This window comes from Nelusetta ayraudi, unplaced genomic scaffold (assembly GCF_046127955.1).
Source record: "Nelusetta ayraudi isolate G7.1 ecotype Tasmania unplaced genomic scaffold, CSIRO-AGI_Nayr_v1 ptg000136l, whole genome shotgun sequence".
In the NCBI taxonomy this organism is placed as follows: Eukaryota; Metazoa; Chordata; class Actinopteri; order Tetraodontiformes; family Monacanthidae; genus Nelusetta; species Nelusetta ayraudi.
Genome location: NW_027466186.1, coordinates 2,103,189 through 2,174,740, shown reverse-complemented (window position 1 = coordinate 2,174,740; position 71,552 = coordinate 2,103,189). Strand labels below are relative to the sequence as shown.

Below are 71,552 nucleotides of genomic sequence, written 5' to 3'. Positions count from 1 at the left end.
CTGAAATCGAAACGCGCCGCGAGGAATTCGGAACACGCGATGGATTAGCCGCTAATGCCAAAGTGTGCGGCGCAAATTGAGAAATGAGTGAAAGGCTTTGACAAGGCAGGACGTCTGTCCGGGAAATCCTTCGCCGTCCGTAAGAGCCTTATGTTAAATCTAACAAGCGCATGTTTCCTAGCCGAAAGGAGGTGGCACCTACGCGGCGTTAAAGTCTGAAAAGTGGTCGTCACGGCGACGAGTGGCTGGAAAGTATTGTGTCATCTGTGAAAAGGTGGGGGAGGTGGGGGGGGAAAGAAAAGAAAGAACGGTGCACAGGAGTGGGTGATATTTCCAGGCGCTGTTAAAAAATAGTTTTGCATGGGTGCCTTTGCTCTCCTGTTAGTAAAACACGTCTCAGAGCTCTCCTGCTGCCATGACCAAGAATGAAGTACTCTCTGGGGCCAGACAAAATCAATTCCTCACTCGGGCAAATTTCCTCCTTCCCTGCCTTTTTTTTTCCCCCTGCAGCCGGGCTATTTGTTTTTAATGCTGCCATAGACGTATGGCTCGGGGAAGGCAGTTATGCCAAACAGTATAAACTACACCTCCTGACAAACATTCAGAACGCCATTTAACTTTCATTCATTTTTTTTCCTTGTCTTTTTTTCACCCCTTCTCTCCCCGGCGGTGTCGGCCTCAACTTTCCGGAGCTTTGTTAGGAAGACGTAGTGTGGCCGATTTCGGCAGTTTATCAAATGTAGCACACCTATTATTTTAAAAACACACATCCTTCTCTGTCTTCCTACAGCCTGCATTCATCACTGAGATCATTTTATTTGAATGATCCCCCCCGGATGAATTACCTAAGCCCCCCGTACATGCGCAGCATTTACAGAAGATAGAGGTTTTGTCCTGTGGGAAATCACAGCCACTGACTCAGTACCCAACATTCCCATTAAATCAAGCATAATCCTACAGTTACTGCCCGACACTCATCCCAAAGTACAACACTTGTCATTAACTGATGTTGCTCACTAAATCACCGCGCTCATGTCACAGTGAGACTTTTTTTCTCTCTCTTTTTTTTCCTTTTTTTTTGCCAGCGCTGATTAAAATGCGTAAGAGAAATCCGTGCATTTCTTCTTCTCACATATTTCTGTGGGTTAACCGAGTGAGTGGCACATGGCTTGGAATTGGTTTTAATGCCTTTTGTGGAGCTGAATGCGACGCATTCCTGTCCCGAACCGTCTCAAGTGCCAATTTATAAGCTATAAATTTGAAATATGGACTAACACATTGGCACAAGAGGTAGGCCATTGTACGGAAACACAATCCCCTTTTTGATAAGACAAAAATCCCCTTGTGAGCAATCATCTTTGTGTATTCGGCCAGAGTCGCTTTCACACGCTTTGCGGCTCCTCCTCCCCTCTTTCTGCTCCGACCCGGGGTGATTTCCATGAGAATCAACGCGGCGATTAATCACAGTGTTCCTCCACTCCCAGATGTCATTCAGGGCCTTTTAAAGACATCAGCGCTCTGTGATGTTTATGGGAGGAGAGAGATATGAGCTTGGCAGCCCAGCCCCATAGACCCTTGTGAGATCTCCCTCTGGGACACTCATACAGTCAGTCTGCTGCTGCCGTCCCGGATCGTCCCAAACACAGTGGAACTCCCTCCTCCAGCGGCTCAAACTATCACAGCTGGCACTGACAGACAGCTGCCCTCCATTTCTTGACTGATCTGGTTCCGAAAAAGTGCCCGACTGATTCCCACACACATGCTCTCTGATTACTGTAATGGAGTTAATATACAGTAAAGTATTTATGGAGAAGGTCTCTGGCTAACTTTATAGAAATGTGTTATTGCTTTTGCCTCAATTTTTTTTTTTTTTTTTAATGTATTGGTCTGGACATCCTTTTGTCTGCACTTGGATTAATACCGACTGAAGAGATTGTTTTTATCTTTTTAAAGCCAAATCGCCCTCAAGCCCAGCAAATGCGGTAAAACTCTTTACCTAATAATTAAACAGCCTTGAACTTGTTCTGACAAAACATTCATAAAGAATTTCTTTCCCAAATTTTATTTGCATTGATAGCCATTTAAAAAAAAAATGTTTTGCTTACTTCCAGCAACCCTTTTGTGTTCTGTTCAAGGCAAATCAAGTGCTGGGTTGAAAACCAGTGTGATTGATGTACGGTGATTTTTGAGCGAAAGCAAGGATGTAATTAACATGGGAGGAGCCAGTGTGTGACGATCCTGTAGTTTTCTGTGCTGCTTTGATGTTTGATTGGTAAAGGTACGAAATTGGAAACCACCCCGTGAAGCGCGGTGGTTTCCAGCCTTTGGTGAGCAAAAAAATTGACCTCTTGGTCAACTCCAGGTCCCGTCAAACTGCCCATACGACTTAGTTTGATGAAATATGGATCCAAACACTTTACAAAAACCCCAATTGGCCCTAAGCTTAGTAGACCCTCCTAAAAAAGCCGAAAGGTAAAACAAAAACCTGCTTTAAGTATGTTTTCAGACTATGTTGGAGGAGAAAAGCTCCTTTGGCTCTAATAACCTGCTGCTGCTGCTGCTGCTGCTATTTGCTTGGTATTTAATCAAGTAAAGACACGACTGCCTCCCCCAGGAAGCGAGGGACAACAAAAGCGGACGAAGGGAAATTCCCCTGCATGAACTGAGCTGAAAGGTTAAGCACCCCGAGCTCTAACAGGTCCCCGATAATGAAAGGGAGGGCACCGGCTTCTAGTGACGTCTGAGTGAAGGAGGTGGGCGGAGGGGGCGAGCTCGCTTAAAGACTCTGCTGAAGTCAAAAAGACGTGTTAATAAACAGTTATGCGGAGTAATCAGGAGCTTCGGGGGTCTCGAGGACCAGAGTGGATGCAGGAAAAGGGTGAGGGGGGTTTCAGGGAGGGCGATGCCGCAGGATGGGTTGGGGGTCAGGATCGCGGTAGTCAAACTGCTGTTTCCTCCTGGGGAGAAGAAAGGAGCTAATGACACCCTAGAGCTTCGCCGCTCCTCCCTCTCCTTTATGGAGGGTGAGCGACACACACACGGCCCCTCTTTGGAGGTGCGAGGGGCCGCGGGGGAGACAGCCAATGCCATCCCACCGCCCCGCTCGAACAAAAAGGAAGGAGGGGGAGGAGCCGTTGCGATAGCTGTGATTATTATTACTAAATATAATATAAAACAGTCGGCGCGGGGCCACAGGGAGAAGGGATCCGCCCACCCGCCCCCCGTGCCTCGCCGCTGAAAACCCCGGTTGAAGATGCGCGGACAGGTTTAAAGACAGCGCCTTTTCAATGCCAGGGGAGATGGGAGGGGTTAATGAGGGGCTTGGTGAAAGAGCTTATGGCAGGGCGAGGGAGCAGAGCGAGGGGCGGCAGGGCGGGATTCCTGGCTGCCACGGTGTCAAGGCAGCGGAAGCAGCAGACCTGGAGACAAAGCTGCGGCAAAAGAGGGGCCATCAGGAACCGACGTGACAGCGTGTTTCTTCAGCTGTAATTGCGGTTTTCTCTATGGGTTGTGCGCACATGTTTGTGTTTGTGTGTGTGTGTGTGTGTGGGGGGGGGGGGGGGTTTGGGGGGGTTGAAAAAAAAAAGTGAGGCACATCATTTCTCCTCGTTTGATCAAAACGGAACACAGGATGTGTTGGAGGAACTCCTTGTGCTGGAGAGAGCAACCCGTGGATCCTCGCCCTTCACGCCGTTTCAGAAATAGCAGGGTGTCGTCAGCGTGGGCGGATGTCATCCAGTCATTCCTCCAAGTTTCAGGAAAAGTGCGACAAAAAGTTGTCATAAACTTGGGTGTACCGATGCTGGCAGTGGTCGTAAACTTGAAAGAAACCAACTTTATCACTGATGAGCTTTGTGGTCAGACTGCATCAACATTCTCCACTAACTTGTCAGATGTCAGAAGTCCAACTGAGCTCAACTTTTCCCTCTGTGTTATGGGGTGGTTTTGAGGCGCTGATATCAGCACAACAGACTGGGGTATACAATTATTAATGTGCGCTCACATCAGGCATACCGTGTCAGAGAACGTTTGGCCACCAACGTCCAATTTGATTGAGTTGTGTCAAAACGTCATACCACACTTCAACACGTTACATTCCGCTGACCCCGGCACAGTAGTACTTTGGTACTGTTGATTATGCATGAGTACAGGCATACTAGCTCTATGTGGACTATTCCCCTCATTGCGTCATTGTACAATATTTTGACTTGTCCGTGGCTTAACAGCCACCAAACTGGTGAAGTGGTGTTCCCCATTTTGCTCTACGTTGTGCTCTGAGCCAACATAACCTACTCTTTACAAAGACATGGGACAATGCATTACAGCATGCTGACGTATGTAAAGAAGGCATAGTTGGGACTAGTGCTTTGTGAGTGCAGGCCAGCAGGGTACTGCGGTACATTCATGCTTCGGCACAGCACATATATGGTCTGATTCACATTCACTCATTGAATGACTTCATGTTAAACGGTGCTGCTTGACTGGGTTTGAATGTAGCCAAAGAGACACAGAACCCCTCAAACCCTTGATTAGTGGGCAAAAGAATAATTCAACCCGTTCCCCACCGCTTCTTCCTAGGAGATGGGGGCTGCGAGATTGCGTCGGCCCGGCGGAAAGTCGAGTTGAGACAACAAGTCAAGGTTACAGGAAATCAGGGACGAGACAGCAGTTAAGTGCTGATGTGCTGTGGCAGCAGCCCCGCTCAGAGGGGCACTAAGTACAGGACAGTCCAGGCTGGAGTCCCAGGGCTATAAATCCCTCGTCTCCCTGTCCAAAATTCATTAATGGCCACACAAAGTGGCCAGTGAAACCAGATGGGGGTGGGGCGGCGCGCGGGTAGACGGTGTCGGGCGGGCGCAGGCACGCAGCGGGTCCTGGGATAACTGGTTCCACTCCAGTGTGGTGTGAAATTATAAAGCGTTACCTGCTTTAATTTTCCAAATACAAATTAAATCCTCAGTAAGCTGACTTGAAATCAATAGTTTCATTTAAGAGGGCGCGTGATTTAACAAAAATGAAAACTAGCTGGTCTGGTCAATGGAGCTGGGTCATAAATCACAGGGCTTTGGGAGGCAAAAAGCCGATTTGACTTGTATATGGAGCGGGTCGGTGGCCAGGGGGGAGCGCGGCGGTGAAATGAACTCACGCTTTATTAGGACTCATATTGACCTGCCTCTCCGTTAGCAACAGCACCTCCACCCTCGCACCGTCATGCTGCATGCACCCCCTATTAGAGAGCAAGAGGCGCTGGGCTGGAAAACATTTATTCCTCAAGTCATAGGTAAACCACGCACGGTAACACTCGACTGTTGTTTTTTAACCCTCTCTCTCTCTCCCAGGGTCTGGCAACTTTCTGGTTGTGAAAAAAAAAAGCCAAACTTTTATAAAAGGGAGGAGGGGGGCTGAAACTTGAATCAAATCTGGAATCTGGATACAACAGAAAACAACAAATATATTGTCAAAGAAAAGCGGGAAGAAGAAGAAGAAGAAGAAGAAGAAGAAAAGGGGAGGGGGGGAGACATGTCTTGCCGCTGAGGTTTTTATTTGTGCGTCGGTTGTGCATGCCAACATCAAACATTTAATGTCAGCGTTCTTCAGAGACTCAGACGAAAGGAAACGCCGAGATGCAAGGCTCTCACATTGTCACCACACAATCAAACAGTCATCCGCTCCTCCAAACAGCTTGCAGCTCGGCTCAGCTGGCACCAGACACTCACATTACAATAAACATTCCCTCTTAATGTTGCGCTTACACAGACACACAATGCACACAGACGCGGCGGGGTGGAGAGGGGAAAAAAAAGGAAAAAAAAAGAAGAAGAACAATACTGCGCTTAATAGATCGGCCTGACAGCTGGGAAATTGTAGTCAGAATGCGGCAAAAAAAAAAAGAAAAAAAAACACACAACAAAAACAACGACGACGACTCCGTGAAACACGCGAGATGATCAGTGGAAGTCACTGGCGCCTCGAGAGAGGCCGTGCACTAGCGCCCGTGACTGGGCGCGCACGGCTCAGAGCGCCACAATAAATCCATTATCAAGTTGTTATGTCATAGTTAAATTCCGGCCCAAAGTGTTCCCATATATCTTGTCAGCGGCTCATTAGCCATTTGGACAGGTGAAGCTTTCCGAGTCGGCGGGCCCCACAGGTGACCCCACGTACTGCGCGAGTGTGCGTTCCCACTTAAAAATAATGGACATCCGCTGTCCCCCGCGTCCATCAATCACACGGATGGAGGGAAAACAGTCGCTGGGAGGCGGGCGGGTCGGTGGGCTCGGGCATTACAGTCGCAGCGGCTCTCTGACTGCGGATAGATTAGCCGGGCATTAGCGGTGTTTCATTAACCTTGCGTTAAGTGACATCCTGGCATGATTAATGGACATTATTAGCAAAAGGGAGATTGTATTTCCCAAATTGAGCCCTTTTTTTTCGAGAGAGAGACGTCTGCTGCACTGTTAATAGGTTTGTTTATTAATCATTCATAGGACGTGGTGGCGGTGGTGGTGGTGGTGTTGAGGGTGGGTGGTGGGGGCTTAGTTTCTGAGACAGCGACACGTCGGATGGCCTGGGCGAGGGTCATGTGGCATTGAAGTGTTTAGGGTGCTGAAGAGCTGCTATTTTCCATGAAAAAGAAATGTTGACCACGTAACCTAGATATTACATTAAAAACACCAAATACAGAAGGAGAAATTAATGCAGCATAATCATGTACAGTATTTACATTCCCGTATAACAATAGCTTTAGCTTGTAATCCGTCCAAATGACTCATTGCATTTGTTGAGGGCCAAAAGCTTAAACCTTTCCTGTTGGAACATCTAACAAAAAAAAATGTTCCTATTTATAAACGGCTCTTTTACGGATGTAAGGAGGCTGGTTGTGTTCTGTTTCGACAGTTTGGCGGAGGCCCAAACCCTTCAAAAAAAATCAGTGTTTACTAAAAAACACAGCTAAATATAAATAACAGTACAAACAGAGCTGAAACCACAAACCCCAGCAACGGACAGAAAAAAAAAAAAAAAAAACGAAAAGCCTTATCATTTATTGAAGCTACTTCATCTTCTGGACGTCCACGTTACATTTTAAAAGCTCTTGGACCGAACTTGCAATGGACGGACGGATGGACGTAAACTCGAAAGCGTGTTTGCACAGGTGTTTCCACTGAACGAGAGGACGTGAGCGCCTCGCCGACCGTGAAACACATGTCCATTTTACAGCTGTCAGTTCCTAACGCGACCCAGCGGCGAATCAAACACGATGAAGCTTCTCAATGAACCGGGGGCCAGCGCAGGACTCTGCCGTTTTTTCAGAACCATATGAGAAAACAGCTGGGGCTGAGATGCCCGAAGAGAAAGAACAGCAGCAGCAGCAGTGCCGCCACCGCCTATATGAAATCATATACCGCCGCCACCCCCCCCCCAAAAAAAAAGAAGACCAGCTGACTGACACGTGAAAACCCCAAAGCAGACGCATCACAGCAACACGTTGGGAGGACGAGCGCTCCGGCTCTGTTTTCCTCTCGCTGCTGCTCCGAGTCGCAGCGAGCAGGAGCTGCGGCGCCGCGGACGGCCTGTCCATCACCTCTCATCCCGGCCCGGCGCTCTTCTGAGGGTTGCTGTCCGGCGTGCGGGGCGAGGCTGAAGGTGAGGCCCGGACTGGGGGAGCGGGGAAGGAGGCGGGGGTGGGGGAGGGTGAGGTGAGGTGAGGCGGGTGAGGTGCGGCTGTCCGGCCCCTCCTGTCCTGCTGTCTGGGCAGCTCTGCGAAGCCACATGGGAGCTGCACCGGTTGACGTCTGGCGCTGGCGGACGGCCTGACAAAGCGGGGCGGCCGTCACATCCTCTGCCCGTGCGTGCGTGTGCGCGTGTGTGTGTGTGTGTGCACGTCTGTGTGTGTGTGTGTGTGTGTGGAGGATATAATATGAAGTGCAGGTTTGTTTGTTTGCCGCATTCACGCGCCCTTCACTGCCACGAGTGTTTGCAGCGTTATCTGCACTTCTTCTTCTTCTGTGGGGCGACATATTGCAACCTCCTTCAGCTTATATTTATACATATATATATAAAACACACACTCTGTATATATATAAAGCTTAAAAAATAATAAAAGTGAAAATGCAAGTCAAGCCCATCCAGGTTTGACAGGATAAGCAGCTCAATCACCGGCTCGCTGGCTGTCAAATCCCTGAGCCAGAGACACACACACACACACACACACACACACACACACACACACACACACACACACACACACACACACACACATGCACAATACATGTTAGAGAGCCACCACAAGAACAGGTGAAATAATCGGAATCACTCTTCAATTTCTAGCACGCAAAGGTTTCAGCAGGTGGAGTCGCACAACCACGTGCAACAATTCACACAATTATTTGAATCTCTTCCTCATCGCCGCCGCCAATGCCAGTCTGCACGCCGAGGTCTGGCTTCTCGTTCCCGCCCCCCTCCCTCCTTCTTCTCCACACCTCCCTCCTCCTCCTCCTCCTCCTCCTCCGTCCCGCAGCCTGCTGTTGGGCTGGAGGTTGACTGACGCTGTCACAACGTCTGGCAGTCAAACAGACCCTCGCTGCTGACGAGTGGCGGCAAACGCAATGTGACACAGCCGGCAGTATCTGGTTTCTCCTGCGCCGACTACATTTCATATGGCTCAGAGGGGCTTAGAGCGGCCACGGGGAGGGCGCCTCTCCCTCTCTTATTCCCCCCCAGTGTGTGTGTGTGTGTGTGTGTGTGTGGCTGTGTGGCTGTAGGAGGTAATCGAGCAGATGTCAGGAGAGAGTCTGAGAGGGGATGTGTACACTAAGGGACGACTGAAACCTGTCACATTGATTTTCAGTGGTCTTGTTGCATGTGTGTGCAGAGTGTGTAGTGTGTGTGTGTGTGTGTGTGTGTGTGTGTGTGTGTCTCCGCCTGTGTAGAAGTAGCTAAAGCAGCGTGTCCATGTTCAAAGTGGGGATATTTAGTCTTCCCGCGCAAAAGTGTAATCGCGCCGCATCAGGAAATAATAAAGTAAGCGATGAATAAATAAATACATTTAATATTTACATAATCCACATCAGGCCCGTACACGCAGCACGTGTTCATATGAATTCTAATGACGGCGGTTCAGAAGGCGCGATCCGTGCGGGGAGAGAGCGAGCGTCAGATTTTCCCAACATGTTGTGTTTTTGTGATAATGACAACGCAATTATTCCCAATTAACCCTCAAAGGGGGTAAAAAAGGAGAAGCTCATAATCATTCATGTCTTGGATGGGTGGGGGGGGGTCGAGGGGGGTGAGGGAGAAACTGTTTGCTCGAGATTTAAAATTGCCTCTGCGAGCACCGGTGTGAGCGGAGAGTGATTATAAGAAATCAGCAACAGCCATAAAAAAGACATTTTTTTTTTTTTTTTTAATACTTTTTTGGTGGGGGGGGTGGTGGATTAATGAGGAGGCCTCCTGAAAAATTTTTTTTAAATGTGACGCATAAACTCATCTTTTTCACTCCACTCTCATTTGTTTTAGGGAACCAGAGATATTAACCTGCGCAATATGTCCCACCTGGTTATTCGGCGCATTTATTTTCCGTGTGTGACAACATTTTGCTTTTTTTAAAAAAAGAAAAAAAGAAAAAAACACTCAAAGACATTCGCACACAAATCATCCGTATAAGCATTTTAGTTTTATGGCAGATTCTCACTTTTCACACACACACACACACACACACACACACACACACACACACACACACACACACACTGCAGTTCCTGCAGACTGGACTCTTGGATGAGATGCTACGGCTACTTGTCCTCGGGCTCGTTTCAGTGCAAGTAGGAAAAAAAGCAACTACAACAGGAAGAAGCTCGTTGAGCAGCATGAGCGGGAACGCGACATCCGTTCACCTCGCAAGCTCCTTCTTCTTCTTCTTCTTCTTCTTCTTCTTCTTCTTCTAGGTCTTCTCCTCGCTGCTCCTCCTCCTCCTCCTCCTCCTGCATGAATCCTGGAAGCAGAAGGTTCCCAGCAGAGGAAACACAGACGCTCTCCAGGTTAAATACAGACGCTACCACCACAGCCTCCTCCTCCTCCTCCACCACCACCACCACCTCCGGCCTCTTCCCGCCATACATAGTGTGCCATCTTTTGGCCGCTTGCGGAACTGCAACCTCCTTTTGCCTTCTTTTTTTTCCCTCCCCTCTCTATTTTTTTTCTGTCTTCGCAGGGGGAAGGAAAAAAAAAGATCATAAAATCAGTGAAATAAAGTGAAATGGCTGTCTGGGGATGGATATGTCCCTTGCAACGTGAAGTGGAACTTGAGGAAATCGACGGATGTCCTGCAGCTTTTGCGGAGGACTGTTGCTGCTGGGGCTATTTTTTTTTTTTTATATTCCTTTCACCCCCCGCACCCTCCACCCCACCCAAACCCCTGCAATTTATGCAGGCTCTCGTGCCGAATGGAAAAAAAAAAAAAACACACACATTTCTGCCTTCTGATGTCTCCTCGCGCTGCGCTCGCCCCTGATGAGACGGCCAGATGAGTGAGCGGGCCGAGAGCTGAGAGTAATTACGGCGGTTAAAAACAATTAGGGGATAAATATTGCAACTTATTGCTGCGAAATCGCAAGGACTCGGCGCTCGTGCGTGCACGTGTGCATGTGTGTGTGTGTGTAAGAGAGAGAGAGAGAGAGAGAAAGAGAGAGAGAGAGAGCACACAGCAAAATACAGGGCGGTGAGGAGGGGAGACAGATAGAGATATTCACCTTCCGAGGGTCACTCTCCTCTTCCTGGCTCATTAAAAACAGCCCCATTAGCAGTGTTCCTTCAGAGCCTGACTGCCGACAGATATGTGTGTGTCTGCGTGTGCGTGCGTGTGTGTGTGTGTGGGTGTGTGCGTGTCTGTCTGTGTCTGCGCCGGATGGTAAAGACATGCAGCTTTTTCGGAGGCCTCTGGGTTGCTGAAGAATACATTAAACAGCAAAGAAGCCCCCCCTCCTTCCACCGCCCTCTCCCTCTTCCTGACTGGCTCCTGCTGGGACTACTTAGCATTTCTGGGGTGAAAACTTCTCCAGCAAGGTTGTCAAACAGCACACGCAAATTACAGCTCGGGCTTAAATTGCTCCCGTGTATACTTATTTAACTTTTGTGGTGGCTCGTGTGTGTGTGTGTGTGTGTTTTGTCTTTTTTTTTTTTTTTTTTTGAGCAGTGTGTTTGTCTTGGCCCCGACGAAGGCTGTATTCCCTCGATGCACTACGGGCAATGTCGCCGGAAGCAAGCGAGAGAGAGAGAGAGAGAGAGCGAGAGAGGGAGAGAGAAGGAGAGAGAGTGAGCAGATTTGTAAAAATTTGCAAAGGAGACGTTTGAAAGCGAGCAAATCCCACAAGAGTCCCAAACAACTTCGGCAATCGGCAGCTCATGAAAATTCTAGCAGTTCTAATGTGTTTTTTGGGTCACAGATGGTACGAGACAGTGAGGATATCTCATTTCACTGCGCTTATTGTATCACCATCCAGTTAGAATTAGGATGACAAATTAAGGGTTTAACCGCATGCTAATCGCAATCAGCGCACAACTTTGTCCTTGTTGCGAGCGTGAAAAGTCGGCGGCGGACGACTTCTAACTGGAGCGCAGGAAGTCGGAAAGTCTCGCCAAACCGGTGCGTTTCCGGCAGGCGAGGACCACCGCACACCTGCGTTCCTGACCTCGAATGGGGCGTCTCATTCAAAATGATTTCTCTTTGTGTGTTTAGTAACGAAGCATGTGTCCAAAACACTCACACACACACACACACACACACACACACACACACACACACACACACACACACACAAACAAAAATTACTGCCCCAGATCAGCAACATCAGAGAGATGTTACTGATCTAAGGAAAAGCAGAAGTACAAGCAAAAGAAACCTAAATTTGGGGTTTTACTTAAAACTAAATATAAATGTATTTATGTGGTGCCTGGTTAAGATGTCATTTTTTTTCTTTGAACTGTGCAGAAATATGGTCTTGTGTTATTTCTGCTTGGGGCTGGTCTGGGCAGGGCTGGGCAGGGCAGGGCAGGGAAGTACTGGGAGTGCATCTCCAGCTGGCAGGTGAGCCGCTCGTTACACAGCTGGAGCTCGTTACAATCAAGGCAGCTTAAAGGCAGCAGCCCTCTGTAGCTGCGGCTTCCATATATCGCTCAAGAGGTGGTTGCTCAGACGTATCAATATAAAGACGTATATCGCTTAAGTGTAATAGAAGCACTTTTTTTTTTCGCATTTGTGAAAGCACTGACAGGCAGCGGCCGACGTCACTCGCAAAATGAGCCCTTTAAAAATAAAATGTGTTGCTACTGAAATGTGTTCCCACAGTGGGGGGGGCGGGGGGGCACGTAATTACACATCCCGTTTATAATTGAAATCCGAATTTGCACCTTTGGCTTCGAGGTCAGAGCGGTGCTGGTGGAAATAAACTGTGTCTGGTGTCCTTAGGAAGACGGTCACAAGCTGTGCGTGTCTGTGTGTGTGTGTGTGTGTGTGCGGGCATGTCTCGTAAGAGTGACGACAAATCACCGCCGCTCCCCGCCGCCAGTCGTCCATTAGGGCTGAACCAGGACTGAAACACTGGGGCCCCATCAGAGGTGCCAATAACGAGGAGCGCCACAGAAAATTACAGGGGGATTTAAGTGCGCTGCCTAATGGCATTGGCACCGACACTTTGCCGATACGCATTTAGTTGTGTGGCGGCGCCGCCGGCCCGGCCCGCCGCTCCAGACTGACACACCTCTCCTGAGTCGGGCCCGCGGGGAGATTGGCCTGTCTGTCAGCGGACAGGCCTCTGCCATTACCCATGATCCCCCTCAGCTCTTCCTTACCCTTTGAACCCCCCCCCCCCTCCACCACCACCACCACCATCCATCGACCAACTAACCCAACAACACACCCACCTCCTCAACCTGAATGCCCTCTCTTCCTTGAGCCAAGCGGTCCCTGTTCTCTCCTCGGCTGCAGCCTCCGCTTCCATCTGTCGCGGCAAACAAAGAGGCTGTTTAAACTCTGGCCTCCACTTGATGATCTTAATGAGAGGAAAACAGCCAACTTAATGAAACTCTGGCCAGCCTGCAGAAAAACACATTTATTAACACTCTTGTTTGCCTTTTTTTGTGCTTTTTTAAATATGGTTTTTCGACAAAAAACCTTAATTGTTCGCACGCCGCCTTGACGCTGACTTTAACAAACTACCACAAATAATCGCAACATCACCAAGATGAGTAAAAAAAAAAACCTGAATCTCTTTTTGTAGTAAAAACAATGTAATGCTGAATTATTCTCTGAATTAGAAGCAGATTCGCAGAATTGCCTTAAATGAAACCTTAATTTTTAGATTGCGTTTTAAAAGGCCCCACATTAAATGCGTTTTCACATCTTCATTTTTTTTTCCCCCAGATGAAGCAGACTCGTGCGATTGAAAAAAAAAAAAATTCCGGGTATCCACAAACCTGCATGTTTAACCTTATTTTCACACACATTTTCTTCAGTGGGCAAAGCAGAGGAAGCAGAGGTTGGACGATTGCTCAGACAGACACATGATGGGAGGAGAAATACAGAAAATAAAACACAGAATATTTAGCCTATCTGAAAAAAACACATATGCATTCCTTTCTCATGGTGCACACATTTGAATCAACTGCTAATGACGATTGAATTCACGTTGTTTTCAGAATCAACCCTCCGTCACAGCAGTTGAGTCCAGCCTCGGTTCTCGCCTTGCGACGGCCGGGTCTCCATGTCCAGGAACGCGGGCTAATCTCGGCGGCCCTCCAACGAGGTCGAGGGCCGCCGTTTGATGGAAACACAATGCTCATTCTGGGCTCCGTAATCTCCCCACGCGCACAGACAGATCTGAGCGGAAGGGATGATAATAAAATGCCAGCACTTCCTCTTCGGGCCCGGTTATCCTCTGTGATTTGGCTTTGCTTGGGGGCGCGTTGGGGGTGCCGGGGAGGGGGGACTACAGTGGACTCAAGCCGCTGAAGGAAAGAAGAGATGAAGGGTATCGGACAGCATTTGTTTCAACAATGAGGGTCGTGGGGGTTGGTGCAGGGGGCGGCGGACCCTTTTTTTTTTTTTTCCCATAATCTGCTGTGATGCTCTTGTCAATTGGCGACGAGGGTGCGACCGATTGAACAGATTCCCAACTGAAAGGCTTTACAACACGAACGCTTAATTCTCCTCCTTGTTGTCTTCTTGCTCGGGGGAGCAGAAGAAAAGTCAAGAGCGGTAAAGAGAAATGGGGGGGGGGCAACTGAAAGATTTCTGCCAAAAAGTGTAACGTGAAATTTTTAAGCTGCGAATGAAGGCGCCACCAGCATTAGCCGGTTAAGTATCAGCAGCAGAGTTGGAGGTAATGAATGTGGAGTTGGTGGGGGGGGGGGGGCATATGAAATGTCATTAATGTTAATTCTAATCACTTTTTTGGCTATTAAGCACAAATTAGCGAAGGCGATGTTAAATGTCATGGTCTGTCCTGGGATTGGTGTGTTGGGTGAGGGAGGGGGCGGGGGGGTGAGGTGTCGGGGGTCGGGGGGGGGGGGGGGACACCGAATAGGTTCTCATTTACATACTTAAGATCCAACTTAATTCTCACAAGGGGCTGATGGGAAACGAAGCCCGAGCGCCGTAAACCGATGATGATGACACGCCGCGGCGCCGGAGAAAAAGAAGAAGGACAAGAAGAAGAAGAAGAAGAAGAAGAAAACACACACACACACACACACAAACGTTTTCTGGCGGCTGATTCTTCATTGTTCTCGCTCAAGGTTATTTTCATGAGCTCGTCGTCCGCGACGTCATTCCCTTGAATAATTCCGCTCAGGCTCTTTCCACTCCCCCCCCCCCTGCTCCCCGCCCCCCGCCTTCCTTCCCTCTGGCTTTAAGGTTGGCGCTGCTATTTAAGGCCAATCATGTCAACGTGGAAAAGGATTAATCCTGCTTAAAAATACATTTTACACGACCGGAGTGTTGCGTTAGCGCGGCCGACGAGAGCCCCCCCGACCCCCTCCAACCCCCCCCACCCGATGCCTGTCTGCGGAGATAGACTTTGGTTTTTGCGAGGGGGAGATGGTGGAAGTAAATAACGTCGGCTCGGCTCACGCTCCTCTCCACGTGTAGGTACTGTGATTCCGTCAGGGCGCTGAACAATGTGGCAGCTTTTTTGGAGAGCAAGTCGGGCCACACACACACACACACACACACACACACACACAAAAAGAAACACCCATGTCATGTAATTCAGCGCGATGGACAGATTAACCCCGGTGCACCGCGGAGGCCCTCCGCATTCTTGTCCACATTGTTCTAATGGCAGCAGCCCACAGCGTCAGGAGGATCCTGTGCGTCTCTGCTTTTCATTATTATTATTTTATGTGTGTGTGTGTGTGTGTGTGTGTGTGTGTGTGTGTGTGTGTGTGTGTGTGTGCATGCACGCTGCTGCTTCTGTTGTTGCCTTTTGCTGCTGCTGCTCCTCCGCTCCACTCCGCTCCCTCTGCCTTTTTGCGCCGCGGCTGCACTTGACTGTAGGAGAGTAAATAACATTTGATATGCATAAACAGCCCCTTCCTATTCATTACTGTCAGAGCGTCGGAGTGCAGGAGGCGGAGGTCAGCATGCGAAGGTCCTCCTCGGGCGGGAGGAGCGCCTGTGGTAGCTGTCACTCCTCCACCACCCTCACACCCACCCACCGCCGCTCAGAACCCACGGCGCCCCCCCGCCCTCCTCCCTCACTCCCCTATTAGCACAGGCTCCGGGTCATAACCTTTCCGTGGCATTTTGCAATTCCACAACCCTTTGATTAGTGCAATATTTACATATTTCACGGTGGAGAGGGCGTTCTCGTGTCGCAGACACTTGAAGTCTTGTAAATGCGTTTGGCCTTTTGCCTGGGAAACGCGGAGGAGTCGGACTCTCGGGCGGCGAACGCAGTCAAGGCTGCGGCGGCGGCGAGGCGCGTTGTTTTTTCTTTTTCTTTTTTTTTTCTTTTTAAAAGAGCGTTTGCCCCCTCCGCTGCCCACGTTGCCGCCGCCGCCGCCGCTGCCACTTGCGCGTATGTTCCAGCCGCCGCCGCCGCGATGTGGCCCCTTGTCCTCCTGAGGAAGGCCGTTAAGCGGCCATTAGAGAGGGATAGTGCTCCCTGGTGGCAGATACGGATCGCGCCCTCTGACTCGGCCGGCCGACGGAGGCACACTGGGGGCTCGTATGCAAAGGACGGAGGGGGAGCTGCTGCACTCCGGAGGGAGCGGAGCGCAGCTCATCCTCACTGGTGCAGCAGCAGCACGAGCAATGCCTGAGGAATGAAAAACTGGTTCAGGGAGGAGTCTGCTCTACAACTGTATACAGCGTTTTTGTTTTTCATATACATACATATGTGTATATATAAAGTATATATAGTAAATGCAGTGAAATCATCCTCTGATGATAGAATCCTACTAATTTACAATATATGAAATATTTTGCATTGAGAAAAAACGGTGCAGGCCTGAATGAATGTGAATATCAGTTACCCAACATATACTAAGGTACAACAAGCGCAATCCTTCAAGCTCAGGCATGTAGAAACAGTTGCAGTTGGGTGTTGAATTCGCTTGCAATAATGCAGAGTAGGAGATCTCGTCTGACCTCATGTCATTATGCGCATGCATGCTTTGCATTTAGCTTGAGGTGCACAAGCTTGCCAGCAACTTCAAAGAGCTGCAAATTTTCTGGTTGAATTCTTCAGTCATTACTCCGCATAAGAAAGTTTTAAAGAGTTTCAACACTTACAGCGTCTTGGCACGGCAGCGCCTGCAGACTGTCGAAATCAAGTTAGCATCGCTTATATTGGAGCAGCGGCTCTGGAACTCATCTGTTTGTTGCACGCAGCACACAGAGTGACGAGCGTCGTGCATTAAAGGAGAGTTCCGCCGGGTTTAATTGCCTCCCGTTTGCTCGCCTCAGTGCTGCGTCCTGTTGGCTCACTTGTCACATGTGGTTACGTGAAGTCACGGTGACTGTCAGTGGGAGTCGACTTGGTTCCACCGTCAAAGCTTCGCCTAGCAGTCAGGTAAACGTTGTCTTTTGAAGCCTGCTGATGCCGTCATCATTTGTAAATGAAAGAATCTGAAGACTGTTTGAGTCCTTTTCTAAAATGTGATTCTGGTTGGAATAGTGTAGCGTCAGGCCCAGACAACAGCTACCATCAGGTGCCAAGCTGTGTGCGGCTCTACATTTCTGGTACAACTTCAAAAGGAGGGGTGTCAGCATTAATCGTGAGGAGATTAAGCACAAGGCAAAATAACACACTTTTATTATTTTATTACTTTATTTATTTCAATTGCATTTTATAATTGCAAACCTTCAGTCCCTTCCATTCACCTGTAGTCAGGTTCTCAAGCCATAAGGCTAGCTGTGTTTATGTTGTGCAATTCACACACTCTGATAAGAATTGCTTTGTAAGACTCGCTTTAGTTTTTAGTTTTTGCTTTTGTAGGCAGACCAGGTAATTAAAATAATAATAATAATAGTAACTATAAGAACAATGATGAAGAACAAGGGCATAAAAAGCAAAAAAAAAAAAAAACCACATAATTTTAAAACATGCAAATCGAAACGCGATTAATCGCAGTTAACTATGGAAATTCTGAGCTTAATCGGCTTCAAAAAATTAAATCTTCTGACAGCGGAAAACAGCTTTTTCTTTTCGCCACACAAAAAGCGCTAAAATCCACATTGAACCCGTGATCTCAGCCACACCTATCAGTCAAACAGGAGCCTGGCGTGACATTTGGTGCATTTTTCTCCCATCAGTCAGTCAGTCAGTCAGTCAGTCACTCTGTCGAGGTGGCAGAAAGAAAGCAGAGATGTCAGCGAACAGGTTTTTTTTTTTTTTTTTTTTTCGGGGGAGCTCAGGGCCATCACGGCGCCTGCCTCGGCGGCGGTGACTGATGACGAGTCCTGGGAAAGAGTGACGGGCAGCTGCAGTCTTTCCCCTCTCAGCCCGCAGGCCCGCCTGGCATTAACGTTACGTGCCATGTTCTCAGAGGGAAGCTGTCAGTCAGCCGTCGCTCAGGCCGACGGACAGATGGCGCGCGTGCAGCCACGCGACATGAAAGAGACTGGCAAAGTGGCAGCCCCCCCCCCACCATCCCTCCCTGGGTGGTCCCTGGCGGGGCTGAAGGGGGCGAGGCTCCGTCGCCGCCGTCGCCTGGCAGCTCGGCGGTCGTCCGCGCGCGGACGTCAAGGTGCCGGCGGCCCCCACAGGCGCGCATCAACGTCGCCATCCATCAGAGAGAACACAAAACGCCACGCGCTATGAGAGGGAACAGCTTGCGGCGAGGCCGAGGTCTGATCGTTTTCAACCTGTCTTCCAGGATTGAGAGCGCGTTGGGGCTTTTTTTTTTTTTTCCTCCGCTCATTAATGGCCGGGTTTCAGTTACGTGATTATGATGACGGGAATTCAGACGGCGGCCGGGAAGTAGAAATGGAGTTAGCAATTAACCTGTTTTTCACTTCCTGCCCTTCGTCTCCAGCTGCGTGACATCACGTGAAAACAACCCGTTGCAGTGGTTGTGTGAGTGTGGGTGTGGTCTAAACCAGCCGTCCCCAACCCCCGGGCCGCAGACCGGTGCCATTCCGTGGGTCATTTGGTACCGGGCCGGACAGAAAGAATAATTAACTTTAATTAATCGCGTTTCATTCATTATCTGAGTCTGAACAATTTTATTTTGAAAAATTACCGGATTCTCTCCGTTACGTCCGTCTAACCCTCAACTCTTGACGCATGTCAAGGCGCTTGTCTCGGTCACCTGATACCCCCCCACCCCACCCCCGTCAACGATTGCGCGTTCATGCCGGTCCGTGAAAATATTGTCTCACATTAAACCGGGCCATGGTGCTAAAAAGGTTGGAGACCGCTGGTCTAAACAGAGCTGTAAATGGCCCATACATGGCTAAAAGAAATACCATAGCTGTTTTTGGGCAATCTTTGTATGTCTTTTGCCTGCTGCACATTCCAGAGAGCGTGACATGTACTAAAACACAGTTCTGTAAATACCCCCTGTCCCCTTTATGATGTCACCTAGGCCTCAGTGATTCCTCCCTCGGAAGCCACATCAGGGTTGTTTTGTTTGTTACTACAACAAAGCATCAGGTCGACCGACAGTTTTGTGGGTAACTGGAAACAGAAGGCTAAAGTTTTCCTGGAGATCTGTGGAGGTTTTATTTTGTTTTGGACACATCACCAAGATCCTGTAGTCTATTGATTTTTTTTTTTTTGTCCCAGGATTTAGGTCACATTTCATGGGGAGCTGTTGGGTGCACCTGTGCTGATCATCCTCATCTGGATGCAATCAGGTGAGACTCTATATAATAAGGTTGCACTGCCTTCCTCAGTTGGTTTCGTCATCTGGAGAGTCAACACCATCACTTGGCTTTCTGGGGAATGCAGTTTTATTGAGATTTATTTTTGCTGGTCATTATACATTTTACTCCCTCACCTCCTCTGAGTAACTTCCATTAACTTTTGAGTTTCCGACCCCCCTTTTTTTTTCCCCCATTCTCATGGCATCAGTGGGTGGCGGTGAGGAGAGGCCTTCTCACGGCAACCTTTGAGATCCCAAGGGGCAATTTTTATTATTTTTTTTTGTTTTGTTTTTTGCACGGTCTTGTGCAGTCTTATCCTTCAAATTTTTGTTATTTGCTTTAAGGAAACACGCGCTTGAGTTGAATCCATCCTAGTATACAAAAGAAGAAGTTTTAAAAAATAGAATGGAGCAAGGGTCACTGTGTCTGCAGCGCGTCTCATTGACTGCAGTCAAGAGTTCTGAATGCAATGACGAATATCTATTGTTTCCTCAACGTACAGTGCATGTGCAGAAAGTCTCGCTGCAGCTGCACTCGCTAAAAACATACATGTCACAATCTTGAATGTACGCCATTGCCCAGTTTTTCCCGATTCTTTTTGCCCTCAAACTGAAATCAAACCGACAAGTGTGACGTTAGATTTCCAGTTAAAGTCTCTTATTTTCAATAATTGGCTAGAGGTTATCTCTGGTGCCGTAACATGAGAGGCGTGGGCTTTGATTTCTGGGTTGGAATAAAAGTCTGTCATTATGTCAGTCTCCATGTCACTGACTTCAAAGTTGACAGCGGGAGGTCGGTCAATGACAGAAGCCTTGTAATAAGGCAACGGCAGATAAACCCGTACAATATATAATTTTTAATTCTTGTTCATCAACGTCTAGCTCTGTGTCAGACTCTGTTACCGCAGCCAGGTATAATGATTTTTTTTTTTTTTTTTGTGAGTTTTCATCAATCCGCACCAGACCAAAGCTGCCAGAATACCAACTCTGAAATAAAATCCTGGAGGTGACCGTCATGTCTGATGACAGCGAGGGGCCGCACCGAGAATAAGCCGGCGAGGGACACAAAAGAAGAGAAATGCGCTCAAATCTTCTGATCTTGTCAATATTCAAAAACAGCGTCCCGCATTTCACACTGGCAGAGGGAGAGAAGGAAGACGAGATGCCATCCGCGACTCGCCGGGGCTTTTTCATCTCCACTTGGATGTGTTGAGCCGCCGAGGTAAATTTAAATAATAAAAGGCAGCAGCAAAAACAAAAAAAAAAACTGTTGCCAACAGGTGCCTTTTGTGTGTGTGTGTGTGTGTCTTTATTGTGGACATGACATTACATCTGTTTGAAATGACGTACAAAAGTGTAACAGAACTGAGAACGGCTCAGACGAGGTAGAGCTTTCACATCGGCTTTGCTGGCATGAAAACTACACGGTATAAAAACAAAAACAAGCCGGAAAAGAATCAAATGAAACAAACACTTCTGTCCGCCTCTGTCCTCTCATCCTTTTTTGAAGTGATAATAAATACGGATATCAACCAAAACACATTTGGAATAATAATGTCTTCTAAGGTAAATTAATCGTGAGGATCACAACAAATAATAATAATAATAATAATAACAATAAAAAAAAAAAATAAAAAAAAAGAAGCAAACGCAGACACAAATAATACAACTTAAGAGGCATGATAATAACCCAAGCAAGGAGACAAGAACAACACCTGCCAGCCCCTCTGGGAGGGCAGCCGTGACTAGCTACCGAACAAATCCTACAGTTTAGTTAAAGAGGGGGGAAGAACACTAAAAAAAAAACACACACACTCTTACACCTTCATGAGGAAACAAGCGCTGCTGCACCTAGCGTTAACAATCTCTCCAGGAGGAAGTATATGGTTGGAACACAGAGAGCAGAACAAAAGCGGCTGTGCCACAACAGGACGAGCCATTTGTCGCTCAAATCGATTCAGTGTCTCCACAAACCAGAGGTGACATTAAAGTGTGTGGGCCGAAAAGGAAATCCTGGGCCGGGCCCGGAGATGTTAAAGCAGTAACCTAGTCTAAGTGCACTAGTAATGCCATTTGGTTTCTACCGCTGTATATAAGGGGTTTGGTAAGAGTGGATTACACATGTACACTTAATATTACACGGCGCTCGCTCCCGCTCCATAGTTCTCTAAGTCACACTTCGGAGTACAAAGTCATAAGACTGAGGAGTTTGATTCTTTAAAGGGAATTCTGTACAACATTGGTATTAGTACTACACTACCTTGAAGGCTAGAGTATCCGTTTCAAGTATTTTTTTTTCTTTTCTTATTTCGCTGTCCGCACTTTCAGCGCCTGTGTTTTCTTTTAGGCCGTGCGCGTATCAGTGAGCTCCATCCGCTGAAACCGGAAGGGGAGCGGGACACTTCTTTGTTCCCTCTGCAAAAAAAAAAAAAACAACTCACTCGACAAATCCATAATTCTGTCCTCGCCTCTGGAAACTGTAAATCACAGCCGGCCTCACTTTCTCCTGCTCCCTTTCCAAAATGGGAATTTATTTATTATTATTTTCAACGCGAAGGGGAGAAAACAAAGGCCGGGGAACAGAAGGAAAAGACGGTCTCCTCCTATAGCGCATCGAGGTCCCTCAGCAGAACTCAAACAGGCTTTTCGCTGCAGTGGGAGGGAGGCCCGCGTGCGGAGCGCGTAGGCTGCGGTGAACGTGGGCGCTGCAGCCAGAGCCTCTCGCTGGTCCGTGGAGAGACTTCAAGAGAATTCACGCCCATAAGGATCTGAGCTAAGGCTGCGGCGGCTCTATATTGTACGGGTTTCAGAACGTCTCTCCAGCGAGTGTCAGACGCTCCTGAGCTCTGTGTGTGTGTGTGTGTGTGTGTGTGTGTGTGTGTGTGTGTGTGTGTACGTCTCTCACACCTTCTACATCCTCATCCTGGGGGAGAAAAAAACAAAAAAAATCAACCAGTGTGAGAATTTGGCTCAGTCATGCACATTCAGAAACGGCATCGGCCTTGAACTTCATTTTTTTTTTTTTTTTTTTAAATTCAGATTATTTGGAAGTTAAATCATTTGTATGATCAGGATAGTTCACCCAAAATTGAAATCTCGACGCTAGTTTTTGTTTGTCTTTAATGGAGCCTTTGTTGACATTACCCAATCATATAATCAAAGTTTTCAGAAGGGGAAAATTCTGTCGCTGGTACAGTGGAATCCCACTGTAATCACACACTCAAATGAAAAGGAGAAGAGTAAAATAAGATTTGTCCATACTGCTCATGCGTTGGATCACAAACATTCAGATGACTCATTGCTATTAACTTGAAGGACCATTGTCCGTTTCTGTGAAATCTCACCTTCAACATAGTGGCTGCTAGTAAATGGATGAAATGTCAGTTTTGGGTGAACTATCCCCTTTCACGCCTCCTTCAGCCAGCTCAGGGCCACTTTCAATAGGGACGGGAAACAGTCTCGACTATCGTGGATTTAACTTTCGGGTCATAAAAAAAAAAAAAAATGCCTGCTTGAATTCCTGCAGCTTGTAATTTACTAGTTTTGTCCACTTTGCGGACGACGGCGATCACGTCACGGGCCAAAACCAGGAGCATTCCTCTTCCCTAAAACTGTCCCGGCAGGCCGAGGATGACGGAGGGACGCTCCCCTCGGCAAACACCCCGTCGCCCGCCAAAGTTTTTTTAATTTGCGCACCTGGATGAAGAATCGCCCCGTCACCGGCGCCACTGTTCCCACCCAGTTGCTCCAATTCAAAGTCACCGTTATGACGGAGTTATAGAGCGAAACTCTGCTCCACTCAGTCCCTCCTTCTTAAATGGACAATAATTGAGCGGCCGTAAAAAAAAATAAAAAAAACACAAAAAAAAAACTCAAAAAAAACACAGCTCGCCCGTTTATATCGGCCATTAAAAAAAAGTGCACTCTTTTTAATGAGCACTAAAGTAGAAGACACCCTCATTAGCATTATCTCTCTCTCTCTTCCCCTTTCCCAGCCTCGGGGCGATCGCCACCGCGCACCTTTCAGCGCCCGTAAAAAACGCCTGACGTCTTAGTCCGCCGCAGCCGCGTGGCGGCGACAGGACGTGTGATTAACAGCTCGCCACCTTTTCCTGACTGGTGTCCTGAGGAATCCAAAATAAAAAAAAAAAGCACAGAGGAGAAATGTGTGGGCGGGGCCACCTACAGCACGCTCAGTCACTTTCAAGTCTTTTTTCTTTTTTCCACCCCCATATATTCATAATTTAAAACAAAAATACAATCTAATCATCCAGCTGCTTGTACCACTAAGAGGAATCTCCTTTCAACACAGTCCGCTCGCTGCTAAAGGGGAACCAGGGGAAACAAAGGCAAATTCGTGGGTGGTCCGACGGTTCTGCCGCTTCGTGTTTCAGTCTCTGTTTCATCTGTGGAGAAAATGCCCAGACTGGGTTTCAGCGGAGGCTCGACAGAGGTTCCATTCAGGAGCAGAATGAACCAGAACAGAGTTCCAGGAACAGTGGTGGGTGGACATGCAGGGGATGGGGGAATATTTTTAGCATCTGCGCTGCTATTTTTAGTCTGTTTATTCCCTGACTGCTTGCCCGAGTCCTGGTCGCGGCGGTCCGGTCCATCTACAGTTCTTCCACTATTCTTTTATTTTCCTCATTGTTGTGGGGTGTGTGAGTGTTGTTGGGTCCCTTGCTCCTCTTGGCCCGGCACGAGGCCCCTGGTGTCCAGGTACTGGCTGTTGTCGAAAGGCATGTGGTGGACACTCTGGACGTGCGTCTTTAGGTTCCCTTTCTGCGAGGCTCGGTATGGGCAGAGGTGGCAGCAGAATGGCCTCTCCCCTGAAGAACACACACACACACACACACACACACACAGGGGGAAAAAAAGGTGCATTCAGGCAAAGAGTTTGAAGAACTTTTGATGGAGTAAAGATTTGGTTGGACGTTTCGACGCACAAGCCACGAACAAGGAAGCAAGAAAAGGGGAGGGACAAACATAAGCTCAGACACATCATAGGTCCCAAATTATTTGAATTATCAATGATAATCTGTGTCTCCCTCGCTGTCTGAAAACCCCAGAGAAAAAACAAGCGAGGGTGATTGATACTCCTTTTTCTAGCTCCCTCTCTCGCAGCGTTTAGAGCTTTTTGTGACATCGCCAAAGTAAGTTACAACTCCCCCGAGAGAGGTGTTCCTCCCTCCCTCTGAGGCCTGCTCATAATTTCCTTATGATTTCAACTTTTAAATGTGTGGAAGCTGCAACAAAATGTGAGTTCTAGTCGAAAGCAAGAAAATTTCAACGGAGACTTCAAACAGAGGGCTAAATGTGCAGTTGTTCTATGCTTCGTGGCGGATTATGAATTGTGCAGGGCCGCTCCCATGTTGTCCAGAATGAAAAATAAAGAGCTGGAAATGGGTGTAACATGGAACTTTTAAGTCTATACGGCACAAAACCTTTTTTTTTCCCGTCGAATTAATTCTTTTTTTTTTTTTTATTCTTTTCCCTTCCTGCCGCCTGGAGAAGAGCGACACAGTGAAAATCCCTGCTTCTACCTTGATGCTTTTCTCTCAATCACCAGGGCCACCCTTTGCCCCACACACACACACACACACACACAGACACACACGCACACACACACACACACACACACACACACACACACGCCCTCCTCTCTCCTAATTAGACTGACCTACAATGGCACAGACACCTGCGGGTGAAAAAAAAAAACCAAGCACAAAAAAATGACGCGCAGAAAGAGAAGAATAAGCAACACGCACCTGAGCAAAACAAATGAGATTGCCATTTAATTGCACCTAATTATCATTTTGATAAATGGAAGAGTATCAAAGCGGGAAAACAAATGGCCCCCCCTATCCCTCCCGCGCCCCTCCCCCCACATCTCCCTTAAGAAGAAACAAGGAAATATAGCCGTTATCATACATCATCAGAAACACAACAGTGAGGGAGGAGGAGGAGGAGGGTGAGGGAGACGGTGGGAGGATGAGGGGTGAGGGAGGGAGACGGAGATAAAAACAAGAAAAGGTATAATTAATCACGAAAAGTAAAAAAGAGAAGACAAAAAAAACGGGGGAGGGAGGTAAACAGCTGGAGAGACGGCGAGCGCGGGGACGTGAGGGGAAAGCGGGAACCTTCTGCGACACGGTCCTGTGGGGGAGAGGCGAGGGAGGGGGGGGGGGCACGGCCGGCGCACTACATTATGCTAAAGGTTATCGTCACCGTAAAGCAGCGTGAACACTACATCTAATTGGACCCCTCTGCCAGAGCCCGCTCCCATCATTCATAGCGCCCAGTAAATCTGAGCGTGCGTGTGTGTGTGTGTGTGTGTGTGTGTGTTGGTGCGTGTTGGCGGTGCGAGCGGCGGTGATTAATGAAGATGGAGGCGTGGCGTCGCGGGGACCCCGGCGTCTCGCTCCCTCCGAGTGTCACCGGCGGGAACAGATTTACTCCGGCGTTCCCTCGGCCCCCGTCGCCTGTCTCATGACTTCCGAGAAACTCCGGGAGGACGGCGAGCAAACTGCAGCAGGGAGAGTCGTCCGGGGAGGAGGAGGAGCAGGAGGAGGAGGGAGGGGTTGATTTGTCGCTGCTTCTCCCCCCCCCCCCAAAAAACAAAAAAACGCCGTAATTTCCGTCGTTAAATTATCCCCCGGGTTTGCTTTTACTGACTGGCTCGCGCTCGCGAGCTGTTCCGCCCGACGGATAACGCAAAGGTTTTCGTCGGAAGCTAGAAAAGAAAGGAGAGTTTGTCGCGAAAAGTGTCACGAAACGTTTGCGACGGCGCAAATCTGCAATCTTAACGTAGGTAACGGGTAGCGGTTGATACTGGCGTCTCGGTGTTGACATCTGCTGCTCCTCTGCGTGCACAAACTTGAAGTGCCAAACACATTCCAATATAGGGAAGAAAACTTTTTTTGTGGATGTCCAAACAAGTGATTTCATGAGATGTCTAGTCAGCCTCTATAAAATGCTTAAAGGTTTTCGTGAGTGGGCATATTGTTAAATCTAAGCTAAAGATTTCCACCACAGTGCCAGCGAGCTAAGCCGTTATTCTCGCAAAATCTCGTCCCATGAAGACGTTTGCTTTTGTTTGTTTACGTTCGTTTGCTGTCAAGAATGTTTGTTGTATTTTTCTCTTTGATGACTTGTAAAAAAAAAATTAAAAAAAACATCCCGTGTCCTCCTCCGTCCAACATAACGTGCCTTTTTCACTTGAAGTGAACTGGTCAGGTCACGTGACCCCTTTACGTCACGTCCAGTGACGTGTAAATGTGGGGAAAAAAATGTTTCCGTGACACTTTTGCCATATACCTCTATATCAATACGTAGCGATATTTGACAGGTCTTTCGAAGGTCAGGTTTTCCATAACCAGCTTTTTTTATTGCGATTTTTTTTGTGCAAATTCTTGGGGTAAAGGAAACGCAGCTGGTGATGACTGTTTGACGACACGTTGGAGAGAAATTAGTGACGCGCACGTAAGAGACGTGGTGTGCAGTGTGAGGTGAGAGTTGTTGCTTGTGCATTGCCGGTGGTGGGGGGTTAGATGTGCACTTAGTAACTGCAGACGCAGAGACGGGGTGGGAAAAAAAATAGCACGTGCTTTTGATTTTGTCCCTCAGTGTCTAGATTAAAAGGACGAGCTGAGCCGCGGCGCTGCAACTCCGACTGTCAGCTGTTGATCCGTCAGCACGTGAGAGTGCCAGGTGTCGTCGACGCCAGGTGCGGTGGGTGATGGCAAACACAGGCAAAGAGGAAAAAAAACAAAAAACAAAACACAAAATAATGCCAGAGTGACGCACACACACACACACACACACACACACACACACAGGCACGTATGCACGCACACATGCAAGTGATGAGACAGTCATTATGATGCACATGCAGGAAGCCACGAGGGAGCCCAGCCGGTTAGCCGTGGTGCCACATACTTGTTTGGGAGCTTCGGAAGCGGTGGCGTGAGCGTCAGAACCTCTGTGGAGTCCGTTAAAATCAAACCCAACTGTGAGGGGGAGAAGGGGGGTGGGGGGGGGGGGGAGGAGGAGGAGGAGAATGATGAGGAGGAGGTGGAGGAGGAGAATGAAGAGGAGGTGGAGGAGGAGGAGGAGGAGGGCATTTGGTTAAAAGCTCCACCGCATTAATCCACATAAACACCACCTACTCACCCCCCCCCCCCCCCGCCCCCCCTACACACACACACACACCTCCCCCACTTTCCAACATCACCACCACCACCACCAGCGCCACCCTGGCAGAGACGATGATGGTGATGGGACCTGGTGAAATGGGGGGAAGTGGGGGAGTGGGGGAGGTTGCCAGTCGATGATTTAATATGACGCATGTTAATAGAGGCCTCGGGGTTGCTGCCCTTTTTTTCTCTCTTCCCTTCCTATTACTTCCCTTTGCACGCCCGCGCCAAAGACGACGCGCCGGTGACAACTTTAATTACGGGCCTCGGCGGGTGCCACGCACGCCGTCGACGCTCGGGGGGGCGGGGGGGGGGGGGGGGGGGGGAGCAACGCCGCATCACTTACCGTTTGGCCTCTGTCACTTGGCATCACTGGCCGCGCTGTGTATCATTCACACTCCCAGCGAAGGAGCTACTTATCACCGCCGTCCAGCACCATCACTGCCAGCCCGCTTGATGGACGTGACAGGCAGGACAGTGGTGGGGGTGGGGTGGGGGGGTGTCGGTAGAGCGGTCGAGAGTAAACGGAAGGGGAAGGAGCCATGATTTGACTCGAGTACCGTAGGGTGGGGTGTAATACACTGGTGGGAAAAAGTTTTTTGGACACCTCATGCATGTTATGAATCAGTCTTCAGGCTTCAAGTGCAGTTTATTTCAGGGCAGCCACTAGTGTTGTAATACTCGAGCTTGGTCTGGGTCTCGACCACATTCTAAGGGTCTCGGACTCAAAGGCATTTTCATTTGGTCTTGTCTCAGTCTCGGACTGGATGGACTCGGAAGTTTTGATCGAGACCGGTCCAGACTCGGCAAACGCTAGCAGCTACCAACATGTACCTACATGTTGCACGAGCACCGTCACTGTCCAGCTCAGAATTGGACGTCTCAGCAAGATGATGTCTCTTGCAACACATCCTTTGTACAAGAATTTACTTTTCTTATTTTGTCTTGTTAACAATAAAATTTGTCTGTGTGCCTCTGATGCAGCCAAACCTCTTGAAACGCACACAAAACAAATGATCTGGCAAATATCTAACGACAATAACTGGGATTGAGTAACATTTTAAGGGTGTCTGAAAACTTCTACTAATGTAGATCAGAGCACAGACGTGAGGAGAACAAAGTATGATTAGCGGAAAAGAGGGCAGAAAAGTAAATGTATAGAGAAGTGAGAAGAGCAGAAGATAGAAAAGCGATAGGTAGCAGAGGGGGGAGGGTGAGAGAAGGGTAGGGTAGGGGTAGGGAGGGCAAGGGGTAGAATACGGTCGGGTGGTGTAGAGTAAGGGAGGGGAGGAAAGGGTGGAGCAGGCTGAGGTTAGGTAGAATACAGGAAATAAGGTCAGGGAAAGAGGGGGGAAAGGGAAGAAAATGACCCAAAAAATAGAAAACGTATAAAGGCGCTCAGTGAAAGTGCACTGAAGCCCGCAAACGGCGCCGTCGTAAAAACCCGACTGCCGCCGACCAACGCTGCTGTGCCTCATTGGAATGCGCGACTCCATCCCTCTAATTGACACGCGATTAATAATGTATACAATTTGTCACAGGTCAGTATCCAGAGCAAATCATGTTTCAGTGTGGTGTTGGGGGGGGGGGGGGAAAGGAAAAGGGAAAGTGAAAAAACAGAAAAGGGGGAGACAGCTGCCCAGCCCAGCCCAGGGCAGGCGGCGACTCACAGGCCGGCTGTCACACTCAGCTGAACAGGAAGATCTGTTCTGATTTATTTTGGCCAAATGCAGGAGCGCGGCAGGCGTATGGAGACGCAGACAGTGAAATATCGTCCCGGGTGAGAGTGGCCATGCATACATTCCCTTTAACTCGTGTGAGTGTTAAATGGCTGCGAGGGTGGCGGCTTGTGTGTGTACGTGCATGCGTGTTCAGGGTGAATGACGGCCGAAGCAGGAGCCTCAAAACTTCTGACGACTCGTTGGGGGGGGTGGGGGCGGGGAGGAGTGGGGGGGGGGGGTCAAAGCAGGAATTTATGAACAGTATGATGAATTGTTATTGTGTTTGTGTTTTTTTTTTTTTTTTTAATCATTTGTGAGATTGTTTTTCAACGTCTCTCCTACCTGTCCCTGTTTAAATCATTTGACTCATTTCCCGCTGTTGTTGCGGACACTTTCATTTTCAGCATTTATGGCCAGGTTACACCAACCTGTTGGCCTCTTCACAAAATAAGCAGATACTAATTTCCAGCACGTTTTAACAAATAATGGAACAAAACACGTACATCGGCTGACTTCATTCACAAAAACCTCCTTAAATTTGCCTCACACCTGAAACATTTTCTCTCATTCCAACACAGATTGTATCCACCATCACCTGAAAAGAACTACATCACATTTTAAACTTGTACTGTACAATGACTCACAAAGCTTGCTGCAGCTGTATTTACCTGTATGGGACCTCATGTGAGTGCGCAGGTGGCTGGGCTGGCTGAAACTCTTCCCGCACTCGTGGCAGAAATACTGTCCCTGTCGCATGAGGGACCTCAGCATCCCTGAAAACACACACATGAAAACCAATGAGACTTAAACACAGCAAGTTAAAGACATTACAATCAGCCCAGATCAGCAAACCTGTAACTGGAGGCCTGCTATGTATTATTATTAGTTGAGTACACAAAATCTTTTAATCCAAGTCCAGGAGTACAGGAAATATTGTCTCTAATGCGTGTATACTAAGTGTTTATTCCAGTGTAATAAAATGGACCAATAACAAAACGTTCCTTTGAAAATCTCTTCCACCCAGACTGGATATGTTTTTTTTTTTAAGGCTGTACCAAGAATCAGAATCGTTGTAAATTAAATGTATCTTGTATCTCGTATCTCGTGCCGGATCTCATGCTAAAATTATGCAATTATAAAAACACCTTTAATCATCCGGTCATACCCCAAAAATCAATTGCAAAGCATTCAAAGGGTTTTCTTTAGACGGATCGCGTTGTCTCGGGGTCGTTCTGCTCTTTAAGCCAAACCTTTTCTCTTGATTAAAGGTGGATTCAGATCCTCAATTTGGCATTTCCTCACAGAAAGTTAGAGGTTCAAAATATCCAACTCGGACCTCTCGCAGAAAAGGCCAATATGTTCTTTGAAAAAAAAAAAAAAAAGGCACGCGCTTCAGATCCCGCCCCCCCCCCCGTGAAATCCTCAAATGTGACTTTTTCTCCGGATGATGTCGAGGGCGAGGTGGACAGCGGCGTCGGTTCCTGAGCAGATATTATTTCCAGACGGGAGTTGTTGTTTTTTTTTTGTTTTTTTTGTTTTTTTTGCGGTGACTGAGCGGAAACATAAAAGGTCAGCGACGGGCGCAAAAAAAAAGCGAGCGGGAGTGTGTCGAGCGGCGAGCGGTGGCGGTGCTGCGGGTCGGTAGGTAGCATCAGTAGTGGACTCGCGCAGGCATCATTAGTATGTCTAATGTGTCATTATGAGCGGCTGGCTCCAGGGGCTGGACTGCAGCTGTCACACAGCATCATCTCACCGGCTGACAGCCAGACACACTCGGCCCGCACACACACCGCATAAATTACAGGCAATTAAAACGCCCCGGCTGTGATGTGCCCGCTCCGCTGCCCGTGTGTCACATGTCAGGTGTGTGTGTGTGTGTGTGTGTGAGTGTGTGTGCGGTTCGAGGGGTGGAGGGGAGAGGGGGGGGGGATAAGGCAAGGGCTTTGGCACACTCCGGCCACGTCACACAAACAGACACACACACACACACACACACACACACACACACACACATACCTCCACAGCAGAGCACCATGAACACGTGCAGCGTTGCAAACTGAAGGCCGTTCAAAGGCAGACATGAGGGACTTGTTGAATATTCTGGGAAAATTCTTTCACAGGAAGACGACGTTGGCATTATTTTTTTTTTTTTTTTTGCTTGAGACTATTACAACAAGGCCAGAGGCTGTTACGTTATGGTTAATGCCAGGCGTGGGCAAACTACGGCCCGGGGGCCATATGCGGCCCGTTAAGCTTTTGAATTCGGCCTGTCGAACTTGAAGAAATCCTATCAATAGTCAGTGAGTCATAAAATGGCTGCATTTCATCCATTTCTTTCAGTGTTTTAACCCTTTAGGCGCCATGGTCGCAAAATTGCGACAAGCGTCATTGCTGAACTAAACGGGCAATAGCTGTAAATATGGTGCTGAAAGTAGTTACCACTTTACACCAGGAGATGGCAGACACCTGTGGCTTCAATCTGAGCAGCGTTTGTGGGGGGGGGGGATTAGACAATAGAAGCTGTGGGAGGAAGCGCCCAGCCAGTGCCGGTGGAGGCAGCAGGGATGTTCGCGGTCGCCCTGTAAATTACAGTGATGATGGCTGTGTCTGTTTGAGATGTGTGGAAAATTATCAAAAGTGGATAAAACATTTTGATGAGCCTGTGGGGTATTGCGGAGACAGGTCAGATGTCAGGGATCTGACATACAAGATCCCTGACATCTGACATAATACAAAAAAAAAACATTTACTCCTTTCACAAAGTTTGGGTCAGATTGAAGATTTTTCTCAATTACAGTATGACTTCTATCTTCTATCTCTAACCAATTTGAAGTCACAGCCTTTTGAAATCTCGATATCAAAATTGAATATTTTCTTGCTTGCTTAAAGGGTTAAGAGTCATTTCAGTGATGGGCTAAATGCCACTTTAGTGCATTTTCAATCGACATTAAATCAAATGTTTTCTACATATCCCACCATATATATATTTTGCCTACTCCTGGTTCATGCTAATGTTGAAGCACAAAAATAAAACAAACCTGTGTGTTAACAGGCGCGTCGTAACCGTGTCGCTAAAATGCTCCGAATCGCCTGAAATAAGAATTTCCTCAGTCCGTTCTGCAGTGTTCAATCCAGCGCTATAAACATTGCCCTGCATATCTGATTTATGATTGATTGATTGATTAATACTTTATTAATCCCGAAGGAAATTAAGAAGGTCGGACTGAAAAAAACAAGTCGGGCCAAAACTTTGGCGGGCATCAGCTTCCTGCAAAGAAACATTGGTAATGGGATCTGCCAGCGGGAAATGAGAAACACTGCAGAGCCGTTAAAACTCCTTTTGGTTGTTTAATTTGCTGCTACTTTAATAAATATATATTTTTTTTGTGCCTCGGACAGCAACATCTAGTCGTGTTTATTCAAGCAAAACATCCGTCACTGTATTTACTTGCGCAGCTCTCTTCATAGCGCGTTAATTACATGATAATTACAATGTTATGAAAGGGTGGGAAAAAAATGTAAAAATAACCCATCAGATCCTTTTCTACCTCAATATGGGTATTAGCGCCACAGTGATACATTCTGAATTCTTTTTTTTTTTTTTAACGCCGCCCGGAATCAAAACCATTGAAGGCGAAATTACACAATTTCTAACACGGTTAATGAGATTTCTCCGCCTGTAATGAGGCAAGTGTACGAAACATTCCGCCAGGACATTAATTGTTCAGGGTCATGAAGCAGGGAAGTAGACGGAGTGCTCGCCGAGTGGCGAAAATTGTGGCCACTCGGCATTAAAGAAAGCGATTGCACGAATGCGAGGCCTGATATTTTTATAATTTAGATGACTATTTAATGAGCTCCTATAAGCCGTGTTGTAATAAGGCCTTTTTTTTTTCTTTTTGGTCGTCCTGACACGCATGTTAATGGTGTCAGAACATCTGCGGCCGTGGAGGTGAGCTTCACTAATGGTGGCGGTTTGTTTTCAAACTGGAGAGAATAAAAGAAAAAAACGCAAATAAAGAAAAAAAAAATAAATAATGTTTAAATTGTTATTATCACACACAATTGAATTATTGTTTAATCGTTGTTAAATATGATTTACTATTATAATATAACACATTCCATTCATCACGATTGCCTGACAGTCAAAAACATTGTGTGTATAACACGTTGGTTTGCGCCAATTATCACGGTGATTTGCTTCTCAAACTAGTCTAGCGAGTGCAAAGTGGATGGGTTCGTGACAAAGACAGCCAGCCCAGCAAAAAACACCTACGAATTGGCCGACTAAAGTAAGAAAATGCGAGGCAGCGTACATTAATTATGACTTTACAGCCATACAGAAAATGGCCATGATTATCAACACGTTAGTTGATGGCTTACATATTCTAAACAAATGTAAAAAAAAAATAAAAAAATGATTGAAAAAGCGAACCCCTGAGCTGTATACGTATGTATATGTACATATCTGTATATGTGCACATCTGTATGTGTTTATGTACATATCTGTATATGTATAACACACACACACACACACACACGGACACACACGCCGATGCACTCCTGACCTCTCTGGTTGACAGGTACCATGCCTGCAGGACTGAGCAGCACAAAGGCCCTAGCAGACGCATCAACATCAAGCAGCGAGGACACTACGCACCTGGGCAGCGCCCAAAAGTTGCGTGTACATGTGTTTTTTTGGTCTGAGTCTGTGTGTGTGTGTTTGTGTGTGTGTGTGTGTGCGTGTGTGTGTGTGTGTGCGTGTGACAAACGAAGGGGGCCAGCGGAGGAGGTGACGGCGAGTCTCCCTGGCAGCCTAACTGCTGGCCTCTAGATACTCCACTTGTGTCGTGGGCAGCGCCAGCCCTTCTCACTGACGCAGCCAGTGAAAGACGGGACGGAGCCGAACGCCGGGGCCCGGCGAACAGCGCGGGTGCTCGAGAGGAGCGACGGGGAGGGGCGGGCAGGCGGGCGGGCGGGCAGAGAAAGACCCGCTCGCTCAAAAAAAGGTCACGTTATCGCTTGTGACTCAAAGGGCTAAGGCAGAACGTGACGATATGCGCCCGGACGGGTGACAGCGATGTCATGCGTCCGCTCCGGGGGCTGTTTTCTCTGACCCGTGGCTCCGCGCAGTCCCCACTTGACCTTAGAGACACAGCAGAAAATGGGCAAATAATGCGGATGTTGGGTAATGACCACTTCCAAAGCAGCTGGTGGGGTAATTACTCTGTCTCCTCTTTTGTGCTCTCTCTCTCGGCCCTGTTTTTTTTTTTGTTTGTTTGTTTTTTTGTTTTTTTTCCATGTGCCTACCTCCGCGCTCATCGGCGCGAGCCTCTCGTCAGGCCCGAGCCCGTGACCTAAACAGTTTGTGACAGCTTTTCTGGGAGAGTGGAGCCGGAGACTAGGCATGCCTCGCAGACCTGGGAGTCGAGTCTCTCTTGTCAACGCGCGCACACGGATACGCACACTCTTTTTTCCACCAAAAAGGAAAAAAAGGGAGAGAAAACCACCACGAATGGGGCACGCACGCACGCATCGACAGCGGCGAGCCCTTTCATCACGTATCGCAAAGACTAGCGTGGCCGTGTGTGTTTGCAAATCCTGTCGGGAATCGCTCGGCACAAACGTCTATCAATACGTCTCTGCCGGGTGCTGATGTGCTGTCTGGGAAAGACAGTGACTGACTGAGTAGGACGGAAAGCACACACAGTGAGTACAGGCACGGCGGGAGGAGCGCGCCCGCTTTGAGCGACACTCTTGTGTTAACATCCGCACGACATTCCAGCTACGAGGACCCCGTCTGTTATTTGTTGTGCGGTGCGCAGAGGAAGAGAAGCTTGCAAGTTCCGACGCACAGCTGAGCAGCCGAGCGGCAGTTGTCGTCATTGAAGGCGAGCTGTCACTCGGGACTTTCATAGGTCCACATTTATGCTGTAACCTCGATCAACGATCAAAACGACACGAGTACACTGGACTCTACTGGCCTTCGCCGCCAGTCACCAGACCTCAATCCATTGGAGCACCTTTTGGGATGCGGCGCATCGGGAGATTCGCATTGCGGACGTGCAGCCCAAAAAAATCTGCAGCAACTGCAAGAAATCTCTGAAGAACGTTTGCGACACCCTGTTGAAAGTACGTCACAAAGAACAAAGGCAGTTCTGAGGGCAAAAGGGGGGGGGTCCGAGCGTTCACTATCGAGATGTACCTAATAAAGTGGCCAGTGAGTGAGCTGCGTGTGTACCTGATTACAACTGGGTTACCCTTCATTGAACAGGGCGATGAAAGTGTGTCTTTTGTACCCCTTTAAATGTAACCTGCATTTAAACGTGCTTTTGAGAGGCCCTGTCCAAATGATGGTGCGTCGGTATGAGTTGCAGTGTTGAGTTGTGATGCACGGAGCTGCTTCCTACCAGTGGGGTCCAGCAGCGAGTTGGCGGCGCCCCAGCGGTGGTAGAGGGCGGCCACTTCGTGGGGGCTGTAGTTCTTGAGGAAGCCGAGGGCGTCGGGCGGCACCTCGGGCGTCTCCGCCATGGTCTCCTGCCTGCCATCGGCGTGAACCTCCGGAGGCAGGGAGGTCGACGGCGGCGGGGTGTTGAGCATGGCGCCCCCGTGTGCCTGGGAGGCCGCGTAGTGGTGCCCGAGGGCGGAGCTGTGGGCGATGGCGCTGGGCCTGGTGGCGCCGGCTCGGCCCTGGCTGTGGGAGTTGGGGGCCGGCTGGTGAGGGGAGCCCCGAGCTCGGCCGTACTCCGGCGGGCCCTGTTTGCTGGACAGCACGAAGCCCAGGCCCTCCTGAGGCATCAGGTAGCGGTCGGCCATCCTGGACCCAGTGGCGGAGCCGGAACCGGAGCCGGGGCTGGGAGCCGCCGAGCGAGAGTGGGAACCGGAGCTCTTGTCCGATGAGCTGGAGGAGGACGGCGGGCGTCTCTGGTTGTAGGCGTCTAGCTTGGGTCTAAAGGGGGGCTGGTGACTCTGGTCCTCCATGTGTCTGGTGCTGCTGCTCCCGCGGGTTGGAGCTCTACCACCGTGGCTGCCTGAGAGGGTTGAGGATCCCCTGGATAATGAGGAGGAGGACGAGGAGGAGGAGGAGGAGGAAGAGGAAGGCTGGCCGGTTGGCTTGCTCCTCTTTGACACGTCGCCGGAGCTGCTCGGGGGCCCGGTGCGCTGGAAACGCACCGGCGGAGTTAGCGGCGGGCACTCCTTCCCCTCCAGCACAGGCGGGGGGCCGGTGCGCCTCCACGAAGCCGACGATAATTTGTCCCTGGGGCCTTTGGAGCAATTTTTCAGAGCCCACTTGGGAGCAATGCTGGAGCTGCTGCTGTTGATGCGGTGAGCCACAGTCTGGTGCATCCACAGCACCTCCGGGTAGCGGGTGGAGTGGGAGCAGAAGGAGCACTTGTGGCTGGTTAGGTTCTTCCGGTCCAGGTCGACGCCGACGGCGCCTCTGCAACCCTCGGCCCGGACGCACAGGTCGACGGGGGTCGCGCCGGGGTCGAGGTAAGCAGGAGGGGAGGCGGCCTTGTTCAGGCCCTGCAGGAGGGCTTTCTTCAGCTTGGAGTATCCACCGGGGGCGACCCGGTCCGAGCCGGAGGCGGCGCTGGGGCTGGGTCTGTCTGAGGCAGCGGGGTGTCGGACACGGACATGTGTGGTGTAGGCCTTCAGATCGGTCGTGACAAAATCACAGGGGCTGCAGACGTAAGGTTTCTCATCTGTAAGAAGAGGAAATTACAACATAAAGGTCAGCGGCTGCGGTGAAACCACCCTCCCCGCCACTAGCAGCACTGAGTCAGAGCTCATTACATCTGCGCTTAGTTCACTGGGTTCCACGTGCACGCAGTTTGCGAGAATGGCCACCAGGTAGCAGTATTGGCCCAACGTGCAGTTTGGGAGAATGGCCACCAGGCTGCAGTATTGGTCAGTTTACTCCTCGCGAGCCTCTTCATCTACCTCGCTAATGAGTTTAATGAGTTTATATTTTATTTTCTTCCGAGAAAACAATTACCGGGTTGAAATATACTTGCAAATTAGGAATAAAGAATAAAGAGCTGTATTTTTTTTTCTGAAATCTTGACTAGGTCATGCATTACATCATCTCATCTCAACAATCATTGGCAATTTTCTCCTTAATAAGTAAATTATTTACATAATAATGCCACTAACATTGTACTAGCATTCATTCATAATACATATGTTAAAAAAAAAAACATACTTCAAAACATAGTTTAAGTTCATATTTTCTGTTTTACCGTTCTGGTAACGACACTGTAATACCTGTATTTTGCTGTATTTTTACTATGCTGCAGTTTTATCAATATTCCACTAGATGGCGGAGGTGAACAGGATTTTAAATGTTACAGCTGGAAAGGGCAGGGATATTATCAAACAGAATCTGAGTGTGAGGAACTTGCATCGTCAGCCTGTTATGAACAGATGTATTTGTTTCACAACACTCTGAATCAAGCTGAATCAAGGAAAAGGGCCTGCAGCAATAACTGTGCATGGTGAGGTGAACAACGTCCATGTTAATGTGTCCTTGAAACAAGCGAAAGACATTCATGAAGACACACTCAATATCTGTATACAGTTTATACCGTAACAAACTAACTAACTAACTAAGGAAAGCGACTGCTGTCGTATGTCAAGGCGCTTGGGCCCCAATCAAAAACAACAATACTCAGAAAACAGGTCTGTTGAGTCGCACTGAGCTGTTCATAATTTACAACTTCAAACAGCAGATAGGGGGAGGGACTTTGCGAGGCTATTTTCCACGAGGGTGTCCTCTGAGTGTCTCTCCCACCCTTCTTGCCAGCATCCGTCTCCATCAGGAGGTGACTCTATAAATATCCAATCCCTCAGACATCGGGCTGCATTGCAGGGTCAATGCTAAGAAGAGCGGCTGACAGACATTAGGAGTGTCACAGGATGTAACCTCGGGGATTAAGACAAAAGGTATAGAAGCTCTCAGTGGACGGTAGCCACTAAGAGTGAATATGCGGCACAACTTTAACATAAAGCCTTTTGGTTGGATTTGTTTGTCATTTGTTTTAAGGTGACCGCTTTGCCCTCTGCTGTAAAGCCGATTATGGTTATTCTGCATTCTGTTTTCAAGGCTCATTTGAATTGTGTGTATTTACTTTGTTTATTGTTACTTTTTTCTTCCTTTTGGAGCAGGTTGTGTAAACCACTTTTGACTTTTTTTTATGGATTTGCTTTATTGATTTTGCATATGGTTTTATGAGTATTTTGTAGCATTAGTAGTAGATGAACAAATGCACTGCATTAATAGAGATTGAATGACATCAGTTATTTGAATTACACTGTTATGTATGCTTTCTATGCCACAAGTACATATCAAGTGAATAGAATAAAACCATAAACTAAGCCATGCCGAGTATGGCATAAACACATGTGTGAGCCAACACTATAAAGTATTGAATTATATTAGCATAATTCCATTAAACTGGGGGAACCACGCCATAAACTTCTCAGTATCGGTGTGTCTTATCAAGAGGTTCCATGACAAATACAGCCGTGAGTTAAAGCAACACGAGGACAGATTTCAATGGCAAAGATTAAAAAAAAAAAAAAAAGGAGCGCAAAAAGCATATTTACACAGATAGGGGGGTGAGGGGAGTTTCCTGAGACAGGAAGAGCTGAAATAGAACACACAGCTCGATCAGGCCTGAAGAAATGCTGCTGCTATTTTCGAAGGGCTGTGCTGCTAGGAAGGAATGGAAGCCATCACCGCTGTTCTTAGCTTCACACCAAGGCCTGCCGTTTTTGAATTGGGTACTTTGGTAAATGACGATCGTGAGAAGACAGAAGGGCTGAAAGTGCTTCAATTACCAGGACCCACTCCTCTACCATATTCTGACCATTATTATGGTTGTTTTGCCCTTGAATGGGCAGCTCGCCCCCCCCCCCCTCCACTGTGTTTATTGGTTGTGGAGGTGAAAAAATGATAGGTATTCCAAAAATGCCTTCTCTTCTGCTGATGGGCTACTAACAGGGACACGGCTTCACTTGGCTGCTTCACTTGGCCACCAGTCCCTTAAAAATCTTTATGCAGCAGTCAAAGTCAATGGGATGTAGTCAAAAGTAATTCTTGTTTTTTTTGTTTTTTTTATCCATCTCATAAAAGGGATCAATTCAGGTGAAGTTTTAATATGTGGCCACACGGAGGCTCCACCACCCCCAGCTTGCACTCAGAGTGTGGAGTGGAGGAGCTGCACCTACACAAAGCACATTTCATCAACAGATGTTTACTACGGGCCAGTGAACAGTCTGAGGCCTGTGGTGGGAGGCTTGAAAGAGCTGCAGTCACGGTGCTGCTGGAAAACAGAGCTTGTTTGGACTAGTTAACGTGCGCGTGTGCGCCATTATTTTGTCTATAAAGTGTTTTCTTCCTTATCAGTGACTCCATTTTGAATGAACCGCGAGATTCAACAAAGGGTTCATAGGATCAGTAGAAGAATGTGTATTCAAAAGAGATTAATATTGCAAGTCAAAGGCCTAGTGTGTAAGATTCAGTGGTATCCAATTGCAGGAAGGCATGTTGGAAGTAATGTTAAACAATCGAGCATTTTAATAGCAGAAAAATCGAAGATTTGGACTTCTCTCGAAATGTGGTTGCACAACATGGCTGTCTCCTTATTAGTGTGTGGTGGTGGATCTGCACTTAATATAACAATATTATTTTAACGACAACTAATGTAACAAAGAATCCCATCGTTTATGTTGTCGATGTCAACATTCAAATGTATTTTCTTGCTGTTTCATTCCAATTGATCCCACTAATCCAATCTGACACATTGGCCCTAGGAGCTGCAATTCATGTATTTGTAATGACCACCTCTCAAAGTAAAGGTAGTTCTTGGGCACCCCCCTTTACTGCTGACGATTGAAAAGTGACGTACGGGGACGGCTGCAATATTAATCATGTATCAGAGACTGACCTGATATCTCTCCAGACTTTGTTGTTCCCATCTCCGAGGCCTGGCTGCCAAGAGTGGAGGCTGGTGGAGAGTCCCCGTAGCCCGGGGTGCTGGGCCTGCTGGCGGAGCCAGACTCGGGTTCGCTGGTGGAGCCCCATCTGTCGTCTCTCGTGCTCCTCTCCTTGTCCTCCGTGGACGCCCTACTTCCGTCTCTTCTGTGGACCCGCTGGTGGACGATCATCTGGTGGCGGCTGCGGAAAACCTTGCCGCACTCAAAGCACTCGTGGGACTTGGGAGGCGCCTGCGCCTGCGACGGCCGCCGCCTCTCCTGCCGGGACGACGGACGGTACTCGGAGTCGCTGAGGCTCTCCGGTGACCGGTCTCCCGAAGAGGCCTGGTTCGTCAAACTGGAGCTGCTGCGTCGCCCCGGGCCGCGTTTCTCTTGGCCTTGTAAGACGTACCGGCCGTTTTCCTTCTCGTAAACCACGGCGGCTCCGGCGAGGGCGTCGTCCTCCATGCCTCCTCCGCCATAAGAGCTCTTGTAGCCCAGCTCGATGGGCTCCACGACCCTTCCTTTGGTGGCCAACTGCCAGGCCTGGTAGCTGCAAACGGGGTCGAGCTCCGGAATTCTTTGACCGAGTTGTTTCTGCTCCAGCTCTTCCTCTCGCTCCAGTGTCTTGTCCTCCACGGGCTGGAGGTTCAGGTAGTCAAGGTAACGTCTCTTAGCAGCAGGTGGATCCTCGTCATCGCCGAGTCCACTTTGGGATTTCCTACCTTGGGTGAGGCAATGGACCTTCTCGTGGGCCCTCAAGCTCTCCTTGCTGTGGAACAGGTTCCCGCACTTGGAACACATCTGATAGACGGACGCAACGGAGCCGTTGCCCACGTCAGGATCCTGAGCCACGTTGTTGATGGTGGTCGGGTGCTCGGCCAAGTCGGACTTTGAGCGTGACCTGGATTTGGTGTTGTGCGTCTTCATGTGCGACTTGAGAAACCAGGCCTCGCGGAAGCGCCTCCCGCAGATACGGCAGCAGTGGTCCAGGATGCCTGCGTGCTTCTTCATGTGCGACTTGAGGAACCAGGCCTGGCTGAAGACCTGCCCGCACGTCTCGCAGGGAAAGGTCCCGTCGCCCTGCTGTTGGGCGTCTGTATCATCCACCTCTTCCTTCACGGAGGCTTCCTCCTCTGTGTCCACCATGATGTGGACCTTCTCAATGTGGCTCAGCAGCTGGTCCTCTCGCAAGGCCTCGTAGCCGCACAGGCGGCAACAGAAAGGCTTCTGGCCGGGGAGGGACTTCTCTCTTTTCAGGCTCCTCACAGGCGTCTTCCTCCGACCGTCCTCCCCGGCGTCCCCGCTGACCACCCTGTTGCACGCCGAGCTGCTCTTGGTCGGGCTCGTGCCCCCGTCGAGGCCCTCCGAGACACTCATCTCCTCCTCCGCCCCGCCCTCGTCGTCCTCGTTGGAGTGGTGGCTGGAGAGCGTGCCCAGCTTGTGGCTGCGGATGTGAACCTTGAGGTTGCCCTTCTGCGAGGCCCTGTGGTCGCAGTAGGGACACTTGTACGGGCGCACTCCCGTGTGGCGTCTCATGTGCTGCGACAGGGAGCTGAGGAACGGGAAGCTCCGTCCGCAGATGCTGCAGTCATGGGACCCCGGCGTGGGGTCGTCCTCGCCCTCCGCCTCGTTCTTCTCGGCCTTGACCTGGTCCAAGATCTCCTTCGGGTCTCCCTTCTCGGCGTTCAGGATCTCCACGCTGTCTCTGGGATTCATCGCACCGCCCAGAAAACGCACTGTCGGTCTGGGCCTTCTTTTCGCGAACTTGCTTAAACACAAAAACCTTGAGGACTACCGCTATCTACGGCCGCACATCTACGGAGCTCGCCTCCGGTCAGGCCCGTTAAACCGCTATCTGCCGTAAATCATGCGGCGATCAAGCTGCTTACGCAGCAGCCCATTTAGCACTATCTAGTTACTGGATGCAACAGCGTCTATCCATCATCCGCCCGCGCTGCCAATGAATCGAACGCATCTGTTTGCCGCTCACACTGGAGATGGCAACGAATGGGAAGCTAGCATCCGTTTGTGCGTGTAGTCAAAAAGTCGCAGCCTCAGAATTGGAGGTTAATTTGACAGTCAATGGTGAAGCACTTCTTTAAGGACCAGGTTATTGTATTTGACAGGGGGAGAAGTGTTTGTGCAGGTCAGAGTAGCTAATCCACGAGACTTCTTCTCTTCATTATAGCAGTGTCTCATTCTTCTTCTTAGGCTTCCGCCTCGCCCTTCACGCACTGCACATCATTCACCTGAGAATGAAAAAGAAATAGCACGAGTGTTAAGGGGATGAAAAGTGAAAAATAAACATCTGAGGCTGTGGGCAAAAGAGAGAAACTCAGCGCCACCAAGTCATTCGACGGGAACTTCCTGTGGTCTTTGAGAACTTTTTGGTCAAAGCATTATGCATACAGCTGGGCTAGCTGGCTAGTTAGCTAGCACTTAAATGTACTCATTTTCTTTTTAGGCTATTGATCCAACCACATGCTTTTGGTACTTTGACTTTAGGCTTTGGATAAAATTTACACTGAAAGCAGTAACATGAAAAAAATGAAATTCATGGCCCAGTCTGCCCAATATGACACCATGGATCAGTATTCAAGTGTGTGTATGTGTGTGTGTGTGCGAGAGAGAGAGAGAGAGAGAGAGAGAGAGAGAGAGAGCCATGTGGGGCTTGGAGGCTCCGACTCCACAATGGCTGAGTTGACACTTTGCACAATCAGGGCCGGGGAGGGCGCGGGGGAGGGGAGGGGGGGGCTGTGTGCACATCAGCACAATCAGCAGCAGCACCAGGCTCCCTCCTCCCACCTCCCTCCCACCCCGCACCAACCCCAACCGACGCGGTCACGTGACAGGGATCTTAAGTACACAACAGGAAGTGGCTCGTCAGACAGTTTGCTTTACCGGGTTTCTCAAACCGGAGTCGAGTCTGGCTCGGCCGGAGTCAAACAGCGACAGAAGAGGGGCAGGGTGACAAGAGGGGAAACTACAGTTTCAAAACTCCCCCCATGTCACAAATGCTCCACAAAAATCTCCCCCTGCTGAATATGCGCGGTTTAAACTGCATTATGTAATTAATGTGATGAACAATTCGTCTTTCCCTTTGTTCTTTGTGGAGGAAACTTTTTTTTTTTTTTGGCAGAGCAAAACTGGAAGTTAACTATAATTGCAGGAGATTGCCAAACCCCTCAACGTGTGGACCATATGAGACGTGACTGACAGCGTTATTAGGGGGCTTTTATATGAAGTGCCAGAGGTAGTGAGCTGAGTTGCTGCCAGCCTCTAATTATAAGTGGATAATTGATCATAATCATAAGAGGATAAGGTGGTGGAAGAAAGTTAGCACAAGAACAATTATATATCTTACACTCTACCCGCTGCAGGTGAATAGCGCCGCGCTAGCCGAGGTCAACGTGCGTTTTGCAGGCTGCAGGAGCCAACTGGAGAGTTCGGCCGCTGCTCGCGTCGCTATTTTGACAAAAGAAGGATTCTGATTTTCCATCACGGCTTGTCTGAAAGGAGCGCGGCAGCCGTTTAATAAAACATTATGCCTCAAAAGTAAAATATTCATCCATAATCTGGTGTCTTCCCTCTTGTACAGGATGACAGGTGACACCGAGCAAGAGGGGGGGGGGGGGGGACACCGACCTTCTGCACTGCCGTAGGGGAGTCCAGGGACTTCCTGCGACGGCATGCAGCGTGACAGCATACACGATTAAAAAAAGTCGCTCAACATCAATGCTGGCATCAATTTAAGGCTTGACTTTCAAATAAATAATACAACTAAATTAGACTCCAAACATCTGCACTGTCTTTGCATGCACGTAGGTTTTCTTTATTTTTATGGTCAGGCAAACCAGACGAACCCACAACCTGTAATATGCCGGGGATTTTCTTTCACGGCATATTGTGACTTGAGCAGAGATGATTCATTTTAATGAAAGTGTTTCTTTATTCAACGTGCCTCTTTGCGTATTTGAGTAACGAAACAAAATTTGCTTTAAAAACACAGAAGTTACAATTTATTCTTTGTACAAAGTTTAAAACTTACAAATGGATAAAGAAGTTAGTATCAATAATGTAACAATCAACTGTGTGTACTTTTATATAAATAGCAAGTCTAATTTCATATTTCACCTAATTTGTGTCACATCTGCTTGAGACAATAAAATAACTAAAAGCAATTATCTTAAAGTCACATGAGACATAACTGACACAGCGCCAGAGTTTGTTGCTCAGCAACTACGTTTTATCTGTAAAAAAAAAAAAGGTCTTAATTTAAAAGACCGAAAGAAACTAATAAACAAAGATAATGGTTCTAAAAAAACCACTGATCTGCCCGTGTCAACATTGCCTGTTCCATTTCTTACTCTAAGTGTGTCTCCCGACGTCGCGTATCGCTGCTTTGGCTCCTGCTTGCGCGTGCTTAAAACAGAGGATAATAATCTTATTCTTCTTATTAAATGACCTCAATGATTAGGGGGGTCCGGGCGAGTGGATGAGCAGGGTTGAGCCTCTTCCACAGTAAGCCTGTCATCCACCAGACGGTCACATGTGCAAATTGAAATGTAATAAGATTAGCCTCCAGAAGGGAAACAATGCAGGCTCCTCACCATGCGGGCAAAAAAAAAAAAATGACAAATTGGCTTAAGGAGAAGAGAGAGAGAGAAACAGAGAGAGAGAGAGAGACAGAGAGAGACAAAAAAAAAAGAAAACCTGACCAAGAGCAAAAGACAAGATTACCGATCAGCAGCGTCATCAAAAAAGAAAAGAGGGACATGAAATCTCTATTTAAGGTCAACATTGTATAAAGAAAGGCTAAGACGGAGTAAAGCTAGTACAAACATCCACAGCTAATATCTCGGAGGCAGATAGGAACTGGATTAATAAGGGAAGCCGTGTTGAAATCTGTATCAATATGCTTTTTTTTGTTTCTGTTTGTTATTCCAATTAAAAAAAAAAAAAAAAAAAAAAACACTTCTCCCACCTTTAAACAGGTGCAATCAAAGCCTGTGGACGAGCCTAAAGCCGCACAGAGAGAAAGCATTTCCTTCGCCGCGCCGTTAATGCACACAGTGGCTTTCATACGATGAGTCACTGGGAGTGGAGACAACGTTTTAGCTGATAATGACTGCTGTGTCGTACCAAAACAAACTGCTCTCTTCAACCCCCCCCACCACCACCACCACCACCAGCATCACCACCAACCCCCACCCCGGCATTCTTTCTTTCTTTCTTTCTTTTTCTTTCTTTGTGCGGTCACTCTGCGGACGGTGGTGGATAAAGTTCGGGGGAGAAGAGCAAATTTTTTTTTTTTTTTTAATTTTCCCACCCTTTCCTTGTCTTTCTTTGCAGATCAGCCGAGGCTATTCTATCCCTGCACTTGTTGACTTCTGGGGTTCACATCTGGAATGGATCATGACCAGAGAAAGGAGAGAAGAAGAAAAAAAAAGGAACAAACCAAAAGACGGTGGCAAACGAGGCCACGTCATGACTTGTTTACAGCTGGAAGCGATTCGCTTGTGTAGTTTTCACACATCTCGCACTGTCGGCCTGCCAAGATGTGCGAAAACAAACGTCGGGCAGCACGACAAATATGCCTTGTGATTCTATTCACGACTTCATGACAAATTCCCCGCTGTGGGGCGGCGGGGGTTGGGGGGGGGGGGTTCATTAGTGCAAAAGGCTCGGCTGCTCCCTCTAGAGGCAAAACGCAGAAGAGCTAAATATCTGGCCTGGCCTGCTTGGCTCAGCGGCGAGAGAAAAACACCGTCATCCGGCCCAGGGAAGCACCTTCGCCGGGGCAATCATCGCGGTCGGAGCGGCCGACACAAATCTCCCGCACCCGAGGGTGCCGCGATTGGCTTCCATAGCACGTTGACTCACTCGCGCCGTCACCTTATCGACGATAATGGCCCGCGGGTCGCCCCGGCTCGCGGGGACATCCTTCAGCGGTGACTCCCACGCGGCAGGCGGCGCGGCGAGGAGCGTTTTGAGGTTGAGAAAAGGGGAGGGGGAAAGAAAAAAAATAAAAAATCACACAGCGGGACGTGGGGACAAATAAAGAGTGGACCTCTTGTTCCAGCGCGCCGCACACTGGCTCACACATGCGGGGGGGGGGACGGAGGAATCAAGACGCAAAACAGAGGGGGCTTTTAATGTCGTCCACACACGCCTTTTCAATATGTGCACACTGTGCGCCTTGAACACTGTTTCATACAGGCAGCATTGAGGGCTTAAACACCCGTACTGAGAGCCGCACGCGTGCACACAAACACACACACGCGGCCTCATGGAACACAAGATACAGAGAGCACTTTACCAAAAAAAAAAAAAAACCAGAAAAAACACCGGTATCCTCCATACAGTTGCTCATAGAGGCATTCAGAGCTGCAGCGAGGAGACAGAGGCCGCGCTATACGGCGCCTTACGTAAACACACGCGGACAGAATCAGACCCCCGTTCTCAGACTAATCAATAATCCATTATGAACAAACTGCTCTTCACCTCACGCCCCCCCCCCCCCACTCCCCCACCCACCCCCCCGCCCCCCCAACCCGGTCTAAGCGGGGCGACAAAGAGCTTTGCAGCAAAGGCCACGGCGAGGAAAGAAAGAGAAAGAAGGGGGAGGAGAGGGGAGGGGGAGGGAGCGACGAGCACAGCTGGATGCACACCCGCCAAGCCACAGAGAGAGAGAGAGAGTGAGAGAGTGAGCGAGAGAGAGAGAGAGAGAGAGAGAGAGAGAGAGAGAGAGAGAGAGAGAGAGAGAGAGAGAGAAACTTTTTTAGTCAGTAGAAATTCATTGGGGAAAAATAACAAGTTCCACGAAAGAAAAAACAGTCACTTCCTGTGTTTTCCCGCTGCACGTTGCTCATCATGTTGTTAAGTTCAAATGACCGGCGCTTAAGATTTAGCATGCTAATGCTAAATCTTTTGTTTTCACCCGATCCCGAATCTAATTCTGATAGGAGGTACTGTTGTCAAATCAGGACATCATGAGCAGACCCACATTCACCTGCACCTGCTCTTCAATACAAAAAAATATATAATAATAATAAAACTTTACAGTTATTTTTGGAGGGTGAATTCATGCAACTGAAAGCATGCCTGCATTCTTTTGGTTTTGTTGTTTGTTTTTCACCGTTGCGTGACAATAGAGGCTTTTAATTGTTAAACACTGGGCCTTTGAATGAGCTCCTCCAGGAATTTGGTTCTAAAACACACACACACACACACACACACACACACACTCACGCACACACGCACGTGATCATGCAGATGAGCGAGAGTCAAACTGACAGATCTTTCAGAAAGCAGTTGCAGACTGACATGTTGCTGACCACATGCTTATTTTGGTTCATTTTCAAAACTGCAAGTGTGTTGCAACAATCTCTCAGAGTGACCTCACAGAGGGATTGTGATGCATTAGAGGTTTGAAAACAACAAAAATAGGAAGACACATTTTTTAAAGCCCAGCTTTACCTCTGACTTGACTGATTCGGGTTCTGGTTTGGCTCATTGATGCTTATTTGAATGGTTCGTTGCACCCCCCCGCCGCCGCCGCCGTGAGAGAATTCATCCCATCGTTTGACTGGCGTTTGGTTTTGCTCGGCTTTGACACTCACTTTGGTTTCATTCTGTACCGGCATCCATTTTAAGCACTAACCCAGACGGGGTTTGGGTTTGATACTTGAAAAAAAAAAAAAAAAAAAAAAAAAAAGTGCAGAGTTTCATTATAATTTGGATGGAGTCTGGTCTGTCAGAGCAGGTCATGCTCATATGCAGGAAGATCAGTGGGGGGCTTTGTGGCATTGTTGGGGTCTCCCATTCCCATCCTAGCCCCGGTTCCATCCCTGCCCCCCCTCCACCTCTTAAACCCAGCCAGAACAATAGAGGGGGTCCACGGTGTCTGTCCCTTCTCAAACCCAACACCACCCCTTTTCTGATAAATAGGCCGAGAGGGGATCCTGCCTGCCTACTCTATTTGCGTGAGAAGGGCATTTGGATTGAAAGGAACTCACTTTGAGTGTGTGTGTTTGTGTGTGTGTTGTGTGTGTGTGTGTGTGTGTGCACAAAGTAGCAGGTGTCTGGGTCAATACTGTCACGTCACATTTTGGTTACAGCGCCAAACTAGTGGGAAGTTCTGGCCGGGTGAGCAGGGACGGAAACTTGTTGAGTTGCTGGTCCGATAGAAAAAATAAATAAATCATCTTAATAAATGTGCGTCACATGTTGCGCCGGCAGCGACCCACTTTTCTCTCGTCCCAGACTCCAGATGTTTGGAAGGGGCAAACTCGCGCAAACAAAGGCTGAAAAAGACAACAGTCTCTAAGCTGGTTGGGGGGGGGGGTAACAGCATCTCTTTGTGACATCACGAAGGGGGCGCTTTCCAGCACCGTCGAAAGCTGAGCGAGCCGCCGGCGCAGAAGACGAAACGGTTTGCATCTGCGGGCGAGTTCACCGCGAGGTCAGCGACGCACGTATCGTCGACAGAAAAACAGAATGAGGGACTTTTAACAGCGACAGTCGGCCGCTAATGTGGATGTGATTGCTGCTCTTGGTTTCACGTCTTGCGAATGTGAATCACCTCGACGCCTCTTGACTGATAAGCATAAGTGAAACCGTCAGAGTGTTTCGCGAGATCTAACGGCGGAGGAAATAAGAAAAAAAAAAAAAGAGAGAGAAAACAACAAAACCCGACGGATCTGCCTTTTGGCTCTGTTTACTCCTTGTAATGGTGCATGAAGAGAAATCTGCTGCTAAATTCCTGCTTTGTTTGGAGCCAACAAGAGCCGTCTTCTCTCTTGGGCCCTTCCATCGTCTCCTGCTTCCTCTGGGGACTTTGCATGTGTGTGTGTGTGTGTGCGCGTGTGTGCGTGCGCGCGTGCTTGCTTGCATGCTTCCCTACCCCCCCACATCTTCTCAAACTCTTGTCTGTTTTTCTCACACCGCTCATTAACCCCAGGGTGCTGCAGCCTGCAGAGCCCTCGCACCAGCACCGCTGCCTCCCCCGGTCCCACGGAGGAGCTCCTCAAGCTCCTCGCCAACAGGTGCAGACATCTAAAAAGCCCAAGATAACACTTTACGCACATGGAGTACAATTTTCCGTTTGCACAGGCCATCTGCAACCACAGTAACACTAAAAAAAACTGCACAACTGAAGACATGTGTGATTAATACAGGGGTGATACAGCTTCAAAAGCCACGAGGTGGAGTGTGCAGAACTTATCTGGAGCTGATTGCCAATCGGTCGTCCAATGTCAAATTCTGTTCCAAAATAAATAAATAAATAAGAAATGCAAAACAAAAAAAAAAAAACTCGTGTTTTTGACTTGTGTTGCAAGCGGTCGGCGTGACATGTAAGAAGTTGACAAAGGCAAACAAACAAAAAAAAAAGAAAAGAAAAAATCTCGACAACATCACAAGCACGTATTGGCTGCTTCCGGCTGCGGGGGTCGGAAAACAGGAAGCACTTGCGCCTCCGTCTCCCCGGTTATTTCACAAACACATGAAAACATGGCGGCGGCTGAAGGCGGCGGCAGCCCCGCACATGGCGGGGAGCCGAGGCAACAAAGGCCGTCTCACATCTCGTCCTCCCATCTACGGACGAGAGGCGGGACGGGAATAATACGAGGACTTGCAGAGTTGAAGCAAAGTGCGTGTGAACGCTGCCGTCTCAGGACGGGCTCTTCAAGCCCGTTTTCTGTTTTATCTGCTCCAGATCAGTTACTGGACGCAAGCTCATTTTTTTTTTTGCAGTTTTTTTTGTTGCAATTTTTAACCTCCAGGACATTGAAAAAAAAAAAAAAAAAACTTGCAAGACATATCTTCATTTTTCATGATTACACAACATTTGACATTGCTTTCTGCTTGGACGGTTTGCTTCATCACAGCCATGACAAAACCCAACAGACGAACAGGAAGAATAGACAGGTATTTAAGACTGTTTGACGGGGACACACACACATAATCGGGACATCAGTGGCTCGATGTCGCATTAGTTCCTCCTTATTCTTTCTCATGTAAACGGCAGCTGCACTAACAAACAGCAAATGTGCAGAAACAAGGCAAGCGGTGGCGACCCGTCAGCGCCAGAATGTCGAGGCCCCCCCCCCCCCCGAGCAGCGGCGCTTCCATTAAAGTCTGAATTGAACTTCCTTCTATCCCTTCCTTCCCCTCTGACCAGCTGTGCCACCTCTCTCTCTCTCTCTCTCGCTCCCTCTCTCTCTCTCTCTCCCCGTCCTCCCTGCTCGTCCTCGCCGCCACGTAGTCCGTCTGACAGGCACCCCGGCACAACCTCCGCAAACCGAACCCGAATCCGTCTGTCTGAAGTGTAATTAGAACCGCCGACCGGTCACACTTTCTGACAGAACAGCTTTATTTTGCCGCTCGCCGAGGTGGCTCTGGCCGAATTCCCTTTGGTTTGCGCGCAAACTCAGGCACTCCAGTGCAGATCACCAGTGAAGCAGGGACACTCTAGCTGCATTTCCATGACACCTACAACTGCGCAAAACCTAAATATCGCAATTGTTCAGACATATCGATATAGAGGTATATCGCAAAAGTGTCATGGAAACATTTACACATCACCGGCCGTGATGTACGGGGTCACGTGACCAGTTCACCTCAAGTGAAAAAGGCGCATTATGTGTGGACGGAGGAGGAGACTGAATATTTTTTACAAGTAATCAAAAGAGAAAAATAGAACAACCATTCTTGACAGCAAACAAACGTAAAGAAACAAAATCGAACGTAATTCTCGTAAATCTCACGGGACGAGAGTTTACGGCAATAACAGCTTGTGCGCTTCACACCGTTCAATGAAAACGCCTGCAAATCGCAATTGTACTTTGTCGGAATTTAAAAAAAAAATTATTTTATTTATTTTATTTTGCGAAAAACTGGTGGGTGAAACAGTTAGAATTCAAGAAATGAAACAGCTAATTAATATCTTTTCACATGCGTAACCTTGCACGGTTAACTATCCGACAGAAAACTTAAACGTAGATCTTCGAAAAAAAAAAAAAGAAAAGGAAAAAAAAAGCACATTTAACCCTCTGTTAAGTCTCAGCCTCAAATTGATGTAGCTTCCACATGTCTTCCCAACTGCCGCTTGGGGTAATGGGCCGGGGGAGGGTTGTCAGTGAGGTTTGCATGCTCTTTATGCCATCACAAAGGGACAATTTCAAGAATCAGCACATAACTTTCTGGCAAACGGGGCAAGCAGAGCAAATAAAGGACAGGCAATACACATCTAATCTCTTCTAATCTAATCTAGAAAAACAGATTACTGGTCGAGTGAAGGGGTTTTTAATATCACATATTGGACCTTTGAACAAATCAAAATAAAGAAGCAACAATGAGCAATGATGACGATCATCATCGAGCGAAAGCACTCATGTCAACCTGAAACTGGTAGCTGCAGTCAGTGACAGACAAGTTTTTCTACTTGCCCCTCAATGCTCGTCTTTAATCGAAAAAAGATGCATCCTGCATGCCACACGCCGCCCACTCTGCAGGGCTACTACGGCGCTAAAGTGTGTCTGCAGCAGAATAGGGCCAGCGTTCAACTGGCTGACAACATAAAACACTGAGTGCCTCGTTTCACCGTCTGACGGCTAAATTGACTGCTAATGCAAGGTTTAGCAGATGAAACCGGCGCTCGCGTCCTATTAGCTTTGAGTGCGCCCGGCCCAAATGCTGTGCGAGCGCTCATTTGCCTGCCTTTGATTCTCACTTGCGCGCCTTGTTTTCAACTCTTCGTCTTCGCCTCCAGGCGCGTTCCTGCAGAACACATCCTGCGAGAGTCGTCGAGGGGGAAGATGTGAGATCCGAACAGGGCAACAGATACGCTTTTGACTCTTCCCCGCCGCCTGCACACACGTACGCATGCATACGCGCGCGCGCACGCACACACGCACACACACACACACACTCAGGCGCGCACTCGAAAGGCAGGATGGAAGGGCTTCCACAGAAATCTCCCGATGGCTCGGCTACAGAGGGAGTGTGTGGGCTCGAGCAGGCAGCTGCTCCTGCTGCTGCCGCTGCTGCTGCTGCTGTGGCGAGATGGCTCACACGCCGCTCTTCAGTACAAAACGCACAAGGCATCAACAAAAAAGTGCGTTGACGAACACACGCTATAAAAAAAAAAACACACAGGAACTCCAAACAGAGTAACCTGTGGGTAAAATCCAATTCCATCTCTCGGACAAAAAAAAAAAAAAAAAGGAGATTTTTGTTCACAGCAAACAGCGCTGACTGCCGAAACCTCTCTGGGTGAGAACAGAAGTATGTGAGCAAGGATTTTTTTTTTTTCTTTTTTTTTCCTTAAGAAGCTGCACCATGCGCACTCAGCGGCCTCTTTATTAGGTACAATGCTCAATTTCCAAAGCTAATCAGCCTTGGCAGCTGCTCAATGAGTTAAAGCACGCGGACACTAAAATTTACTTGACCAATGACTTCTGAACACAGAGGAGCAGTAAGGGGCGCTAATGAAGGAGATAAATATATTGTTATCTGCATATGTATGGATTTCTTCAGGGAATTTAAAGGTGCAAACCTGCTCTGCTGGTATGCAGAAAAACAAAAATGTGAAAATGAAAAATATGGTCAGAAAATTCCAAAATTAAAGCTAACTTGGCTAACTTGACTTTGGCAGTCATTTCTCAGGCGATTAGAACTCAAATCATACTGTTCCTCAGTCCAAGTTTATTCCTATGCTTTGAGATTGGTCTGATTAAAAAGCATTCCGTTTAAACTAAAGTGATAACACCTTATCTGTGCACAATTACAATGCAAAAGCGAAATTAGACAGGTGGATGGGAGGGATGATGAACATGTTATCCAGTTCTCATTTTTTTTTTTTTTTTTTTTTTGCCATTAGTAATAAAGTCTCAGCAGAAACACAAGACTGAGGCCAATAACCTGGATGATAAAGTGAAGCAGTCTGCTGAGCTTAGCGTAAAGCCTGGATGTAGCGGGTAGCTCGCTCGAAAGACAGAAATATCAGCCGGGAAGTGGTTCGCACATTACCTAAATAGGACACAGCTTGAGGGTTTAACCCACAATGTCGCTGAATGACACAGGCGGTGCCAGCAAAGAAATATTTCATTTATTTAATAATTACTGCAAGAAATGCAGTCGGTTTGGAACCAGTCAGACGCACCTCAAGGCGGCGCCCAAAACAAAATCTGGATTAATTATTATGTTCGGCTGGGACTTCTATGAGATGAAAGGAGTCCAGCAGTCACGCTTGCAGATTGATCGGGTCTTCCGGCAACCCAATGTGACCACAAGTTGCTTGTTTATCATATTATCCAATCATTGCAGCCTTTCATCTCACCTCTAGATTTGGACTGAACGCAGCCCTGTGACGGACGCAGTTAGAGGACGTTGAGATCTTGATTGTGCTGACATGAGAGCGATAGATTTTATTTTTTTTTCCCCATCCAACTGTTGCGAAACATTAAAACGTCCTCTGTGAGATTGTATAAATAAGATAATTGTGAGCGCTTTTTTAGATTGTCTGGTGAATTCCTGATGATTGTGAGTCCCCGGCAGCAGTATCATGGAAATAAACCGGTGACGCAGCTGGATATTGGAGATTTAAAAAAAAAAAAAAAAGACAGCCATAGTATTAAACAAGTTATGACTGACAACTGGACGTGCACGATGAAGCGTTGTGGGGGTGTTTTTTTTTTTGTGTGTGTGTGTTTGTGTGTGTGTGCATGAGTGCTGAAACATCTGCCAGGACTTCGTAGCCAAAGACAACAAAAAGGGTCAAATAAAAAGCGCAGCACAGGAACTCGGATCCGCTAGATGAGAATAACAAACGTCGGCCGGTCTTTGGCGGAGCGGCCGCAGACGTCTTTTTGCAGCGGTGCACCGGAGCTTCGCCGCACGTTTCTCATCTGGCCGGCCATCATTTGAAGCGAAAGGCTTATATGTGGCCATTACCCCCCCACCCCACCCCACCCCCTCCGTGATGGATGGCCGGCGCGGGGAACCCATCTGGGTCATGTCTTATCGGGCCCCGACAGAATCGCATTGATGAAATCACGGCAGCCTGTTAACCCAGCCCGGTGCTGCGGAGGGAGGGAGGGAGGGAGGAAAGAAGGGAGGACGGAATGGAGGAAGAGAAAAAAAAACTTCCAGACTGATACGGAGGAGAATGAGGCATCATCCGAGGAAAGGACGGAGAGTGGAAAAAAGGTGTGGAGGGAGGGCGGCGGAGGGAGGATAAGTGGTAAATAGTGATGTAAAGTCACGGCAGGAGATAGAGCGGGATAACACCAGCTGACTGGGCGGGAGCTGAGGCGGGGGAGGGGGGAAGGGGGGGGGCGCACACGATAGATAGGGTGGTTGATAGCGCGGGCCGCGCATGGCAGGGGAAATGTCCATCACGGAGGAAGAGGAGGAGGGCTTTTTAGGAATTCTCGGATTCTCTCGTGAGAGGAAGACAAAGGGAATCAAACAGCTCTGCTTTTTCTTGCAAATCCGCTTTTCTTGCTTCCAGCTTCCTACAAGGCGGAAGGATCAAAACACTTGAGGCTTGTTATGACAATGATTCTTCGCAGTCGGACCGCAACACAGGAAGCTGGCCGGAAGCCCACGCTAGCTTAACATCCTACAGACAGGACCACCGCCCCCCCCCCGCCCTCCTCCCGGACCCCTCATCAAGCAGCGTGGACGCAGGTCCACATCCGAGAAACTTTGCGACAGAAAAAATCTCTCTTCCAGCTCTTTTCTGGCAGATGTTTTTGTTTGACAGCGTGAAGAGCGGAGGAAATACAGCAGAAACGGTGTGCGTGTGCGTGTGTGTGTTTGTTGGGGGGGTGGGAACGGGGGCTGTGTAAGGATTTTCTAGTCGCGGCAGCACAATATGAGCTGAATCGTGTCAGCGGCGATATTAGCGCAAGGAATTGCCAACTGCGCTGAAAACAATGTTGACATGTGTTTTTCCTGGCTGCTGTTGTGTGTGTGTACGGTGGATTGCATTTTTTTCTTTGGCGTTACTTCCTAGAAATCTGACGTGCACCTCGGCCCTTCACACAGATGTTGCACAGTGAGACAAGCAAGCTGGACTTGCGTTTCAGGTGCGCCGAAGACCAATTCTGACGTGAGATTGTTTGAGATTCAGATCGAATTTGAATTTCTGTCCTGTTTGCGTCTCCCTTAAATGTGGCCCATATCAACACATCTGCGTTTACTCCACTTCAATCAGCTGCATAGATTATAATGAGTCCACGACCAGAATGTAAAAGGAAACAAACCAGTGGGAAACAAAAGCAAACATTTTCCACGAGACCGGCGTAGCGCAGATGGATGGTACTGGAATCTGGAAGCTAATGCAGTTAACTTCTGTTGGCTGGGACAGAGGAGCGCAAGTTGTCAGCTGTCTGTCTGCCAGAGAGAAAGGAAAATGCCATCCGCGATGACAGTGTTATCTTTTGCACTTTAGCTCACGGTGACTGCGCGAGTGTGACTGTTAAATTCCATAATGGTGACATTCAGGCTGTTAGCATGTGGCGGAGGTCTAGGCTGCAGGACTTCACATCCACACATGGGCCCGCTGTTGAATCCATTGGCGGGCTGAAGGCATCCTGGCCAATCCCAGCCAGGTGTGAGGTGGGCTTACAGCGATCATAGGCTGACTAGCCAGGTAATATCGTACGCCTGGTTACATTTCTGAAGGATTGCATGCAGAAGAACTTTTGTCCTCGACTGTCAACACTGGCCCCTCAATCTCAATTCTCAATTGACTTACAGATCTGCGTTCAGAGTCACACAAAAAGAAAGACTTTGACATGTATTGTACATTTCTGACAGTATCTTGTGACTGTCACTCAACACTAATAACCAGGAGGTGGTTCTTTTGGACCAGTCCCTGGCCCGATCTTCATTTAGTTCCTGGATTTGCAGAGGAGCAAACAAAGAGGAGGCAAATGTTGCATCAAGCACTGGTGTTTGCTCAGCTCTCCCCGGAGAGATTGCACGTCTCCCCCCCCGGGGGAGTTACCTGCAACCGCTGCCAGAAAAACAGCCATTAAAAGCAGCCAGTCGGCCAATTGGCCGCCGCTTAAAACCAACAGGCAAAAAAAGAAGAAGAAGAAGAAGAAGAAGAAGTAGTGACAGAGGATTAAGTGCGTTGTCATTTTCTCCACATCGCACCAGTGGGCAGCTTTACACAACACACGGCTCCGAGGCCCCGCAGCCGAGAGGCTGCACGGCGGCGGCGGCTTGCTAAAAATGGAGACAAGTAAATTCAACAGAACTTGTTCTGCAGAGAGACACCTTCCACTATTAATAGTAGGAGCTCATAAAGCTTCAGTAATTAAGTGGCCAGCATGAGAAAGGACTTGGCAACGTCTGTCTACTGCAGTATTAACACACTGAAAAGTGTCGAGTCTGATGACAAACACCTCTGTCTGGTCAATCTTGGTGATGTGCAACTTGCTCTAACATCTTTAATATTATTATTAGACTGTGCATAGTCAGTCCTGTATGAACTGTAAATAGTGTGCAGCAGCAGCTAACCTGGCTTTCTCCAACCGCATAAACCCATCATGGTATTTTATGTTTAACAATTTAAAAAAAAAAAAAAAATGAAAAGGTGGCAGGTTAGTAGTTTTCTTTTGACACGATATCTTTTTTTTTTTTTTATCTGAAACATACAAAACACTGAAACTGAGCAAGCAAATGTGCCAAATGTCTATGTGTGTGTGTGTGTATATAGATATATGTGTATGTGAGTGTATGTATATGTGTGTATATACATATATACATATACATATATACATATATTGCAATAACCTATTATTTTCCAAGCAAAAGCAGCAAGCTTTTGTGCTTGCTCCTAAAACCATTAATTGAGTGATTTTGCAGACTTGCTCAGGTATAATCTGATGGGATTAGCGGCCATGTCCTCTAAATAGAGTTCTGCGACCAGGGATTAAATGATCACAGCCAGTCGCCTCAACTGCAGCAGATTTTCATGTATTGGTGTAATTCAAAAAGCAAACAAACCAAAAAAAAAACCTGTGGCGATAAAACCGTAGCGTCCGACGGTGTAACGACACATTTAGCAGCAAACTCCAAAAACGGTGGCGATTAAAGAGTCAAAGCAAGAAAGCATCTTTGCAAGGCACGACTGCTACGACTTCTCTGGTGTTCTTTGGATGTGTTCAGCTGGGATGGTGCTTTTGAGGCTGGTGGGGCAGAGGGGGGTTGGAGGAGGGCACAACCAGGGGGCCCCCTACCTTCCTCCCCTCCACTATCCTCCTCACATCTGGATACAATGTGGGAGCAGGGCACTGGGGCCGGGGGGATGGCTGCAGGGGGGGTGTGAGTGGACTGGGGGATTCTTTGCACAACATCAAGAGCCACTGGAAAAAGGTGCTGCTGCTGCTGCTGCTGCTGCTGCTGGTAGATGTGGCGCTGTAGGGTTGTGTGTCTGTGCGGCGGCGGTGGGGTTGGAAGGGGGAGGTGTGGGGGGGATGGGGAGGGTCTAAAAAGCTCCCTGTCTTTGGTCTCTTCTTCTCTGTGTAGTTGACTGCGAGGCCCCCCGAGCAACAGACAGACAGGGAGGCAGCTGGGAGTTGGGGTAAACCAACAGCAGCCCAGGAAGAGTCGAGGTGGAGCACAAACCAGACGTGGTAGAAAGAAAGAAAAAAAAAAAAAAAAAAATATATATATATATATATATATACACTGTATTTATTTATTAAATAAAATGGTTTGTTTCTGCTCCTAACTGGGGAACTGTGGGTTTAAACACCTGCAATCGCGTTGAAATACAGTTATTGACTTCTACTTTTGGGGCAAAACAGTGGAAGGCGACGCCATGTTGTGCACCTTGCCTGGGTGGAACTTTATTCCTCCGATTCAACAGAAAAGCTTTATGAAGATGCTCCAAAGAGGCAACTGCACAGCGGATCCCATTTCTAGTTTTCCATCTTGCGCAGTGTTTTCCCAGTGAAATACAGGCTTAATATGCTCACATCTAGTTACTTTTTTATTGATAAATAATCATACAAGACTAACATTAACAATGCTATTTAGCTGTAAAACAGCAAAATTGACATAATGATGGAATTTAAAATTCATACTGTACTTCTTTTAAGAATCTCCAGCAGAATCGGGTTCAGATTGAAGAACTTGAATCAGCTCTTCTTGGATCAAGCTAAGCAACAGCAAACAGAGTTGCCGGACTGCTTTCGAGCCAGTGCTCCTCGAGAGTCGATCATTTGCCTTAAAACGATGTCACATATCCACCTTGTCAGAAGTGAATCTCTGCAATCAGATTCGGCAGCGATAACAAAGCACGGGCTGACAGGTCAGAGCGGAGCAGAGTGCCGCGCGCACACCGCCACTATCAACGCCACAACACTTAAGGGATCCAGAGCCGCGTATTTATGCTATGCTTGCCTGTGAGAGGCTTTTACTTTTATTTTTAGCATGAAATACGCGGCCGGAGGGATGAGAAAGGAAGACGAGGACAACGTCTCCTACTTTATTTCCCCCTCCCTCAGATTGTGCGGACGGAGGCCGCTGCCTTGCACAAAGGCTCGGAGTTAAACGCTACCTCCGATGCACATGTGGACTCGGGGTGAGCTCATTATCCCCTCGGTGACCCTCCCCCCCCCCCATCACCTCTGTCCTCAGTGACCCTGGAGACTGGCTGACCCAGCCAGAAGTCCCGGGCTACAATTCAACGCCTGTTGAATCCTTTTTACTGCTGAACAAGGCGGTGTACTACAGTTCTATTGATTATATATTTCCTCTTACACTTCCAAAACAATGCTAGTCCTTACCCCAGGCTGTCTCCAAAACGGGAGAATACATCTTTGCTGAAACAATATCATGTGCCTTTACTTCCTGTAGAAGCATAAAAAATGATGTTTTTATGTTATGTATAGTAACCTATTCATTCAGAGGTTAATGCAGGTTTCTAGGAAAGTCGCCACTTGAATCAATGAATCAGTTCAACTAATGAATCAATTAATGAATTAAGATCATTATGAATTAAGATCATTTGCGTCCATTTGCGTCCCTAAATGTCATACAAAAGCCCGTCTTATTCAAAGAAGCAACGTAATGAGTTCCACTCTGCATCCTTTCAACTTATGAACTCCCTCCCTGTAATGATGACTGGGAAGAGGTATGACGGCACTCCATAATGATCAGAAAGCCAACATTTCTGACAGAGCCAGGTCAAAAACTCTTGCACCCACCCACCCCCCCACCCCCCGTCCCTCCAACACACGCGCGTGCTTGCACTCGAATGCTCGGTGTATCGCGGCGAGGCGAGGTTCGGCTGACATCAGCGGCTAACGATCAGTTCCTCTGTGGGCCGAATGATTAGCTGCAGTAGCCCGCAGACATTTCCAGCTCGTTTCCCTGAGTTGGTCGGACATGCGACATCACTGGCCTTCAATCTGCGCTAACTACATCCACTCCCTGCTACTCTTGCAGACGGCAAGGAGGACTTGTTTTTGTGGGGTTTTTTTACAGACTAATAGGCGATGCTAACAATGTGGCATACGGGAAAAAAACACTGCCATCAGGTAATGAAAAACGAGGTCCTCAAATGAAATTGGAACAAAAGAGAAGTTCAGGGTTACGGTTTGAATGTTCTTCTTCCTCAGTAAGAGCTGACTAAATAAATAGACTAATGGGATCTCAAACCTCTCATGAAAAGTTTCAGGATACAGCGTTATAGCAGTTCGAGGCAAAGGTCACCTGGAGCTGCCCTATGGATGTCTAATGCAATTGCACTTAGGAAGCAGAGGTTGTTAAAGTTGTGGTGGTGATGGGACGGCAAGAAAGGATTCTTTAAGGAAAGGAAAGATTCTAAAAAATCAGTTATTTAGAATTTCTGAAGCATTTATCAATGGAACATGTCTCTAATTATTTTCTAATCCTCTTGCTCTTCCTTCCCGCTAATTACCTTTTGTGTGACCCTTTCACCGCTGCATCGCAGCGCTCACGCGTCAAAGGGGTTTCCAGGGGGTTTATTTTGTGTTTTTGGTGACGAGCGGCCATTTTTCAACAAAGAGCCCCGATAGAGTCTGAGCACAACTTTGTCATTCCCACTCCGTTTGTTCACGGCAGCGGAGCAGTGAATGCCAAAGAGGAGCCTCTCCGCTTAGGAAACAGTTCACCCAACCCCCACTCACCCTTAATGCCCTCTGGGCTGCTGTGAGTTTGGATTAAGTTTGGGTGCCGTGTCCCCTCCCTTACCGAGCCACCATCACCCCCCCCTGCCACACACACACACAAATTCAATTGCACTCAATGCAGTTGATGAAGGCAGCAGTTTTGCACTATACTAAACAGGGCAGATAGTTAAGCAGGAAAAACTTGTTCCAACAAAAGATTAAGGACGTGACTAACTAATGATCACATGTTTGTGTTTAATTGTTTGTTTGTTGTTTCCAAAAACTAGCATGTAGCCTCCCTAAAAAAAAACACACACAGAAAACACAGTGACAAATCGGATTCCCCAGAGGGTTTCCGTGGCCATGTTTCTGTGACTTTTTTGCACCACTAATTCCCACTGTTTTGTTTAATCAAATTCCTCTTTCAACTCAATTTCATTAAGGTTCGAGAGAGAAAGACAGAGTGCGTGCGTGCGTGTGTGCGTGTGTGTGTGTGTGTGTGTGTGTGTGTGTGTGTGTGTTGGCTATGGATCAATAATGGCAGTCTACTACAGTGACATCTGGACTGGACAAAGAGCGCTGCTCCTTCCCCCGGCAGCTCCTCTTCTCTTCCCCCCTGCCGCCGCCGCCAGCTCTCTTGCTACAATCCCCCGATCGCTTCCACGTGGTGCCCTGTGCTATTTCTCCCGGCTAAGCTTTTTTTTTCCCCCTCTCTCTCTCTCTCTCTCTCTCTCTCTCTCTCTATCTCTCTCTTCTTTAATCCCGCAGCAATCGCAGCGACAATGCAAACCCATCCCCGCATGCACACAGACAGAAATCTATTAACTATGATCACCGTGCCGGTTGAAACTTGATAAGGGCGACTAATGAATCCGGCGTGATGCTCGTCCCGTTGGGAGCGTTACCTCATTGGATCGTCAATAACGCGCTACGAGTGGCGCTGATCGCAGTGGGATCGCTTGGATTTGGGCTGGTTTCATATCATCCAAGCAGCAAAGTTACACAGTTCAAAGCTGCGTCCGTCGCTGCAGCCAGCATTTTCAGTTAATACAAAGAGAGCCGCGCTGATGAATTGGGTCAATATCCAACCCTGATAATCAGATTAGCAGTCTCTTAGTGTTGGCCAACTCCTGACCGACGTGATCCCAAATGATCACTTATCGCCAAAACATCCAATAGCAGACTCATCGTGTCATCTCTGAGTAGCAGATGCAAGTTAGCGTCATGGAAACGGCTTTATTATAAGTTATTACAGCGGCTTAAAGTGGCTTTACTCTTCTTTTTTTTTTAATCAAAGCTAATGGGCAAAACGTTTTATGTCAACAGGTTTGCTGATTTCAACTGATAGCGAACTTTCAACTCAGGCGACCCGTGCTGGTTGCCTGATGGTTCCATAGTGAGCGAGTAAACAAGGAATTAATGTGAACAGATGTGTCCGGATGGATGGATGGATGGATGGATGGATGAGGAGAACAAAACGCTTCTCATCCTCAATTCACCAAAAGACAGCAAAAAGGTTTGCTTTAAACTTGCCCGCGCAAATAGATGCACACAGGGGTGAGATAAAAACGACCAAACACTCAACTAAGGCAACATCAAATTGCCCTTGTTGTTTTTCTTGCTGTTTCATGGGCTACAACATTTTTCGAGTGACTTTAAATCAAAGGCACCAACATGAAACCAAAAGCCTCTATGGCAACAATCCAAAGCAAAACACAAAAGATTTAATGTAGAAATTATTGTCCTGTCCTTTACTGCCACTAAAGACGAGGAGCAATTCACGCCACTGCTTCAGAAGTCAGTGTACCTGCTCTTTATTCTGTTAAAATGATCCATCGCGGCTAAGCGAGCTCGCAGTATGATTCAGTGCACTGTTTGGTAATATAGACTGACAATTAAAGTGTGCAATCTGGTTCTGACTAATTAGCGTGGGTTGCCTCCACACCCACGCTGAGCTGTAATGATGTGTACAAATAAGACTGCAATCCTTCTATTAGTGACCTATTAGAACACACGGTGCGCTGAGGTTTTACTTTTTTTTTTCCCCCCTACTCTGCAAAATATCTGGTTAAATTCAAAATGTTACTGTTTTTTTAATCTTTTTTTTTTGTATTTAATAATAACTGCAATAATACTGCCTTTGAAGTGAAAATAAAAGTGTTGGGGGCTTTTGGAGCAGCCTCCCAACCGTCTCAGAGGTTTTTTTTTTCCACATCCATCAAAGAACATCTGGTGAGAATCCTATTTAGATATGGCGACGTTCTGTGCAGCAGGTGACATCCTCGAGCCTGCGTCTTTTGTTAGAAATGCACAACATGGACAACAGAACCGCAGACACATTGTCCCTTCTGCCCTTCTTAAAACCATTACTGGGCAGAGGCTAATATGCCCCCCCCCCCCCCCCCCCCACTACCATCGTAATCCTCCGATTACGCCATCGTTTTCCTCAGGGTCTCATTTTTGAACAGCTATTAGGCTTCGCTACCTGGACAGTGTGGCTTGGCTTGGAAAAGACTCTATTGATCAACATGGGGAGGGATGACGCAAGTGTGACCCATATAACGGGATTAGCCACCCACCTGTTCGCAAAGTTTCAAGGTAAAAAAAAAAAAAAGAAAAAGAGAGAGAGGGGAGGGGGGGAGAGAGAGAGAGAGAGAGAGAGAGCATCAATTATCTCTGAGCAACGTCCGCGCAAGGACGCGCCGGCAGTGTGGCAGTGCCGGCAAAAAAATGTAAATTCCCTCTAAGTAAGCAGTATGTTTCCCATGGAGGGCTCATTTATAATTTAACCCGGTGGCTCGGTGTTTCTAGGCTAACACAGAGAGACTGCCCTTTCAGAGTGGAAACCCCCACCATGAGGCAGGGAATCAATGCCATCGCCACAGAGCGCAACGCTAGACCTCATATTAAAATTATGCGAGCCTGCAGGACCACCAGCAAAGAAAGAGGATCCCTCAGTACTTTTTTTTTTTTTTTTTTTTTACAAAACCCCTCCCCTCAGCTACCCACCCCCCCACCCACCCACCACACCGCCTCATTTTGATGTTTTGTCTCACGCCCCGCGGCTAAAATAGGTTTGCACTTCTTGTTTCCTTTCCGTAACTCGACCTCAATATGCCACAGAAGGATATTTGAGGCAGGAAAAAGGCAGATAGGTCTTTGCTTCCTTGCAGGAGTGATTGCTTGATTCTGAAAAACATCAGCTGAGAGACGGCGCAGAGCACAAAGACTTCAGCCAAAATGACTCGCTGGGAAAACATGTTTGTCCTGTCACCTTACATCACTGTGTGTGTGTGTGTGTGTGTGTGTGTGTGTGTGTGTGTGTGTGTGTGTGTCTTTTTTTTTCCACATCTACTTTGGCTGTGGGAAAAAAAATTAGCACGAGCAGCCTGGACCCGAAATGAGATGTACGACACTGATTGAGAGCGCGAACCAACTATCGGCGGAACTTGCGGGAACACATCAGACAGCAGCGATGCGCTGACCGTGTTTGTTTGTTGTTGTTTTTTTTTTACATCTACACCCAGAAAACTTTCTGAAAGTGACTACCGGCCATCCGCAAAAAATCACTGACGGCGAGGTAGGGAGGCCTCCAGAGACGTCCGGCCACCTCTCAGGTGGCATGATGGCAACCACGTTGGCAGCAGAGGCCGACAACACAACAAGCAGCAGCGCATTCGTTTACAGTGAGGAAAAAAACTGATGAAATGAATGAAGCAACTTTGGTGGCAAAAGCCGAAACTCCTCAGGGGCAGCGCGCCAGTCAGTTACTGTCTTTTTGAGATAAGCCTAAAAGCTCTGCTTACCTCGTGTGGTGCTTCACTTTACTGGTAACTATGTAAATATTAGGATAAGGCTCGACAAAGAGCAAAAAATAAATACATAAATAATGATGATTCAACTCAGAATCACAATAGAGCTGTGCGAGCTGTTTCAGCACTGCAGGACAACACCTTTTGTGTGACTCACGCAATTATTTATTTGAATATGAATATGTAGTTTGGGCAGAATCTTAGAGGAAAGATGTTTCCACATCTCACTCACCCAGTGTTATATCCTCAAAAACAACCCATCTATGTTATAGTTTCTGAAGGGGACCCCATTAGGTGGTGAAGGTAAATGAATATATCCACGGTTAAAAGGCACAACCCAGTAATGACTAATGAAAACAGCCGTGTTAGTTCTGCCATTCAGCGAAGGGCCTGCTGCTGTGGAATGTGGGGCTCCATTCATTCGCATGTGTTAAAAATGCATTTCTGCTGCCACAAAGCCCTGCCTTGTGCTCATTGTTTTTTTTGTTTTTTGCACCGAGCCAATAAAACACTTCCACAATTCCGAGCCGGGAAAGACAAAGGGGGGGGGGGGGGGGGGGGGGGGGTAAAGGGGAAATAAATAAATGAAACAACTCGTTAAACTCCCAAGGGGCAGAGGCGAAAGAAGAGGCGATGGGAGAGGAGGGCCGGAGCCGGAGAACGGCCTTCGGGGGGGGGGGAACGGGAGCGGCGGCGGAGTTGAAAGTTTGATCAAGATAAGCGCGACGGCGATGGAAAAGTAAGCACACAAAGCCGCTCGCGAAAAAGGCAAACGTGCCTGCTGGCGGCAGGGGAGTGTGGTGAGCGTTCATCAAGTGCGTGAGAAGAGGAAAGAGGAGGTGAAAAGCAGCCGAGACACTCGTTTGCCTGCCGCGGCGGTAAAAACAGGATTCAATCGCCGCGAATAATCAGCTCGCTAATAGCGGGACGGCGGCCGCGGCGCGTCACTTCTGAGCGCGGGTCACGTTCCGCTTTTACCCCTCTTTGCCAAGTCACGCTCAGCAAGTGATGTCAGGCATGACGCTGTTTACACACACGTATGACACAACCGTGCCGGAAAAGCCAAACCCTCCTCCCGGCGCGGAACCCCTGTGGAAATCTTGAAGCGCTTTGAGTTGGGTGAAAGATTTTTTCCCCCAAATATTTTCCCCCTACCTTTTCAGTGGCTGCGTTTCCATGACGATCAGAATTACGCAAAAAAACTAAATATCGCAATAAAAAAACTGGTAATGGCAACCCCTACATTTCAAAAAAAAAATCTCTCAAATATCGCAGAAAGTTTTTTACGCTCTCATGAGGTGGTTTTTCAGACGTATCAATATAGATGTAGATATAGAGGTACAGCATTATAACGTACGGGGGTTCACCAGTTCCAGTTCGTTAAAAAAATGGCGCCTTACGTTTGGACGGAGGAGGAGACAAATTATTTTTTACCAAATTACCAAAGAGAAAAAAATATAACGACCATTCTCGACGACAAACAAACGTATACAAACGACGGCAAACGTAATTCTCGCAAATCTCAGATTTCACGAGAATTACGTCCTGCGAGACGAGATTTTACGAGAATTACGGCTTACGCGCTTCACACCAGCAAATCGCAATTAAACGTTGTCAAAATTTGAGAAATACCGCTTTTATTTTGCGATAAACTGCAATGGAAACGCGGCTATTGTCTAGCATCTTCTAATCTCTTCCTGCTCCTGTTCACGTCTGGGAGAGCAGGTGGCGCCCTGCAAAGAGCTGTTCATCATGCGCCAATATCGGGGAAGTTGGCCATTGTATTGCTGGACGTGATGCCTGAAATGTTGACGGGCAGGAGAGACAATGATGTGATCGTGTGTGCAAAACAACGCCTGGCCGTTCTTCCACCCTCACACACACACAAACACCCCCCAACCCCCTCCCTCCTTCTTCCCTCCCCTCGGCTTTTAACGTGTGCGTAAGACCTGACACGGGGAAGAGCACAAAGTATAAACAAAGAGAAGGGAGGGGAAGGAATAGCCCGCAGAAATTCAGTTGGGTTTTTTTTTGTTTTGTTTTCTGGGTTTTTTTTAAAGCGAGAGCAGGGGTGGAAGTTGAGACTAAAATAAAAGGACGCAGCCAGGGATGCCTGTGTGTGTGTGTGTGCGTGTGTGTGTGTGTGTGTGTGTGTGTGTGTGTGAGAGAGAGAGAGAGAGAGAGAGAGAGAGAGCGAGAACAACATTTTGCCTGCAAATGGGGCAACTGTTCGCAAGTGACAAGTGTGTGAGTGTGTCTCTGCGTGTGTCAAACCTAAACTCACACAAGACACACAAACACCATATTGGCACGCGCACACACACACACACACACACACACACACACACAACTACAAAGTTAAAACTACAGCTCGAAATCAGACCACGCCCACATGTAGATATTTCTCTTTCGTTTTTTTTTTAATTCCCTCGACTGTGCACATCGTGGGCGCGCTGGGCCTGTTTTGACAAGGCGTGCGCGTGCACACACGCACCCTCACGCACGTGAACCCTGCATTCTCCCCTTGCATTTTTCCTCCTTTCTTTCTTTCAATTTGTCTTTTCTTTTCTTTTCTTTTTTACATAACCGCCTCCCCTGACAACTATTCCAGCCTCCCACCTCCTCCCCCAGCGTGGAGTGGGGTTGGGGGCGAGAGAGAGAGAGAGAGGGAGGGGGGGGGGGGCTTGATCACCATGACAATCCTATAATTTGCGCACAATACAGTATTTTACTGCGGGCTTTATCTTCACCTTCCAAGTTGCTCCTAACCTCCTATTATTACCTTTGCATTACTATAATCCCCCAGCACTCCGGCGTTCCCGCTGCCGGTTACTAAGTTTAGAACTCCCCTGTGTGACTTTATGACACTATTACCGCGCCACTAACGCCGGCGTTCATATTCTTTTTCTCTCTTTTTGGTGCGTGTGTGCGCCAGATCTTGATGCCGTTATGGATCGCAGCCCGCTTCCTTCCTCCTTCCTCCTCCTCCCTCCTCCCTCCTCCTCCTCCTCCTCCTCCTCGCCGCACTCTTTTCTTTTACTATTGTTAGAATTATTTCGCAAAGGGTCCCGGTCGTTAACCGGTCAAGCGTTGCGTCTCACCTCCGGGCTCCGTCCGCGATTCCTCTCTGCTCGCTGCGCTCTCACGGGAGCCGACGACGAGCCGTCCGAATATCCATAGATCCGCGCAGCGGTGGCAGGCAGGCAGCGATGAGAACGACACTTCAGTCAGTCACTTCCTTAGCAGATCAAACAGCGCTGGGCTCCGACGTGCGCGCGCGCGTGCACATGCACACGAAAAGAAGAAGCATAGCGCTCGCCTTCTTTCTTTCTTTTCTTTTTTTTTTTTTTTTTTAACGCGTGCGTCTGTGCGAATGTAAAGAGAGTCCACGTCGAGATAGGAGCACACGCACGCACGCACACACAGAGAGACACACGCGCGCGCGCGCGCAGCCCCTGACAACCCGCGACACGGTCCTTCAACTCTTGCACATGCACACAAAAAACATTCGCCAACAATTCATATGACTATTCTCTCCCGATTCCTGTGTCCTGCTGTTGTTCAGCGGCACAGGTTCCTCTGTGCGTGCGTGCATGCGCGTGTGTCTCCTGTCGTTTCACCGATGCCGCCTTCAGGTGTTGTCGGAAAAAAGTGCCTCCCTCCAGGGTAAACATGACAAACGTTGGAGGGGGGGGGGGGGACAGAGGGGGGCGGGGGGGTTCGCTCGTAACTTTGTTGTTTTGTTCGATCCGTCGAGTGTGTTCAGGATCTTTGAATTAAGACGTGTTTGTGCGAATGACTCAGTCGAACCGTCAGGGTTAGAATTCGGAAGGTCTTTTTGCTATTTTGATTGGCAACCTACTTGAGGAAAGCAACTAAAGTCACTTCAAGTCCACGCTGCTTCTGGTGCGTTTCAGTCGAGGCAGGTGTTTGCTCGCTGGCTTTTTTTTGTTCTGAATGTTTGTTTTAAAGGGGGGGGGGAGGTCAGCTGTGTTTCGTTGTGCGATATGATTTGCCCACTCGTGAGACATGGATCAACCCCATGTCCTCGCAATGAAGCCACTGAAACATTGGAAAGTGAGAGGAGAAAAGTTTGTCCCAACTGCTATTTTGGATCAACCGTCTCCATCGCTGCGGGATGGGCTGCCGCGTTCACGGGCAAGGGTGAGATTTCGACTGGAAGTGTGTTGAGAGAGACTACAGATCATTAAAAAAAAAAAAAAAAAAGGAGCGACAAGACGAGGCCGAGCAACGATTAAAGCTTCTGGTACCGGCAGGTGGCGCTGTCTGTGGATCAGCCTGCGTCACGCATTTGCGCATACTTGGCTGAAATCCCCGCGTCGTTGCATTATTTATCGCTATGATGGACAGGGGAATTTAAAGAAGTAAGTGAAAGAGAGATTTCAGTTCGTTCGACACTAAGTTCCATTCACAGCAGTGTGGTCATGAATCACGAGCAGATGATTTGCACAGGGAGAAGGAAAAAAGTGTTCAACACAATTCAACACAACCTTCACCTCCCCCCCCCCCCCCTCCTCTATTCACTAACTCCCCTTCCACATGTTTCCGCCCGCTCCCCCAACACACACACACACACACACACACACACACACACGCATGCAGATGAGTAGTGAGACCACGGATTGAGGGAACCCCTGACATACACCAGGGACCTTCCAATGCTTTCACATCCTCATCGCTATTAAAGCCCCCCCCCCCAAAAAAAAGTGCACTTCCGGTTGCCGACACCTGTGTCTGGCTCACACCGAAAGTCGTGACACGTCTATTATGTAGGACACCACTTCCAAACATGGAAATACTTAATAGCACGTCTCCTCCCTTTTCTTCTTTTCGCCACCACCCTTGTGCTTGTGCTGCCTCCGTGAGACTAAAGCCAAAATATTATCAATTGTATTTTTTTTTTTTTTAATCCATTCCATCTTCACAGCGATAATCCCATTTGATTTTTTTTTTTATTTGATTTTTTTGATTTTTTTCCATTTCGAGATGGCCGTGAGGAGATACGGGGAGGTCGAGCAGCTGGGAAAGTTTGCCCTGCTGTACCTCAGTGGTGGGAGAGGATATCACCCCTGCCCCCATCTTCCAATATCCCACCTCCTCCTCCTCCTCCTCCACACACACACACACACACACACACACACACACACACACACACACACACACACACACACACTATACAAGCATATTTGAATCCGACACTCATGACTGACAAGTCACAACAAATCCCTAAATCCCTCGCAGTAAAGTGGTAATAAAACTTGATATTGAAAAGTGTAAATGAAAACTTCAAATTGAAAAGCAAGCAAGCGCGCGCACGCACGCGCGCGCGCGCGCGCTCACACTTCACCGCTCTTCCCCCGTTTCCTTCAACCTTACACTTAAAATGTGATATCAACCTCAGCACCCTGGTCGTCCGTTAAACCCATATACATAGGCTCTTCAATCCCACTCAGTCCACCTCCAGCCCCGAGCATTCACAACAACAAACATGTTCCAACGAACTGGGGGCGATAGTTTCACACGCAGAGAGTCACGTACCTGCTCCATCCAAAAGAGATAGTCCAGGGTGACTTCCATGAAGCGGCAGAAGACAATCTTAAAGGTGAAAGCACGCTCTTCGCCGTGTATGCTGAAGTGCATGATTGAGTAGGGCGAGTCCATTCACTGCCACCGTGGGGGTGGGAGCGGCCGGACGGCGGCTCTTCCCCACTGCGAGCCCCCGGGAGGATTTCTTTCGCCGATTTAGGGGTGGAAAAAGTCCCGCGGAAGATTTGGACTCAAGCAGCCGCCACCGGTGCGCCGGCTGGAACGTCCTGTGCGCGCTCGAGAGCTTTTCCTGACACCCCTTTCCCACGGCCGAGTGGGCTCTTCCGCATTAAATGGAACTATCTGCTATTGTCTCATCAGCGAAAAGTTGCCGACGCCGCTGGGGGACTTTGCTACGAGTATGCGAGTTGTGTGAAATTGACAGCCGTATCGAGTTTTTTCTTGAAAAGAACGATGCTATGTGAAACGGGGTTGTAGGTGATATAACCAATAGGAGAAAGTGTTTTCATTTCCACTCGTGTGTCATTAAGGGCTATTAGGTGGCCGGCAGAGTGGCTCTGCTTGATCCGCCCTGTTGCTGCTCGAGCGGAACATCTGCTGAGGGAAATGCATGTGGGAATGCTGTCGGACCTCATTGTTATGTGCAAGTCGAACATTTTTTTTTTATTATTATTATTTTGTTTACTCTTGAGACAGATTGTCCAAACATTCATTTGTGACAGGACGGTTTCATTTTCATTTGAATTTTCCTTCAAATTTTCAGGCTTTTGCGACACATCGGCAGTCACTTTGGGTTCAGTCGAGCAGGTTTTCAGCCCTATGACACACAAACACACACGAACGCACGCACGCACAAACCCACGCACGCACACACACAAAGGCACAACCCCTAACAATAGCAGACAAAATAACACAGCAGCAGTCAAAAAAAGACATGCGACTTGTAGCTCAAACGCACCTTGGCTGCTTTCTTTTTTTAAGCCAAGCGAAGCTAACGCGGATTACACAATTGCTACTCCTATGATTAAGCCCACTCTACACAAGGGTGCTGATTAGACCTTAACAATTACAATTAGGTTCCAGGCAGAACTGGCTCATCTAGAACGACCTGATGTAGTACACCTATGTGCGTAATACACCTCTGCCGCACGCCAGCCAAGTGTAAGGGCTCCAGTTTACAGTATTTCTGTGGGTGTTGCGCAGAGGTCAGACTTGTTGGCCCAGCATGGGCTCGCTGACGGGGAGCCGCCGCGTCGCTGACTGCTGATGCGCCGGCGAGTTAAGAAGCGCGCCAGCGTCTTATCAGCGAAGAACCCCTTTGGAATTGCAACGGCGGGACGGGAGTTTTTTTTTTGGAGGCAAGGGGTTAGCGCTCTGCTCCACCAACAGCACCCCCACCCCCACCCCTCGGCTCCTCTGGGACCCGGCCGGCATTTGCACATGTATGCACACATTGTCTCTTGCTTCCTGAAATTTCTTCTCTGCTTATGGCCGAGTCGATCGTGCAAGAGCAGTGGCAAAGCCAGATGTTTTTTTTGTTTGTTTTTTTTGTGGTGGCCACACGGTGAGATCATGACTCACACTGGGACGGCAATTATCAGATGCCTGAAATAACTGCATGACTGTTTTTATTGTTCTAATTGTTACTGTCGTTTCTTTTTTGTATTTATTAACACTCGGCCCGCCACCATTCGTACGAATGAGAGGACAGCAAATCTTCACCAGTGTTGACATTAATAATAAACCTAC

The 71,552-nt window shown here is 48.2% G+C and overlaps 1 protein-coding gene across 3 annotated transcripts; it reads right to left on the bottom strand.

Annotated features, from left to right (window-relative positions):
• Positions 1-20,652: 20,652 nt before the first annotated feature.
• LOC142879557 (zinc finger protein 516-like) lies at positions 20,653-69,926 on the bottom strand. Of its 3 annotated transcripts, XM_076012923.1 has the most exons (6): positions 67,337-67,674; positions 40,234-42,513; positions 35,692-36,987; positions 29,950-30,054; positions 27,304-27,374; positions 20,653-24,194 (listed from the first exon to the last, which is right to left on the bottom strand). In XM_076012923.1, the coding sequence occupies exons 2-6, from the start codon at positions 41,978-41,980 to the stop codon at positions 24,135-24,137; spliced, it is 3,279 nt and encodes a 1,092-aa protein (XP_075869038.1). In that variant the 5' UTR covers positions 41,981-42,513; positions 67,337-67,674; the 3' UTR covers positions 20,653-24,134. The 3 variants fall into 3 exon arrangements, with proteins under 3 accessions (XP_075869038.1, XP_075869037.1, XP_075869036.1); XM_076012922.1 differs by lacking the exons at positions 27,304-27,374; positions 67,337-67,674 and adding an exon at positions 69,795-69,926; XM_076012921.1 differs by lacking the exon at positions 27,304-27,374 and having other exon boundaries at positions 67,337-67,675.
• Positions 69,927-71,552: the final 1,626 nt, after the last annotated feature.

What these genes read in the sequence shown, in the direction of transcription:
- LOC142879557 (XM_076012922.1), bottom strand. Translation starts at nt 41,980, where the DNA reads ATGAATCCCAGAGACAGCGTGGAGATCCTGAACGCCGAGAAGGGAGAC. An exon ending in CTCGCTGCTGGACCCCACTG is followed by an intron (nt 30,055 to 35,691) that starts GTAGGAAGCAGC and finishes GTGTGTTTTCAG; the next exon opens with GGATGCTGAGGTCCCTCATG. An exon ending in TCACATGAGGTCCCATACAG is followed by an intron (nt 24,195 to 29,949) that starts GTAAATACAGCT and finishes TGTGTTCTTCAG; the next exon opens with GGGAGAGGCCATTCTGCTGC.